Source organism: Tiliqua scincoides, chromosome 1, assembly GCF_035046505.1.
Source record: "Tiliqua scincoides isolate rTilSci1 chromosome 1, rTilSci1.hap2, whole genome shotgun sequence".
In the NCBI taxonomy this organism is placed as follows: Eukaryota; Metazoa; Chordata; class Lepidosauria; order Squamata; family Scincidae; genus Tiliqua; species Tiliqua scincoides.
This window is the reverse complement of record NC_089821.1, coordinates 137,476,670-137,548,758: the sequence shown is the minus strand read 5'-3', so window position 1 is coordinate 137,548,758 and position 72,089 is coordinate 137,476,670.

Genomic DNA, 72,089 nt, shown 5'->3' with positions numbered 1-72,089 from the left:
AGAGAAATGAAAGTTTCTACTGGCTTTTAAATTCACGGCCTCCTCACTCCCCTCTCCCATGACATTTTTATTTTAAAACAGAAAACTTTGGACCAAAACATAAAATGAACATAAAATAAAACAGGAAATGTGAAGTTCTGGCCAAAACTATCTGCCCACAATCCAGCAACTTAGGTGCACATCTAATTTGACCAATTGTATGCATGACTCTTCAGAAGCTACTCCTACTGAGCTCAATAATACTTACACACCCAGGAAAACATGACTAGTAATACCTCCTATAACACAATGGATATGTTCCTGGAAAACAAAGCAGTAATTTTGTTTGTCCGAATGCAGATGTGCTCACAGTATTGTACTTGAGTCACAGCCTGCTAGGTACAGCAAATCCTCTCTTAAAGTTGTTTCATTCGACATTATTTCATTTTAAAGTTGGTCAGCGGTTCTCATCCTCCAACCTCCACAACCTCTATGGCTGCACATTGTAGGGCTACAAGAAGTCCCTTCTGGGTCATGCTGGGCCCACAATCCACTTCCTTGGCCTTGCTGCACCCCAGAATGCCTTGTGGTAGTTTCCACAGGGCATTCTGGGACACAACAATACTTCATGGTGTGATAGGAAAGCACTCAATGAGCCCGCCACTTAAGTGTTATTGAGCCTATCTATGGAAAAATGAATTTTGTTACAAGTTACTTCACTTAGGGTGCAATCCTAAAACAATTTTCCAGCACTGACCTAGCCACAGTGCAGCCCCAAGGTAAGGTAACAAACATTCCCTTACCTTGAGGAGGCCTCAGTGCATGGATTCAGTGCATGACATACTGGCACAGCTATGTCAGTGCTAGAAAGCTGGTTAGGATTGCACCCTTAAGGCTGCAGTTTCCAAAAACCTATTAACAACTTTAAGTGAGGACTTGCTGTAACTGACCACCACTGTCCATGACAGAGGTGGAAGATGACAGGACTCCCCAAAGCAATGGTTCTCAAACTTTAAGCACCAGGACCCTCTTTTTAGAATGAGAATTTGTCATGACTCACCAGAAGTATTGTCATGGGTGGAAGTGACATCATCAAGCAGGAAAACTTTTAACAGTTCAAGGCTGCAATCCTACCCACACTTATGCAGGAGTGAGTCCGATTTACTATCATTGTTGAAAGCATATTCATAGCAGCCTGTTCAAAGTACAGATCTGTAACATTTCCCCAAATGTAGTCACATACCATAATAGCATGAAGTCTTTTCCCTTTCAAGAAAAAATGGGGCATTTGGTGGGGCTGCTGTGAGATACAGCAAGCTGGACTAGATGGGCCTATGGCCTGATCCAGAGGGGCTGTTCTTATGGGGACCCACCTGGAATTGTGAGAACAACCCACCCAGTGGGTCCCAACCCACAGTCTGAGAAACACTGCCCCAGAGGATAAGCCAGGTTGCACAGCAGACAGCTGTATTTTTCTGTGCTAAACATTTAAGCGGTTTTGTGAATTTTAACCATTTTCTTTTTTTTACCATACTGTAAAAATTATGTCCAGTACATATAGTGCCATAACGAAGCAGTGTTACTATAGAATTGCAACCCAAGCTTTTATCCAACCCAGGGCTTCCCTGAAAGCATGTTCCAGGTGTTCCAAGTGAGGTGTATCTGTCGCTCCCACTAATGAGTCTACTAGGGAAATCCACCTCGATCCCCACAGCAATTAGCTCTGCAATAAAAGGGTGCAGCTGAAGTCAACTTCCAGGCAGGGCGTAGCCAGAAACCAACCAAACTCTTTCTTTCTTGGCAGGCAAACGTTGAGTTGAGAACAGTTAAGAGCATTCAAGGAAGGTCAAGTTCTGCTCATGTTAGGATGGAGGAAGACACGTTGAAGCCATGCAAATATACAGAGCCAGATCCCCACGCCTAGAGCGTGAAAAAAGCCAGGGGGCACCCTTCTGTTGCGCTGCCGGGGACTGTGGCACTCAGTGGGTTAATCATTTCAAACGGAGAGGCGCGCACCGCCTAGGCAGGGTACTCGTTTGCGCTGCACTGGACTCCGCTGGCCGTTGTCCAGATGCACAGTTGAAACACGGCATCGACTTCAAGGGACTATTGAGAGCCCAATCCTCTGCATGTCTACTCTGAAGTAAGCCCCGGGGCTTACTCCCAGGACAGTGTGCTTAGGACTGCAGCCTCAGTTTCCCGCAACAGATCACCCAAACGTGGCTCAGACGCTTTGCAAGCGCGGTGCAAGCTAGACAGTGTGTCCAGCTCTGGGCACACACTGACTTGGAAGCAAGGCTCCGATCCTATCCACACTTCCCTGGGAGTAAGCCCCATTGACTTTAATGGGACTTACTTCTGAGTAGACATGCATAGGCTGGGGCTGTCAAAGCCCAATCCTATCCACACTTTCCTGGGAGTAAGCCCCATTGACTCTAATGGGACTTACTTCTGAGTAGACATGCAGAGGCTTGGGCTGTGAGTCCCCTCGGCTACCTGGAAGTTACTTCCCAGTAAACGTGCCCAGGGTTGCCAGACGTGCAGCCGCGTAAAGGCGCACCAGGTCTTGGCCTTTCCATTGGACGGGCAGAGCGCAGAGCGGCCGCGTTCTACGCCCCGTTCCGCGTTCTACTCGAGTGCCGACGTTCGACAAGGCGAGCCGGCAAGACTCACGCGCGATCTGCTCCGCCGCCAGCAGCAAGAGCGACAGCACCACCACCGTTATGGGCATATCTCTGAAAGAGGCAGCAGGCGCCGCGATCTCCGGTTGAAACCCCCGGGCTCTGCCTGCTGCTTTCTCGCCCCGCCTCTTAAGGGCACAGTCAAGGCGCTGCTTGCCTCTTTTCTGCCAAAAAAAAGACGCCATGCATGACGGGCTTACTCAGAAGTAACCCCCATTGTGTGCGGTGGGGCTTGCTCCCAAGTAAGTGTGTGCATAGGATTGCAACCAAAATCTGTTAAACCCATTTCTGCCCAGCCCGCAGGTGTACACATTTGATGCATATATGCAACGTTGGGCAGAAATGGCTTAGAGTCCAATCCTACGCATGTCTGCTCATAAGTAAGTCCCAGTCTGTCCCTGGTCTGTGGCTCATAGCCAGGGAGACAGACCAGGGACAGACTGCACTTGCTCCCAGTGTGGAAGGGATTGTCACTCCCAAATCGGCCTTTTCAGCCACGCTAGACGCTGTGCCAGAACCACCATTCAGAGCGCGATACCATAGTCTTTTGAGAATGAAGGCTGCCAACTAACTAATGGGCAGACATGGCTTAGAGTCCAATCCTATGCATGTCTGCTCAGAAGTAAATCCCATTGTAGTCAATAGGACTTGATCACAGGTAAATGTTGCTAGGATTGCAGCCTTAGGGCCCAAGCCTAACCAACTTTCCAGTGCTGGTGCTGCTGTGCCTATGGTGTATGCCAGAGATTTTCAACCTTTTCCATCTCACGGCACACTAAAATAGTCAAGACACACCACCGGGTTTTTGACAATTGACAAAGCACACCATGCTGCCAATGGGTGCTCACATCACCCACTGGCCCTGTTAATAAATAACCTTCCCAAATTCCTGTGGCACACCACAGGAACAGTGGTTGAAAATGGCTGGTGTATGCACTGCTTCCTGTGTTGGGGATGCAGTCACAGGCCTCTTCTTAAGGTACGGGAACGTTTGTTTCCTTACCCCAGGGCTGCACTGTGGTTGCACCAGTGCTGGAAAGTTGGATAGGATTGGGCTGGAAATACCTACTGAAATGTTTGGGATACCAACGGTTCCTGGGGCAGGCAGACCTCAGTGAATCCCAGGGCTAACTCCAGAAGCCTCTTTGCAGATTTTTAGTAATAATAGGTATGCATAGTAAGCAGTTCCAAGAATGTCTGACTGGTTCTCCCAGCATTCCGGCACCCACTGAGATGTGGCAAAGGAATAGATTATTGGAAGGCAGGTGAAATGGTAGGTAGCTTTCTCAAGCCATAAGATTGACCCATAAGCTGTGTAGAGAGAGAGAAAGAGAGAGGTTAAGATTCAGTGGTTCCCAAATTGTGGGTCGTGGCCTGATTTTTGGTGGGTCACCAAAGGATGATTGAAAGATCAGATAACTGATCTTGGATAGGGCGCAATTCTATCCAAGTTTCCAGCACCGGTGCAACCACAATGCAGCCCCAAGGTAAGGGAACAAATGTTCCTTTAGCTTGAGAAGGTCTCTGTGATTGCCTCCCCACCACAGGATGCAGTGCATGCCCCATTGGCTTGCTTATTTATGTGACACTCTTGAAAAGGAGGCCAAGGCCTGCCCTCTGGAAAAAAGCATACAGACACAGTTTATCCTTGGGCCAGCTATGTACCTTGTCTTGCCTTTGTGAACTTAATCAGCAACCCATCCCACACACAGTTACAAAAGGAAAGAAGTGACAGATATTTGGCATGAACATGAGAAAATGATATCCTGTTCCATTTGTGATCTTGAATTGACTCTTGAATATGCTGTTGTGATCATTTTCATGTGCTGTTGTTGTGCTGCTGGTTATGTAGTAAAGCATGGAGAGCAGGAGGAGGAAGTAACATTTAATTTTCCTAAACTTTGGACCATGACTTAACCTGGCCATGAGAAGGGCTAACTGTGGTGGGGTTTACCATGCTGCCAGTGCAATCTGATCCAGGAAGCCTGCACTGTATGCAGTGCAAGATAGGGGTCCAAAGTAGCGCAGCTGGAGGTAAGGGGAAACTCTTTCCCTTATCCCTGGGTAAGGCACCGAAGCCCCAATGGGTCTCATTGGTCTTGCGCCATCTCCGGAGGTGGCATAAGTCAGAGGAGACCGGGAAAAGTGGTTGGGATCCAGCATAACTGCCTGGTTCCAACCCCACCTCCCAGTCCCTGCATGTCCACACCCAGAACTGCCCTCCTCCTCCCTGAACATCTCTCTCCCACCGCCTGCCTGCTCACCCCAGAGTTCGGCCAATGCAACCCTCCAGGCTAGAGTCAGCGCGGAGACTGGATTCAGCCTCCCTGTTTTGGCTCAGTCAACTCTAAAGAAGGCACAAAAGTGCTTTATGACACATTTGCAATCCTCCTGGGCAATGGACTTGTACTGGCCCAAGGTGCACTCTGGATGGTACCCCCCATTTCCCAAATCAACCCATGTGATGTTAGAAAGGTTAGGGTTATAGTTGCACATTCTGAAATGATGTTGTTTCACAACCACAGAGCACAAAGGACCACAGAGCATGCGGTCCTGAGTATGCACAACTAGTGATACACATTGTATGATATAAATCCTGTAAAAGAAGCAGTAGGTCTCACCCTCCGCCTGGAGGAGAAAATGATAGTGTGCCTGTGGTTTATCTTGGGTCAGTGCTCAATCCCACAGTTTGCTTTAGTGCCAAGACTCAAACATGGAACATGTCAAAAGATTGTGCTCTTGATGGTTCAGTGCAGACCATAACCATAGGTGGTACACAAATTCTAAAGCCCAGAATGTCTGAAGTGGGAAGTTCCCTTGCATCTCTTCCAAACACAAGTTCTTATTCTAACAGGATATAAAATAGGATCACATCATCTTCAAATTGGGGACCACTGGCATATCAGTAGTGTATGCCCTGAGGCATCCGGTGGGCCACTGTGAGATACAGGAAGTTGGACTAGAATAATAGAATACTAGAGTTGGAAGAGAGCAGCTTCATTCTGAAGTGGTACAGTTCATTTTAGTTTGCCATCTGGTTACTTTAGTACCTCATTCTCTTTTAGTTTTGCTGCATGCCTAGACAAACATAGGTAGTAGCACTGGGGAGGAGGCAAAAGGGACTAGCACCCAAATAGTTCACCACTACTCTGTGGTTGAACCCATTGTGGAACCATTAACTGGAAATCAATATAAGACTAATGATGCTTACTGAAAGGTTAACTCCATCCAAACCAATAGGATTTACTTTACAGGAAATGTGTTTATGATGGGAGAATTAGTGTGAGATATGCCACTACTAGCGCAAACCTATCTTGCACTGGAACAGGCAGGCCAGGAGGCCTGCACTCTATCCAGCGCAAGATTGGGGACAGAAGTGGCTCAGCCAGAGGCAAGGGGAAACTCTTCACCTTACCCCAGGTAAGCCACCACAGCAGCCCCATTGGGTGTTCTAGGACTTGCACCACCCACTCCGCGCCACCTGCTCCGGTGACTTGCGCCACCCGCTCCGGTGACTTGCGCCACCCGCTCCGCGCTGCACGGGGAATGGGGTTGGGATCTGGCGTAACTGCTGGGTCCCAGCCCCACTCCCTGCCCCTGGGACCGCACTCCACCTGCTCCGGAATGCCTCCCTCTCACCTCCTCCCTGCCCCCCTCAGACCCCTGTGTCGGCCAAGCTCGGCCAATACCACCCTCCCTCCCCAAGTCAGTGGGGAGGCTGGAAGCAGCCTCTGCTTGCCAGCGCACATCCCTGCACTGGCCAGCCGACTCCTAAGGAGGCACAAATGTGCTTTACGGCATGCTTGCGATCCTCCTGGGGTCCCTTGTGTCAGCCTAATGGGGAATCAGGATTGAACCCTTCATCTCTCCCAGAAATCTAACATACAAGAAAAAGCTTCCCCTCCAGTTTATGCACCTTGCTTCCCTGTGTGTCACTTTGATATATTTTTTCTAGGGCTGCACTAAGGCAGTGGCCATTGCTGCATCTTAGGGCTGTGAACTACATACTGTAGTATTGGTCAGTTCTATGAATAGCCATGCACAGGATGAGGCTGTAATTGGGTTTTGTTTGATAGCACCTGTAGAGTAACAGATTTGGATAATTCTTCTTTGTTGGTTGTGACATTTGACAGTTTTTGAGAACTCTTGTTAAGAGAGATAGCACACAAATATGCCTCAGTACATGTTCATAATGATGTATAGCATTTATTTTGATAACATAACAAATTAGTTTTCCCAGGCTGGACCACTGAGGTCCAGAATCACAAGCCTTGTTTTTAGACTACTTAATTTCCTTTCTCTACTGCTGTTACCAGCAGGGTTTCTGCTGCATGTGCTTCTACTTGTCTTCAGCATCATCAACACAGCAATTTCCCATTCCGTTGTTGCATCGACCAACGTAAACTTCCACAGGATGGCAGAGTGTGCGTCGGCAAATCCCTTTCAATCTCCTACACCGTCCTGTGCCTTTGAAGAAGATGGAAAAGTTCATGATCCTTAGCAAAGTACTGCTACTATCTCCTGCGTGTACTTGCTGTGAAGAAGGTTAATATGAGGTAGTGGTTAAGCTCATAAAGACTGCAGGAAGTCCTCTGATAGGAGTGGAGGAGGCTTTAGGAGAGGCAGGAGCAGACCAATATCTTTACCAGTCTAGTTCCAACCACTTGTAGGAAGCAGTTAGCATATCAGGTGCTAGGAATATCTGTCAGCAGTCTCTTTTGGCATGTGCATATACAGGTCTGCCTCACTTAATGACGGGAATTTCAAGGGTAAGCAAACAAATACCTTACCTTTATGGTGGTGGAGCCAGTGGTGCTTATTAGGCGGCCCTAGACTCCTCTGTGGGCCCTTGAGGGCCACAGAACTGTTTGTAAGCCATTTCTGGTTTATGGAAGTAGCTCCCTGAGGCTTCTGCTCCCTAAGGGCAACAGAGTGGGTCGAAGGCCCGGCAGTTGCCTCTTGGACCTCCTAATGAGTACCACTGGCACCAACAACAGAAAAGGCAAAGAGCGGTGTGCAATCATGCTGGTAGTGATTGTGAACTCTCGGCCACAATCAGTGCAATTCTGCACCAGTCTGAGGGTCATCATTTCTTCCTATTTAAAAAAGGGGGGACAGAGACAGAACTGTTGCTCACATGTACGTGCACGAGTTCTCGACTGTATATTCAGCTTTTTTCCTTTTGTAAATGGTGTGTGTTGGGGCAGCACATGATCTGGATTGGAAACATATCGGGGACAATGTATTAAAGCTCCCCTTTCTCCTTGCCACAGTTTTGCTCCACATCTTGTCCCCTCCATGTGCTATTTTTTTTTTAACAAAAAGCACTTAATGTACCAGCTCATACATTAATCATAACATGTAGCTTGGTTTTTAGGGATGCTTCAGACTTCACACATGTCCAATATAAAAAGCTCTTTTGTGTAGAAAAAAAGCACGGAAATTATATATCTCATGTAATGGCTTACCAGCTCATTTGCACACTGGAGTAGGTAACACATGTGTACTAATCATGTTATAAGCTACATGCACAGAAGAGACTTTTACAGCCCTTAGCCTGATTGATCTGTATACAATGTTATATTAAAATGGAGCCTTAATATTCTTTAAAAAAATGTTATTAGACCTAAAGAAACGAACATGTATAGTACATCACACAGATGTACTGGCATAGCTCCCCTGCAATGTTTAGAAATTATGTTGGTGACATTTACTCAGATGACTCAGTCAAGCCCTCTGCAACAAAAGAGGCTGAGAGGAGAACTGACAAAAGCTGCATTAAAGGACATAATACAGAAGAGAAAGCAACACTTTTATAGCCCGCACTCCTTTGACACTCTTACCTGATTTGTCCATGTAGGCAGAATGGAACAGGAAAAAGAAAAGCAGAAAAAGATAAAGGAACTTCATGTTGGCTGAAGTACTTCTCAGATTAGTTGTGCACTAAAGGAAAAAGAAGTAAATATATAAGACAATCAGGGTTGGCCCAGCCAGGAGGCCACCTGAAGTCTTTGTGTGGAGTGGCATCCTTCGGGCACTCTTAGAGGGGCAGTAAATAGACAAGTCCCCAGCCTGTCTATCACCCTCTCCAGCCTGCTACTCCACTGAGCGCTTTGATCCTGATTTATCGGTCAGAAGAAACGGGGGGGGGGGGGGGAAACTATCATGGCTCCAAATTACTTCTCCCTGCTTACTTGGCACTTACGAAGCTCCAAGTAGGTGGGAAGGGTGATTTGGAGCCTCCCCACCGTTTCCCTGCATTTATGAAGAACACTCTATGCAGTCTTCCCACTCTGCCTCTCTTCTGTTTGTAATGTGCGTGTGCTTCAGGCTTCCCAGCATCCCTTGTGTGTGTTCATTTCAAACAGAAGATTTGCAGTCTAAGGTGGTTGCACGCAGCAATCTTTGTAAGTACAGGGAAGTACAGGGAAGGGGAAACGGAAATGTGCCTGCTCCTCTCATACTCAAGACTCAAGACTCAGCACTGTGGCTCCAGCACATCCCTGGTAAGTAAGGATAGTATACAAGACTGATGGAAGGTAGGATCCTAATCAGTCCTAACCTGCGCTGGTACAGAGCACTGTGTTGGTACAGCTGGTCCAAGTGACCCACAGTGTATCCAGCACAGATAAAGAGCAGGCTGGAGGTCTCTATGAGATAAGGTGATATTTTCCCTCTTACCCTGAGTAACACACCAACCTACCCAATGGAGCTACTTGGATCTGCACCAGCTAATTTCCTGGCTCAAGTCCAAGCAGACCCATGTAGGGTGTTCAGGCCCAGGAGGGAGGATGGGATAAAGCGGAGGCCTCCTCTACCGATCCAGCCTCTCTCCCAGGCCTGATTCGCCTTGTTCCTCCCTCCCACCACCCCAAAAATGCCTCCTCCCTGCCTCTGTGCTGCCCTCCCCAAGCCCTTACACCACTTTGTGCTTTTCTTACTTCCACTGGCAGCCAGGGGCTTGGATGCAGCATTGGCGGGCCAGCGCAGGCCTTCCTGCCAGCGCTTCTTACTCTAGAGCAGTGGTTTTCAACCTTTTTTGTCTCACGGCACACTGACAAGGTACTAAAATTTTCAAGGCACACCATCAGTTTTTTGACAATTGACAAGGCATACCATGCTGTTGGTGGGAGGCTCACATCCCCCAATGGCCCTATTATTAAGCGACCCTCCCTCAAACGCCCGCAGCGCACCTGACGACCATTCGCGGCACACCAGTGTGCCACGGCACAGTGGTCGGAAATGGCTGCTCTAATTAAAAATGTGCTTTATGCACTCTGGGCCAGCACAGCAGCCTATGTGCCAGCAGAGTCAGCACTTAGGATTGCACTGTGAGAGAAGGAAAAGAGGGAGAGATCACTTCAGAAGTGAGTTGTCCACACCCAAGTGTGCAGTTGTCTAGTTGTCTTCTCTGGGCTTTATTGATCTAAAAGGAATTTAGGATTTAGCACAAATCAAAAGCACAAAAGGATTTAGCACAAAATCATTCCAGAGGCCCCATTTAAAAGCAGCTGGAAGTTTCCAAGAAGTGCTATCCAAATCTGTTAAAATGAATGGGATTTTAATATTTGTTAGTGAGATGTGAATCTTTACCTGAATTGTTGCCTCTAAAACCTGTGTGAAGAATCTATACCAACAGGCGTTTTCCTGGCAATATCAAATTGGTATCTCTGTGGACAGTAGCCACAACTGGGTGGTATTTACACCACAATACCCTGTCCCTTGGTGCTGCAGCCAGCTCTGTTTGACCTCAGATGGATACAGAACAGAACCTTCACCACAGCATCCCTGTGACATCATGTGACATCATCATCAAGCTTCTCTCCTCCCATTCAGTTTGCTCATTCGCATTTAAAATACAAACTTGGGACATGTACAGATGCCAGTCCTGCTCTTTTGAAAGATTCAAGCTAATGTGTTAAATCCCCTGCCTCCTGCAACAAGATTTTATTCAGCATAATTCAATTGCATTTATTTTTAGTTAATAAGGATAGACATATCAACTCCTAGGCAATATTTTCTGCATAGACTCTTTGATGAGCAGGAAAGTCCTACTTGGAGTGCCCTCAACTTCTGAGGTCAAGCAGGTCACTACAAGGGATTGTGCAGTAGTGGGTTGTGTCCTTGTTGGACTATTAACTTTTTGAAGAAAGCTAGACCACTTTTCAGAAGCTTGTTAACCTTGTTAGGGAGACCTTTGATAAGCGTTAATGCTGGTCTTCATTTTCTCTTCATTAGTGATTGGTAACGTTTCGCTTAAAAATTGTTTCAATTTGAATAGCTTTATGCAGGCGTGCAGCTGAGGAAGGTTAGGGATTTCTCCTACGTACACGAGATGCAGAGCACAATCTTCTTGTGCCAGCCTAGGGAGGGTTGGAAACATGCTATGAAGCAGCTTACACCTCCTTGGGAGCAAGCCGCATCAGCGCATGGAGGTGCGCTGGAGCACGGAGGCTGCATCCAGTCTCCATGGTGGCTTGCGCCAGGAAGGCTGCGTTGGCTGAGCTCGGCCGATGCAGGGGTCTGGGGAGGGCAGAGAGGAGGAGGGAGACGTTCCGGGGCAGAGGATGGGCGGGCAGAGGGCGTTCCAGGGGGTGGGTGGGCGGGCAGCGTGAGGGGGGCTGGGACCCAGCTGTTATGCCGGATCCCAGCCATGTTCCACAAGCAGCGTGGACAGGCTCCATGCTGCTCCGTTCTCCTCGGACTTGTGTCACCTTCTGAGGTGGTGCGGGTCCGAGGAGACCCATTGGAGCTGTGGCGGCTTACCTGGTGGTAAGGGGAAGAGTTCCCCCTTGCCTCTGCCTGAGCCAATTCTGGCCCCAATCCTGCACTGTTTACAGGGCAGGACTCCTGGCCTGCCTGTTCCAGCACAAGAGAGGATTGCGCTGGCAGTGATGTCATCGCAGGAGCACTTAGGTGCTGCCTTTGAAACTTTTTTCAAAGGACCTGGAGAAGAAGCATCAGACTCAGCAGGCTAATTCTTATTTGGGATCATTTTTTTTTAAAATTCCTTTTTCAGTTTTTATACATCTGCTTTAAAGTACTGTAACCCACTCCAAGAGTTTAGTTAGATTTTTAAATGAAATATAATAAATTTCAAAGTAGAAATGAGTGGAAAAACACTTGAATAAAGTTGTTTACAGTTAATTTTTTTTTTTTTTTGCTGTATAGATTTAGGGGGGCATGGCTATGGGGATATGATATAGGGGCTGTCATGACAAGCGCCTGTGCTTCAAAACTTACCACTACACCACTGGTTGTAGTAATATCCAACAGAGCACATGTTCATTCAGGGCTGTGTACGTGTGCTCTTTCAAAATCCCACTGATTGACTTTTTCACAAGAAAGGGAGAGGGGAACTGAATCCAGTACCCCTCTAGTCCAGTGTTTCCCAACCTGTGTGATACTCGAGGTTGTGTCCGGTGGCACACATGGGACCCTCAGACCCTCACCACCTGGCAGTGAGACCAGCAACACGATGAGACAAGCAGCAGTAGGAGGCTCAGCTCAGTGGGCAGAGCTCCAGAGTGCATTTTTCTCACACTCCAGAAAGTCCTCCTGTCCACCTTAAGCCTCTTACTGGTGTTTGTTGTGTCACATCTGGCCTCCCAATCCAGAAGTAACTGGTGATGATCCAAATTTCAGTGGTGGGCAAGGGGGGGCAGGTAGACAAATCCCCCTAGTCAGTGGTGGGATTCAAATAAATTAACAACAGGTTCTATGTCCTAATGACAATGTCCAGTCCCCCCAGTATCCCCCATCAGGTGTCCAATAGCCCCCCCCCCCAGTATTCTCATCAATTATCCAGACACCCATGGGTGCACATGGGACGGGGTCAGGCCTGCTTGGGTAAGGGCTGTTTAGGGGAGGGGGGTCAGGGTTGCATGGCAGAGGGGGTCAAGGCTGCTTGTGGGAAGGAGGGTCAGGGCTGAATGGGGGTCAGGGCTGCTTGTGGGAAGGGGGGTCAGGGTTGCATGGGAGAGGGGGTCAGGGCTACTTGTGGGGAGGGGGGTCAGGGCTGCTTGGGGGTCAGGGCTTCACGGGGTCAGGGTTGCATGGGAGAAAGGGTCAGGGCTTCATGGGGTCAGGGCTGCTTGTGGGAAGGGGAGTCACAAGTACCACCAGAAAGTACCACTCCAGGTACCTGTACAATTGGTTGAGAAACAGTGTCCTAGTCACTGGTCTCGCTGCCAGGCAGTCGATATCAGGAGGTCCCACAAGTACCACCAGAAAGTACCACTCAAATACCACTGGTGGTACCCGTACCACTGGTTGACAAACAATGTACGAGTGTAAATATGATAGTTTCACCCTCATACATTTCACTGCAGATACAATATTAATTAACTCATTTTTGCCCAGCCTACAGGTGTACACATTTGTTCCCTGCTGCAAATATGCAACATTGGGCAGAAATGGTGTAACTACTCAAAACATTCTCCTCCAGTTAGCATGAACCGAACTCCTGAGGACTCTGTGAGATGAAACCAACTTCATCTGTATAAGTTATTATGCTGTAAAGAGGCATGACGCTACTCACATGGTTAATCTGAGTTTGCTTCACATGTTGTCTATATAGTTAAAATCAGAATACAAATGCCCCTTTAACCATAGATTAAGGGACACCCCAGATTTTAAAAAATGAGGAAAAATAGTGTGCCTACCACCAGATGCATAAAAATATAATTAACACCCTGAGGCAACTCTGAGTATAATTCAAGGATGCTCAAAGGAGCCAATCCCCTTCTGCATTTCATTAACAAAACTCTCCCCCACAGCTATTGCTGGAGAAGGAAGATGCCTGCAATAGTAACAGGACTGGGTGGTGTGTGTGTGTGGGTCAGTCACCTAGAGTGAGGCACAAGAAGCAGTCTTCCTCCCACTGCTCAGCCCTTCTGCAAATCAATGGGGGGGTTAAATGGGGCTAATGGAGCCCATCCCTGTGAGGCGCCCGCCCTTCCCAACTGCCGTGGCTTCCCCTCCTCCTCCTCGGAGAGGAGCCAGCCAGGCGGGCAACGCAAAGCAGAGCAGAGTGGGGGAAGCCGAAGTCCCCGAGGGAGCAGGCAGGGCTCCCCTTCGCCAGAGGGTTTCAGAAGTCAGTCCCATTCTACTCAATGGGGCTTACTCCCAGGGAAGTGTGGACAGGATTGGTAGCCTCACAGCCCCAGCCTATGCGAGTCTCCTCAGAAGTCAGTCCCATTCTAGTCAATGGGGCTTTCCACCCCATAGCATCCTCCCCTGGGCAGCTGTGTGCATGCTGACCCCATGGTGTGCATCTCAGGCTGCAATCCTGTCTACACTTACCTGGGAGTAAGCCCCACTGACTATAAGGGGGCTTACTTCTGAGTAGGTATGCCTAAGCTGGGGCTCTCACTTCTCCCTGGGAAGAGGCCTGAGAAGATGCACTGGTGGGAAGTTTGCCTCTCCCGCTCCCAGCCCTCCCCTTCCCCCCTCAGCAGCCCCCCCAGGCGCCCCCAGGCCCCAGAGCCACTTCCTTTGCCCACCTCCGCCAGCCGGCTGGCCAGCCAGCCAGCCAGCGCGCTCTGCCTGCCTGCCTCCCTCCCAGCACTGGGACCCCCCAGTGGGTCCCAGCGCTGCTCGCAGGGGTCCCTCTGGCGTGGGGGGAGCCGTGGCTGCCTCCAGCCTGACCCGCGCAGGCTGCAGGCGCCTCTGCGAGGAGTGCAGCGTGGGAGGCGCAGGGGTGCGCGGCAGCAGCCTTGGGTGGCGCGGGGCGGAGCGGGCCGGGGGCGCAGCATCCCGCGGGGCTGCCCCAGCCCAGGGGGAGCCGAGAGACCCACCTCTGCCCAGGGTGAGCGGCTGCCGGAGCAGCAGGCTGGAGAGCGAATGGAGAGGGTGGCGCTTCGGAGGGGGCGCAGGAGCAGCCACGCTGTATGTTGTGTGTGTGTCCCGTCCAGCTCAAGCCAGGGGCAACCCCGCTAGCAACAGCTCGTGCGCGCTGCAGAGCTGGCGCCCGCCAACAGCCCTACAGGAGGGGCAGGGCTTGAGAGGTGCTCCGGAGCCTGCGCCGTGGGCAGGTGCAGCGAGGCTCTCACAGGGACCTGTCAAGGCGCGCGCTCCCCGGCGCCAGGCGCTCAGCTACGGCAATCGGGCGCCTGCACGAGGCCACATGGTGCGCAGCTGCCGCTGGCCGCTCCAGCCCCTGTGAGCAGCGCAGCCGGCGCTCTTTAACAAACGGTTCGTAGAACCAAGACCTACAATAAGAAACGGTTCTACAGAATAGGCGCGAACCGGCTGAATCTCACTACTGCCTAGTGCTGCGTCCGTGCTGCACTTCAGACTGCATGGGAAGCCTTCCCAGAAATACTGTTTCCTGGAAATACTGTTTAAGAACATGGGGAAGCCTCAGAAGACTTTCCAAGTCGTTCCTGGTGTTGCTCTAGGGCTCTGTTGTGCTAGGTAAGTATGGGGGAGTGACATGGTGGGGGGGGCAGCAGCATCGCAGACCTTTGCTCTGGGGTGCAGCAAGGAGCAGGTCCATTACTGCCAGATTTTTTAATAAAACAAATAAGAATTTTTTCCTATGCCATATAGTTTAGAATATAATTTCTAGGACAGTAGAACTCTATGCAGTGGACTACATTGGATTAAACATGGTCAAGGAGCGTGACACACCTTCACATTCCTGCTTAGGGATCCTGGATCAACGGCTGCCTGGGAGACAGCAATTGCAAAAGTACTGTAAGGTACTTTGCAGAGGCGAGAACAACAGAGACACCAGTGGGGAAGCCAGTGCAGACAGGAGCAGGGTGAGCAGATACAGTGGAGGATAGAGTGCCTATACCTTTAACCATTGTACAGAAGAGGGAATTTTGGCAGGTGCAGCTCAAGATGGAAGGGTTTAAAAAACTGCACCAACCAAAATTCCCGTGCTTTATGCAAGGCCTTTTCTAGGCCTTGAGCTATAATAAGACCTTCATTCATTCATATAAGTCCCACCTCAGTATATTAATTTATGTAAACTTATGTTAATTTATTCACATTTTAAATGTAAATTAATTCTTTTTTTCCCTGGCCCCCAACACAGTGTCAGAGAGATGATGTGGCCCTCCTACCGAAAACTTTGGACACCCCGGCCAACCAAAGTGGTTCTCAAACTTTTAGAACTGGGACCCACTTTTTAGAATGAGAATCAGTCGGGACCAATCAGAAGTGAGGCCATGACTGGAAATGACATCATCAAGCAGGAACATTTTTAGCAATCCTACCCACATTTACCCAGGAGTAAGTCCCATTTACTATCATTGTTAAAAGCATATACATAGTAGCATGTTAAAAGTACAGGTCTGTAACATTTCCTCAAATGCAGTCACATACCATGGGAGCATCATATTACAAATATGAATGAAATGAATGGGGACCCACTTGAAATTGGCTTGTGACCCACAGTTTGAGAAACACTGGCCTAGAGAACAGAAATAGGTTAGGGGAAATATGTAATAGCTTTAAGTATCTGAAGGGCTGTCATGGTTGAAGAAGGGGAAGTTTTGGTAGTTCTTGGGGAGGCAGGACTAGAACCAAGGGGTTGAAACTACAGGGAAGCAGGGCCGTTTTATCCATTAGGCTGACTAGGCTTCAGCTTAGGGCCATCAGGGACAGGGGTCCAGCCACCCCAGCCAGCCAGCCAGCCTGGTCACAGCAACGGTCAATCAGAGCTGTCCAGGAGGTGGAAGGAGCCTGTCTTCTGGCAGCACAGCCTCTGTGACAGGCATTCCTTTTGCCTGCCCAGTGGCTCCTTCCCTTGAAGGCACCAGTTGGGTCTCTCTCCCTCCGCCCAGCTCTTCCTCTGCCCGTTTGTCCCCTGCTGCCCTGGCTGGAGAGACCCAAGTAGTCCCCGTGCCCTCTTCCTCCTCACCTCTTCCCCTCATGTCCCTCAGCAAACCAGGGGTGCATAGAGGGATTGGGAGAGGCTGCCATCCTATCCATGCTTACCTGGGAGTAAGCCCCAATGACTCTAATGGGACTTCCTTCTGAGTTTGTTTCCGAAAGACTCCTACAACCTCACAGAGAGGCACCAAAACCTTGGCAGGAGTTCAATCAGACCCCATTTTATTTCATTTGCAAATGAGGTTCACTTCCCAGTGAAATGAGCAAAGACTTCAGGTTTCTACATGGCATACAGGTCCAGCCTATTTATACATGGCTTTTTTATACACTGGTTTGACTCCACACATATGGTCCCTGCAAATGAGAAGGAATGTGCTGATCCCTGGAGAAAGGGAAAAATGCATCCCTTTAAAATCAGTTTTAAAAACTGAACAGTCCTTTAACAATAGCCTCCTTAATTGGGGGGGGGGGGCAACTGGCTGACAATCCATCAATCCTTCTCTCTCAAACCCTGCCTTCCCCCTGAGCATGAGAAAGAAAGGTGATCGCTTTGCATTGGTGAAGGGAGGGGCTGAGTGAAGGCTTAGAGGAGGACTGATTGATGGATTGTTTTCTTAATGACTCTTATCTTACATCACAAAGGTCAGCAAGGCTGTTTTTCAATCACCTGAGCAAAGAAACTTCACTTTTTAAATGGATGTGCTATAGTTTTTTGCCATCTAGTGAGTGCTGGGAACAGAACCCACGGGAATAATGAGGCTCGACCTGTATATACTTTTCCAGCTCGCTGGGGGAAAGAGGGGTGGGGAGAAAGGAGGCAGGAGGGAATGGGGAGAGGAGAGGGGGAAGTTTGCTCAGGGTGGGTTCAGTGATATTACAAATAAGCATTTGTTTGCTGCGCTTATTCGCTGTCCTTTGGCCTTCCTCATTAGAACATAAGAACAGCCCCACTGGGCCATAGACCCATCTAATCCAGCTTCCTGTATCTCACAGCGGCCCACCAAATGCCCCAGGGAGCACATCTGATAACAAGAGACCTGCATCCTGGTAGCTCCCTTGCATCTGGCATTCTGACAGAGCCTATTTCTAAAATCAGGAGGTTGCACGTGCACATCATGGCTTGTAACCCGTAATGGATTTTTCTTCCAGAAACTTGTCCAATCCCCTTTTAAAGGCATCCAGGCCAGATGCCGTCACCACATCCTGTGGCAAGGAGTTTCACAGACCAACCACTGAGTAAAGAAATATATTATGTGAGAGTGTAAAGAGCATCACTCTATCCACTCTGTCCATCCCCTGCATAATTTTGTATGTCTCATAAGAACATAAGAACAGCCCCACTGGTTCAGGCCATAGGCCCATCTAGTCCAGCTTCCTGTATCTCACAGCGGCCCACCAAATGCCCCAGGGAGCACACCAGATAACAAGAGACCTCATCCTGGTGCCCTCCCTTGCATCTGGCCTTCTGACATAACCCATTTCTAAAATCAGGAGGTTGCACGTGCACATCATGGCTTGTAACCCGTAATGGATTTTTCCTCCAGAAACTTGTCCAATCCCCTTTTAAAGGCGTCTAGGCTAGATGCCAGCACCACATCCTGCGGCAAGGAGTTCCACAGACTGAACACACGCTGAGTAAAGAAATATTTTCTTTTGTCTGTCCTAACCCGCCCAACACTCAATTTTAGTGGATGTCCCCTGGTTCTGGTATTATGTGAGAGTGTAAAGAGCATCTCCCTATCCACTCTGTCCATCCCCTGCATAATTTTGTATGTCTCAATCATGTTCCCCCTCAGGCATCTCTTTTCTAGGCTGAAGAGACCCAAACACCGTAGCCTTTCCTCATAAGGAAAGTGCCCCAGCCCCGTACTAATCTTCGTCGCTCTCTTTTGCACCTTTTCCATTTCCACTATGTCTTTTTTGAGATGTGGCGACCAGAACTGGACACAATACTCCAGGTGTGGCCTTACCATAGATTTGTACAACAGCATTATAATATTAGCCGTTTTGTTCTCAATACCCTTCCTAATGATCCCAAGCATAGAATTGGCCTTCTTCACTGCCGCCGCACATTGGGTCGACACTTTCATCGACCTGTCCACCACCACCCCAAGATCTCTCTCCTGATCTGTCACAGACAGCTCAGAACCCATCAGCCTATATCTAAAGTTTTGATTTTTTGCCCCAATGTGCATGACTTTACACTTACTGACATTGACGCGCATCTGCCATTTTGCTGTCCATTCTGCCAGTCTGGAGAGATCCTTCTGGAGCTCCTCACAATCACTTCTGGTCTTCACCACTCGGAAAAGTTTGGTGTCGTTTGCAAACTTAGCCACCTCACTGCTCAACCCTGTCTCCAGGTCATTTATGAAGAGGTTGAAAAGCACCGGTCCCAGGACAGATCCTTGGGGCACACCGCTTTTCACCTCTCTCCATTGTGAAAATTGTTTTTGTTAGAGATTTGCCTGGTATTCTTCCCCCAACATGCATGTCAAAACGGATCGCAGCATGATCACTGTTCCCCAATGGCTCAGTAACATTTACATCTCTAACCAGGTCCTGCGTACCGCACAATATTAAATCCAGAGTCACCTGCCCTCTGGTGGCCTCCGTGACTAGCTGCTCTAAGCCACAGTCATTTAGCACGTCAAGAAATCCGGTTTCCTTATCGTGACCAGAACACAAACTGACCCAGTCAATATGAGGATAATTGAAGTCCCCCATGATTACAACCCTGTCCCTCCTTGTCACCTCCCTGATCTGTTTCCTCATTTCAAGGTCCCCATCCAATTTCTGGTCTGGAGGATGATAGCACACCCCCAGTATTACATCACTGCACAAGCCTGGTAATTTAACCCACAGAGATTCTACGGTGGAGTCGGACCCACCTTCAATCTCTACTTTGCTGGATTCTATCCCTTCCTTAACATAAACGGCCACCCCACCTCCAACACGCCCCTGCCTGTCCCTCCTGTAGAGTTTATAGCCCGGGATTGCTGTATCCCACTGATTCTCCGCATTCCACCAGGTTTCCGTTATGCCCACTATGTCAACGTTTTCCCTAGTCACCAGACATTCCAGTTCTCCCACCTTTGCTCGTAGACTTTGGGCATTCGCATAAAAGCATCAATCATGTCCCCCCTGAGGTGCCTCTTTTCTAGGCTGAAGAGGCCCAAACGTCGTAGCCTTTCCTCATAAGGAAGGTGCCCCAGCCCAGTAATCATCTTAGTCGCTCTCTTTTATACCTTTTCCATTTACACAATGTCCTTTTTAAGATGCGGCAACCAGAACTGGACACAATACTCCAGGTGTGGCCTTACCATTGATTTGTACAATGGCATTATTATAATATTAGCTGTTTTGTTCTCCATACCTTATGACATTGTTTATTGTACTTTACCTTTTTTCCCGAGGCTCAAACTGTCCAGAACATCCTGTATATTTTATGTTATCTGGCACAACCTTGAGTTGGTCCAGGGGTCCTGAGCAGGAGACCAAAAGCCCTCAGGCTTGGGACACCCTGTCCATTTGTACACATATTTACTTCCTTTTGAGACTCAGGGAAGAAGATGGAACCATGGTGTCTAACAAGGCGAGCCTGATACGTTCCACCTTGGGTGAGCAGGGACAGTTATGCACTTGACACTTACAGATTTGGTAACAGACTGTACTGTACTTTATTATGGAGCTTTGTAAGCTGCCTTGGGCATTTGCTTTGGTGTAGGAAAGATGGGATATAAATTTCTCAAATAAAATAAAATAAATCTTAGAGACTCTTCTGCTTGGATGATTCATGCAAGCAAATAAAAACACACACCAATATAATACTGTTTTGGAACATTTGTATGCACCTGACAGCACAATCCTATGCATATATACTCAGAAGTAAATCTCATTTATTTTAAATAGAACATGGTCCCAGGTAAATGTGTATAAGATTTCAGCCTGAGGACAATAAAAAAGCTAGTTACCTCTATCAGGAAAGTAATGACTGTGTGGTGCCTTTGAGGGTTTAGTTCAGATGCCATAGGGCTCCTTAGTGAGACTAATGTTTGTCTTTGGATTGTATTCACTGCCCCATTTTGCGGCCCGATGGCGCCGGCCATGAATCTGGGGCTGGGTAGCAATCAGGATCAGAAAAACAAAACACAGCCAGTGGATGGTGGTTAGCTAGTTTCATTTGATTTGGTTTTGGCATCAACCTTTTAGGTGCTGGAAGCTCATCTTACATAAAGTCAGAAAATCAGCAACTGTATAATTATACACTCATTAAAACCTTTACATAGATCAAGTTATTTAACATGTTTATTTGAATGTTCCACATTTAAGCTGAAGAACAGGCTCTAATTTTCTCTCATAAACATTCAAATCAGGGCAGATCTTTATTAGGCACACCTACTTAAAGATTTATGGTGTTTCTATGTGGAGTAACGTGCTGTGTAAGTAGTCGCAACATGCACGTGTTCATTGCCACAGGGGTCAATGCAAAGTTCCTCATTCTCCACCTTTGGTATCACTATGGCTCTATAAATGAAGGTGTACTCTTGCTCCTTCCTTCACACTCTGTTGTGGTGCCTCTTCTTTTTTGTGACTTCAAGATTGCCAATAGCACTTTGATCAAAATGAAGTTCCTTCATCTTCTCCTAGCCTTTCTCTTCCTGCTGCTTCCAGCTGCTCCAGGTAAGGTGCAACTCAATTCCAGGCAGGACTGATCCCTCCATGGGGCCAAATGAGATGGTTGACTCAGAGACAGATGGATGTGCCTCTGCCTTCCTCCACTGCTCCTTCTCCTCTTGCTTAAGAAAGAGAAAATAGGACAGGCGTTGGGAGTTGTGGGCCAGAGAGGGTCTTCTTCAGGTCTTTTCCAATCCAGGGAATGGGTGTGTGGGTGGGGGGAAGCTGAGGCAGGAACAGTTAGTGAACCACTGGAAAGGGGGAGGGAAACCTCTGGGGAAGCTAAGCAGGGTCAGGCCTGGTTAGTACTTGGATGGGAGACCGCCTGGAAATACCAGGTGCTGTAGGCTTATACCATAGACTTTCGAGACTGAAGGTTGTCAATCATTGTTCAGGTGCCAGGAGACTGGATCAGCCCTGAGTGCAAGAGAGACTGTAAAGGGATGTTGTTATTAAGAATATTTATATAACGCTTTTCAACAAAAAAATTCATAAAGCTATTGACAAAAGCCAATAATTAAATTGTTTGTAGAAGCATTATATAAAAGCTTCTGGATAACAGAGGTGCTTCTTACGATATAAACCCAACCGTCAAGTTCCTCTCTAGCAAGAAGGCCTGGAAAGGTGACAGCAATTTGATAAGCCAAACTGCTGCTATAATGGATTTTACTGCCTTTCCTCCTAGCAAGGATGACGTGGGCTTTTTCTTACAAGAGAGATTATGAAGTGCCACAAAATGGGAACAATTTAGAATCACATTTTATTTAGTGTATAGCATATAATACTTGGACTTATATATCAATTAGACTAGATCAAATGTCAATGTCCAGTTTGTCCAGCCATTCAAGGACAGAGTTTCCTTCATTGAAAAAGTCAGACCATGGGCCAGTATACACCCTCAGTTTGCAGCCAAACACAATGTGGTATAAAATAAGAATCATAGAATCGGAAGGGGTCTAATAGGTCATCTAGTCCATCCCCTGCCTTAGGCAGGAAATCCTCTTAGAGCATCTACCAATTTCTTTCATATACAAACTGACAGGCACTCAAACACCTGAGTTGCTGTTGGCATGATATGATGTGGTATGAAATTATGATGATACAGTTGGACCTCAGTATCAGGGGGGGTTCAATTTCCGGACCCCCCCCAGATAAGTAAAACTGCGGGTCTGGTCCAGAGGACCTTCAGACATGACTGGAGATGCTCTGAGGCCTACAGAGGCCTCTGCAAGCCTCAGAAAGGCTCTCAGACACAACTGGAGAACACTGCCCATCACATCCAGGAGCTCAGGTCTGGTCCTCCAGTGTAGATTCAGAACACACAATGAGTTTTATCCATGGGTTATCCATTGTATATGATACATATTATGTAGAGTGATCGGATCCTGAGGTAGTCAAATTGTGAACTGTACCATTTCACCCTGCATGGAAAGGAACACATTTTTGAATGCTTCCTATGCATGCTCCCTCTCTCCATGTAGTAAACTAGAACTTTAAGGGGAAAGGGTTAGCATAGCCCACTCCTTGATGCTTGCCATTTGAGGAACTTTATGGGATACAGAGTATCATCTTTTCTGGAGCTTTTTCTCCAAGTTCCATTCCCAGAACTCAAGTGGACGACAAAAATTGCATTAAAGCAAATCCATTTAAAAGACAATGTCCCTTTGCAATGTGATTTAAAAACAGCCTTGCTGACATTTGTGATTCAAGATGGAGTCATTAGGCAGACAATTCATCAATCAGTCTCTCTCCAGGTGCTTAGAAAGGCTTCACTCTGAGCCAGCCACCCTTCCCTTCACCCATAGTGAAGTGCTGAGAAGGAATGCAAAGTGATTATCTTTCTTTCACATGCTCAGGGGGAAGGGAGGGGTCTCTTCCCTTGGAGTGAAGCTAGTGCCTGGTGAGAGAATGATTGATGGATTGTCAGCAGGCTGCCCTCTCTCACATTAACAAGGCTATTGTTAAATGACTTTTTTCCTTTAATTTAAAGGGCCATTCTCATCTTGTTGAGATAAAACTGAAGGTAAAAAATCCATGGATAATTAGGTTATACCTGCACTCTTTCTCATGCAACATTTTGTAACATGGGAGCTGCTACAGAGTGACTCTTTCCTGTCTTTCAAAAATGACATCTGAAGCTCAGGCCAAACAGGAAGTTGTCTTGCTATAGCTTGCATCCATGGCCAATGAGCCCCATAGCCAGTTTCTGAGAGGAGCGATACTCACATGAAGAGGAGCAAATAGCATGTGCTAGAGTTCCTGCTGTTAATGGTGTGGGGAGGTGCTGCAATGGCTCTTATAATGGTGCTATTTATAAAGATGTTTGCTTCAATGGCTCTTATACAATGAAGGTACAAAGGAAAAAGGCCCTTATCGTGTACTTTACAAGACATTGTAAAGTCTATATACAGATTATATACAGATCTATAATCTATTTATAGGTTATATACAAATCTATAATGGCTGACTGCAGCCAATGCATGACTCAGATACTTGTTTGTAATTTATGACTTGAAACAAATAGCCTTACCAATATTCTATCTCTCTCCTACCCTCCTTTTTGCAGTGGCAGAAGAGTCTGATACCATTATTTGCTTGATGAATAACAACATATGTGCCACCTTGTTGTGCCCCATGTTTTATAAAACCAATGGAACCTGTTATGAAGGAAAGCAGAAATGCTGTGCACCTTGCAGGTGAAGAAGACACTGCTATCTTTCAGAAAAGTTATTTTTCAGCCATTGGAAAATAATCATATCTACCTATTGTAAATAAATTCACAAATAATCAAATACCTTTTAAAAAGATGCTCTAGTTAGATTATGATCATTAGTGGTGTGCCCCAAGGATCTGTCCTGGGACCAGTGCTTTTCAACCTCTTCATAAATGACCTGGAGACAGGGGTGAGCAGTGAGGTGGCTAAGTTTGCAGATGACACCAAACTTTTCCGAGTGGTGAAGACCAGAAGTGATTGTGAGGAGCTCCAGAAGGATCTCTCCAGACTGGCAGAATGGGCAGCAAGATGCGTTTCAGCGTAAGTAAGTGTAAGGTCATGCACATTGGGGAAAAAATCAAAACTTCAGATATAGGCTGATGGGTTCTGAGCTGTCTGTGACAAGTCAGGAGAGAGATCTTGGGGTGGTGGTGGACAGGTCGATGAAAGTGTCGACCCAATGTGCGGCAGCAGTAAAGAAGGCCAATTCTATGCTTGGGATCATTAGAAAAGATATTGATAACAAAACAGTCGCCACATCTCAGAAAAGACATAGTGGAAATGGAAAAGGTGCAAAAGAAAGTGACTAAGGGTGCAATCCTAACCCCTTATGTCATTACTTTCCAGCACTGGCATAGTCGTGCCAATGGGACGTGTGCTGCATCCTGCAGTTGGGTGTCACTCACGGAGGCCTCCTCAAAGTAAGGGAATGTTTGTTCCCTTACCTCAGAGCTGCATTACCCTTGCTGGAAAGCACTGACATGAGGGGTTAGGATTGCGCCCTAAGATGATTACTGGGCTGGGGCACCTTCCTTATGAGGAAAGGCTACAGCGTTTGGGCCTCTTTAGCCTACAAAAGAGCCACCTGAGGGGGGACATGATTGAGACATACAAAATTATGCAGGGGATGGACAGAGTGGATAGAGAGATGCTCTTTACACTCTCACATAACACCAGAACCAGGGGACATCCACTAAAATTGAGTGTTGGGAGAGTTAGGACAGACAAAAAAAATATTTATTTACTCCGCGTGTGGTTGGTCTGTGGAACTCCTTACCACGGGATGTGGTGATGGCATCTGGCCTGGACGCCTTTAAAAGGGGATTGGACAAGTTTCTGGAGGAAAAATCCATTACGGGTTACAAGCCATGATGTGTATGTGCAACCTCCTGATTTTAGAAATGGGCTATGTCAGATGCAAGGGAGGGCACCAGGATGCAGGTCTGTTGTTATCATGTGTGCTCCCTGGGACATTTGGTGGGCCGCTGTGAGAAACAGGAAGCTGGACTAGATGGGCCTATGGCCTGATCCAGTGGGGCTGTTCTTATGTTCTTATAGCTGGTACGTATAAATCCTGTTTTACCTGAGGAATAGGTAAATGACTATTTGGAGTCAACTGGGGTTTTTTAAATTTCCTGCTCCTAGAAATCAGGTGGGCTTCAGATTAAAATCCTCTAACTTGAGAGTCAAATTTCTTTTGGAACTAGTCAATCGGGAGGTGAAGATGTTCAAACAAAGGACAGCAAGGAGAGCAGTGGAAAGATAATGAATACTGTTTCAAAGATGACCAGGTAAGCACCACACCAGGTGGTACCAACCCCAGAGATACCTCTTCCATGAGCAAAAACACATTGATACATTTCAGGCAGGACTCACAGGAATTGTATACGTTCTAAGGAAGAAAAAAAACCCACCCTCCAAAACATTCTTTTCTAATCAGGCATGTAGCGACAATTTCCAGGAGTTATCATTATTCAACACAGGTTCAAAAACAGACACAATTCATACTCATACATTTATGGTTTACATGGTGACAGTCAAGGCCACTTTGAGGACAAGAACCAGGCAGAAAATCTGAAATGAATCAAAAGTCCCATCCAAAGAATGCACGCACAAAATCCACTTGGTCACACAGAACAGAAGTTAGGCACCTTACATTGCAAAAGGCAATTTTTCATTTGGATTTGGCCCTCTGGTGGCAGAAAAGGGAGGCACATCAGAAGAATTACACTTAGATCTACAATACCTGGGAATTCTCTCTCCCTCCTCACTTGGCCACATGCAGTTGCGTAGCTTCACTGGCTCAGGAAGATGACTGGAGGGGCTGGAAAGAGAGCCACATGGGCAAGAAACACTAACAATCCTATTGAGAACAAGTTATTTTTGTGTGTTTGTTTTAAGCCAGCAATTTTCAACCAGTGTGCTTCGAATGGTCCACAGGAATTTGGGGGAGGGTCACTTAATTAGTAGGGCCATTGGGGGAAGGTGACCCCTCCTGCTGATAGGGCGATGTGCCTTGTCAATTGTCAAAAAATGGATGATGTACCTTGAAAATTTTAGCACCTCGTCAGTGTGCCATGAAATGAAAATAGTTTGTTTCAACCCAAAAAAGAGACTAGTTACTTAGAGCAGGGAAAGAGAGAAGGAGGAGAGGTGTGCATGGTTTCTATACAGGAAGTGGCAGGGAAAGTGGTCAGAGATCATGTTGAGCTGAAAGAAAATAACATTTAACAATTATTAGATGGTTTACAGCAGAGGTTCTCAAACTGTGGGTCGGGACCCACTTGATGGGTCGCAATCCGATTTCTGGTGGGTTGCAAGACGCTGGTGGCAGCCACCTTGAAAGATGGCAAAAGACCTAGGCGGTACCATTTTGGAAGTGGGCAAAGCCTGGGCATTGCCATTTTAAGCTTCCCAGCATTGAGACGTAACTAAGAGCGGCTTGCACATGTGCAAAGAAAGCAGCGTGCCGCTTTTCCCCAGAAAGCATGCTGCTGCCTTCCAGCTGGACCTCCCTGTGCACTTGGAGGCTTCCCTCAGGGGGGGTCAATCACGGTGCAGGCTTGGACTGCAGGCAAAGAAGGACCGGGAGAGACGTGGACAAGCCAGCCAGGCTTCTCTCCACCAACCTGTGTCAGCTTGGCTGCCTTGATGGGATGGGCTGCCTCAGGGTTGCAAGACAGAGCAACTCCCCCCCCCCCCCCGCAGCTGGACAGGGCTGGAGAATGTAGGCAGAGACCTGAACACAGGGCTTGGGTGAGTAGAGGCAGACCCGCGTGATCTCCCCTCTTGTGAGCCTGCTTTGAAAGCAGCATCACCGCCACCACCACCCCACTGCCATTCTCGTCCTCTGCATCACAACCTCTCTCCCTCTCTGAAATTGCCTGGAAGCCACGATCCTTTCCTGCCCTGGCTAGCACGTCCTCTCTTTATATCTTTGCTGGGGTGAGGGGGGATCCCTGGCTGCCAGGCTGCCAAGAGAGCAGCTAGGAGGAGGGAAGGCAAGCCTGGCATGTGGGGGAGGAAGCACCCAGGGAGAGTGCTGCTCCCCCAGCCGCTTCTCTGATGTGCACCCTTCCCCTCTTCTTACTTCTCTCTTAGGCTGCAATTGTCTACTCTTACTTGGGAGTAAGCTCCATTGCCAATAATGGGAGTCAATTCTGAGTAGACGTGCCTAGGCTTGGGGGAGATGAGGGGAAGTGTCCCTGCTTATCTTCCTTCTGAGGGGGATACTACTGTTTTTATTGCTTATAAAGCTCAAGCTACTTCTTGTCTTGAGGTGCATGAGTAGGGTGCACTTGTTTCTGCCTAGTGCTGAGCACAGTATCAATAGCCACATCAGTGTTTGTTAGTTTCACGCGCAATACAAGAAGTAGCTTGAGATTTTGTAAATAAAGACAGAAATAAAAACAGTAGCAAATAAATACACAAATATTTTGTTCCAGATGTTTTATTTTTTGCTTGATAGCAATGGTAGTGAGGGTAGGGAGAACTGGAAGAAGCTTCTGAGCGGAATACTGTCTCTTGTCATTTACAGTTTGAGTTTCTAAGCAAGAACTTCCTGCTTGATGACATCACTTCCAGCTCTGCCATCACAGTGATGTCACTTCCTGTTTGATGATGTCATTTCTGGCCATGACATCATTTCCAGGTTGCTGACATCACTTCCAGTGGGCCCCAGACAGATTGTCATTCTCAGAAGTGGGTCCTGGGCTAAAAAGGGTGAGAACCACTGGTTTACAGGGTGGAGAGGAAAGGGTAGGAGGAGGCTGGAAAAGGGGCAGTATTGGTGGCAGTTGTACCATCAATACCCTAAACTCCTTCCTGGCCTCAATCCATCTTTCCAGGTCCACTTGGACTTGCAGAAGGACTACACAGCTGGTGCAGGTCTCAGTGGCATTCGTGGAGGGGGGAAGTTAAGTTTTTCCAGTGCCTGGAAGTGGCCCCTCAATGCCAGAGCCATTCATGACTGCTAAAGAAAAGCAGACACTTCCACTTTGTTTTCACAGACGAAAATGATTCTGAAATCAAAGGGGAGGGGTCACTTTACTTGGGTGTTCAGGCACCTGAAAAACTTGGTGTGTGTCCCCCCCCCCCCCAACACCACTGACTGGTTTGAGTAGACCCATTCAGGCAGCAACAGCTTAGCCCAGGCAAGAGAACAAATGTTCCCTTTCCTTAAGGAGGCCTTTGCAGCTTGAAACTCCCCCATGGGGTGCAGAATGCATTCCATTGGTGCAACTTCATCACCATGCAGGGAGTTAGGTAGGATTGGGCTGTGGGTCTACATCCCCCCCCCCAATAAGTAGAAAAACAGAGAGAGAAAAACACTAAGGGAAGGAATGTGAAATGACTGTACAGTTATTATGTTACATTGTGGAAAGGGGAAAGACAGGTTAGGGGAGTGTCAGTGGCCAGGAGGTTTTACCTGTTCCAGCCTGCTGATACCAGTTTGTGTCTGAACAGTTACATGGCATTGCTCCGGCTGATGTAGGACCCAATCCTAACCCCTTATATCAGTGCTTTCCAGCACTGACTTAAGGGCAATGAAGCTCAGAGGGAAGGGAACCAACATTCCCTGACTTTGAGGAGGCCTCTGTGAGTGACACCCAACTGCAGGATGCAGCACATGTCCCATTGGCACAGCTATGCCAGTACTGGAAAGCACTGACATAAGGAGTTAGGATTCCACCTGTAGTCAAGTAGTGCTACATCTGGTTCAATGACCAAGACTATTGAGGGGAGGGGGAGAGAGAGAGTGCAAAGACTTGGAACCAGACAAGCACACTGAAGCTACAACCTAATGAGATTTGGCTTTACCTCACATTTATTTCAGCTGTAGCAAAGGGTGCTTCATGAATCATCAGCTTGATTTCAGAGAAGGAAGACTGAAGAGGGACAGTGGAATGGAGGACTGTGGGTGGTTCTCTTCTTGGGTGGCTAGGAGCAGGGAAGAACCAGGGAGTGGGAGGCAGAGAGGAAGAAGGGAGGCAGAGAAGGGGGAAAGTAAGAAAGAAGGGTAGAGGGATTTGTGAAGAAGTCTATATTACCTTCTGGGCTTGCTGAGAGAACTGCCTTTTGTCTGGGGGAGTGGGGTGCTGTCATGTAGCACAACATGGAAACAACAGTTGGAGGTGCAGATATAGAATCATGGCTCTCTAGCCAATTCTGACTGCGCTTTGGGTTGGCACAAGTCTCTTGTGCCAGTCCAGGAGGCTTGCAAATGTGCCGTAAAGAAAGTTGGCACCTCCTCAAGCATTGGCTAGGCTGGCGCAGGGGAGTGAGTGAGTGAGCTCCACCTTGCTGCATGTTCTCTGGCTGCAGAGGTTTTCTGCCTCCCCCTTCCCCTCTTCAGCCTCTTTGCTGGCTAAGGTGCTCCAGGAGTCTTACTGTTCCTTAGCAAGAGCAGCCTCTTCCATGGCTCCAGGACTATTTCCCTGCCTGAGCCTTTTTGTAGTGTTTTGGGCTACCTGGAAAAGGAGCCAGATAAGAACATAAGAACAGCTCCACTGGATCAGGCCATAGGCCCATCTAGTCCAGCTTCCTGTATCTCACAGCAGCCCACCAAATGCCCCAGGGAGCACACCAGATCACAAGAGACCTCATTCTGGTGCCCTCCCTTGCATCTGGCATTCTGACATAGCCCATTTCTAAAATCAGGAGGTGTATGGGAACCATGGAAGATCTGGCGAGGAGGTAAAATGTGGTGTCTGAAGTGGCCCCTTTAAGTGTTAAGGCCTGGCCTTTCTGCAAAGGGTGTGCTGCACAGCTGCAGCCAGTAAGAGGCAATGAGATTCCTCAGGATATAAGGAGCACCTGAGACAGGAAGTGGTGTGGGTTGTAGAAGGAGTTAATGTTTCAAGGAGAGGAGACTAACTACGTATTTTTTGCTCCATAAGACGCACTCCCCCCCCCAAGTTGGGGGAAATGTGTGTGTGTGTGTCTTATGGAGCGAATACTGCAAAAAACAAACAAACAAAAAACCCTGCCCCCTCGCTCTGCTCGGCTTCTCCAGGCAGTCAGAGGCTGAGGTGGGGGAGGGGCTCCTGCCTTCCCTCAGCGCCCACGCGGACTGTGGCAGCGCCGGACGGAGGGCGATGAGCAGGGCTCCAAGGCGCTGCAGCCCGCCAGAGCCTGAGCCTTGAAAGCCCACGTGTCTACTCAGAAGTAAGTCTCAGTCACTGGGGCTTACTCCCAGGAAAGCGTGGGTGGGGTGGCAGTCTCGATGCCCAATCCTGTGCATGCCTACTCTGAAGTAAGTCCCATTAGAGTCAGGGGGGCTTACTCCCAGGAAAGCCTCTCTCTCCCCCCAAGCCTGGAGCATCACAGCCTCTCTTTCCCCCCAACCCAAGCCTGGAGCATCACATTCTCTCTCCCCCCAAGCCTGGAGCATCACAGCTTCCCTCTCCCCCCCCAAACCTGGAGCATCACAGACTCTTGCTTCCCCCCCCCCCCAAGCCTGGAGCATCACAACTTCTCTGCAACACAAACACTTTCCCCCCTCTCTCACGCACACAGGCTGCCCCCTTCTCTTACACACACAGATGCTCTGCCCCCCCCACTCACACAGCAGGGGAGGGGCGCTTTCACTCATGTCATCCAGCATCTGAATGTAAGCCCCCCCCATCCCAAAGAAAAAACTGTCTCCTTGGTCAGAATGCCAGTGTTTGCTTATTGCACAAGCCCCAGGTAAGGCTCGGTTCTCACCATAAATCCAGAGGTTTGTTGTGTCTTGAGAATTCAAGTTGTGGTTGGACTTTCCACTTGTTCATTTGTATTGTATTGTATGGGAACTGGCGAGGAGGTAGGTGTGGTGTCAGCAGTGGCCCCTTTAAGGGTAAGGCCTGGGCATCCAGCAGAGTGTGCTGCACAGCTGCAGCCACTGGAAGGCAATAGGGCCCTCAGGGATATAAGGAGTACCTGAGGCAGAAAGGGTTTGTGGGTTTTGAAGGAGTGCAGGTTGGAGGTAGGAGAGGAGAGGAGACTTTATTGAATTTGGAATCTGACTGTGGATTGTGACTGGACTTGGATACCCTGATGGATTTGACTGACCTACCTAGAACCTGACCTTGGACTGTAATTTGGCTTATTGGCTCTGGACTCTGATTTGGCAACTCTGATTGATGGGACTGATTTACTTGGCATCTGTGGACTGGAACTGGACTCACTTTTGCTTGCTGCACTGGTAAGTTGCACAAGGGGGACTGATCAGCCTTAAGTAGGCCAGTGGATTGGAATTTGGCAGAACATCATTGTAGCAGAAAGATAATGTGATCCCCTATTTGTGTGCACCTGCTTTTGTGAGCTTTATAAATTCTGAGTTCTTGGGGTTTCCAGAAAACTAGAGTACTCAAATCTTTAAGTTTCTCCGTTTGTTAATGACAGTGATAATGGTTCTTAACGCCACTGTTGACTGCTGTTCACTTTACATGGTTCAAATGTTATTCTGTTATAGTTTATTAAATATTTTATTACACTATTTGGCTCAGAATATTTTTTTTTCCTGTTTTCCTCCTCTAAAAACTAGGTGCGTCTTATGGTCAGGTGCATCTTATGGAGCGAAAAATACGGTAACTGGCTTACCTGGAATCTGACCTTGGATTGTGACCCGGCATATTGACTTTGGACTCTGATTTGGCAACCTTCATTTATTGGACTGGGACCTGACTTGGATGTGTGCTTGCTGCCCTGGTGAGTTAAACAAGGGAAACTAACTAGCCTTAAGCAGGCACAATACCCAGTGGGAAGGAGTTGTGGCAAGACAGGAGGTTGCACATACACATCATGGCTTGTAACCCATAATGGATTTTTCCTCCAGAAACTTGTCCAATCCCCTTTTAAAGACATCCAGGCCAGATGTCATCACCAGATCCTGTGGTAAAGAGTTCCACAGACCAACCACACGCTGAGTAAAGAAATATTTTCTTTTGTCTGTCCTAACTCTCCCAACACTCAATTTTAGTGGATGTCCCCTGCTTCTGGTGTTAGTGAGAGTGTAAAGAGCATCTCTTTATCCACTCTGTCCATTCCCTGCATAATTTTGTATGTCTCAATCAATGTCCCCCTAAGGTGTCCCTTTTGTAGGCTGAAGAGGCCCAGACGCCGTAGCCTTTCCTCATAAGGAAGGTGCCCCAGCCCAGTAATCATCTTCCTTGCTTAGATGCCAGGGCAAATGCAGATGCAGGGCAAAGGTGTGTGTGACTTTCATTTCCCTCACCCCATTCTTGTTGAGACAAATCTGCAGATAAAAAAAATCCATGGATAAATAGGTTGTACCTGTATTTTCAGAGCAGCTCAGTGAGATAGGTGAGACTGTGAATCATTAGTGCTCTCCTGGATTGCAGATGCCATTGGCTTTCCAACAGGCATACTCGAAGCAAAATAGCCTCTACACAAAAAGCAATTCTAAGTAGGAAACAAATGCCATATGTTAAGCAGGCCTCAGTAACACATACACTAGATGCTCCCACACACACCAGTATTTGGAAGAGCTGCTTACAGGTGCTTAAGAACATATATAGGCTGCTAGTTCAGGTTTCTGCCCTGGAAAGGTTTGGGGTCATGCCAACATCCTCCAAATGCAGCTTGACAAGATTTAGGCCTAGTTTCTTACAGTTCCTATCATCACATCTACAGAGCTGGGACAATGAGTCTCTGGAGTACATTTCCTCCTCTTATTCCTTGAACAGGAACAAACTTTCCCAGCCCATCCTAGTGGGTAATCTTAAATAATCAAATGCCTTAATTACCATCCCACATATATATTAATGTGAGCACACTGGAATGTTGTTTCAATGTTCTTTGGAAAAGTGCATTAAGAAAAAAAAAAACTTAAAAGGAAGTTGCATTTTCAAGGGCTATGGCTAAAGGTCAGTGCAGAGCTGTAAAAACTCAAGCTGGACAAAGTCATCAAGGACAAGTTTATCAATGGCTACTAATCATGTTGACTACATGCATCCCCCAGTTTAGCAGCAGTGTGCTTCTGAATGCCAGTTGCAGGGAAGAATTGGAGGTAGAGAAATTTGCCCCTTTCTCTTGCTTGTGGGCTTCCCAGAGGCAGGTGGAATAGACCAACATGATTTCTGAGCTGGGAGCTGGAGCCAGAAGCATCTCTAGGATTTGCATCACCCAGTGTAAGAGCTCATTGTGTCACCCCCATGATGTACCTCCTCATGTACCAAAACATAAAGAATAAATTACAATATCATACACACAGCCTAAATGCAGTGGCATCACCAGGGTTGGTGTAACTCCCATTAATTTTATGTATTTAAATATATCTAACACCCAGCAAATCAGTTACTAACAAAAAACCATTGGCCAACTTGATGACACTCATACAACTGAATAAGAGTTCTAATATTAGCTTTGATACAAGGAAATTAGAACTGACTCATACTAGTACCTTATTGGTTCCCTGCTGTCTCACAACAGCGCCTCATTGGCTGTCAGAACAATCAGTCTCATTGGTCAGTTTTGAAATTGAGAAAATCCACTTTGTGTTACATAATGCAGCTGTGTTTTCTTTTTCTGGTTAATTGGCCATAATGTCTGATGGGAATACAGACAATTCAACATGGTTTGTTTCTTTACCTTCTGCATGAATTTACTTTTCCAATGGTATATAACATGATGATATTATTCAAAAATACAAATTTTCCAAAAGGTTTCCAAAATTTTTGCCACTAGTGGTGTCACCCCCCAAGGGTGTCACCTGGTGTAGTCTGCACTTCCTGCACACCCTAGTGACACCACTGTTTGGAACGTGATCATATCTGGACTAGCCACAGCAAATCCTATGACACTGCCACCAAAAAGGTTGTGTTGCTTGTTGCCCTGTGCCATACTTCTAATGGCAAAGACACCCCAAGACAAGGCCAAGGATGACAGTGTAAGCATATTCTCAGGCACACGTCCTAAAACCATTCAGGGCTTTAACCAGCACCTTGAGTTAAGCCAAGAAACAAATAGGTTACCAATGCAAGTCATGCAACATTGGAGTGATGTTAATCTATCACTAGGTTATGGTACCTGGGATGGGAAAGGCATTCACCTGGGCCCTCACAGCATCCTATGCCTGCCCCCAATAGCATATGGGTCACATCCACTACCACCAGTACTGAACATTTAGGGGTGAGCCTGACCAAGTGGGCAGCTGATGGGAGTGGACTGTTGGCCAGTTGGGCAATGCCTAACCTGGCTGACCTCTGAATAATGTGACCTCTGTGAGCAGTTCCAGTTAGCAGCTTGATTGCAGCATTCGTTGTCAACTGAAATTTGTGTGTCCTTTAAGAGCAACCCCATGTTGAGCTCATTATTGTAGTCAGGTCTGGAGGTAACCAGTGCATGAATCTTTGTGGCTAGATCAGACTTTTCCAGGAAAGTGTGCAGGTGGCCTGTTAACATTAGATGTTGTAGGGTCCCTGTTTTGTCCCAATGTGAGCAGATTGCCAGAAACAGCATATGCAGCAGAGTACTTTCAAGCAGCAGTTATATTTTGAGCAAGGGATATCAGAAGCAGAGTAGTCAATAAACAGTCCCGGTCAGCACGAAGATCAGTCAGTCCAATGATAACAAATCCCAATCAGTTTCCCACAATACAAAGTCAAGGTCCAGTCCACGGTCAGTAATCACACATATACATACAAATATCCAGCCTCCACAGTCACTGGCAGCAGTTTCTCAGTTATCCCCTACTACTGCACTGGAGGTTCAGCATACTAACCCTTAAATAGGTAGATCAGCCAATCATTGCAGGCTTGGTAACACCCAGGGTGTTTCTGTCACAGGTGCTTGTTGATTTTGCTAACTCAGCAGCCTGCACCAGCTCCTGGACCAATTCGTTAGCTGTGTTTCTGTTTCACTCAGAACCCAGAGCTAACATGGCCAGCTAGCTGAAGTTGGTTAAAAGCACAGCTAGTCACTGTGGTCATCTGATCTAAGTTTCTTACAGGAACCCTGAATCAAGGAATACCTCCAATTTTTGAACTTGATCCTTAAGGGGGACTGTGAACAGGGCTGGCATCAGCAGTTGGCTATACCCCTATGTCTTCACAGGCTAGTGATGAAACAACCACCTTAGGCAAGAGTGTCATTCCTTGTCATCTTCTCCCTGACATTCCATTCGCAAATTGGAGTTTCCCTCAGAGGCCCTGCCTCATTACATGAATGAAATGAAAACAGCATTTTAGTACTGCTCATGGTTTTATGACAGTGTTTGTGGAACATTGCAATTGAATTGGCAGCTATACAGCAGCAATTTGCAGAGGAATTACAAATTGTGTTTTTTTTTAAGGCAGCTTGGTGGTGATGCACTTTTTTGGAGGGGAATTTAGGAAGTGTTCCTGATATATAAGTACCTCTTCAGTGCCACTTAGATATCACTCCCGCAACCCTTTGGAAGGCACAGAAAGGACAGCACTGGGAAAGGTAAAGTAGAAAAGCCTTAACTGTGACAAAAATTATATTACCAGACGTGATGTGATGATTCGCATTCTATGTAAATGTCTCCTGAAAGATTGTCTCAACCTAAAACAACTTAAAAAAAAAAGAAAAACCCAAAGTACTGATTTCTAAATATAATTATAAATATGTTACGTACATGATGCTTCCTTGGAATGTACTGTAAAATGGGAAGATCAATCATGTTTCAACTGGACTTGGGAGATGAAGCAGGCAGTTACCAGAAAGAGGGCTTTTCACTGGGACTGCCCCATGTATGAATCTTCCTTTCTAAATATTTTTAGGTATGTTTGGTATATGTTTTCTCTCTCTTTAGAGCCTGACAAAGACCTTTTCCTCTGATAGCAGGTGAACCTCCTTTCCCTGAAAGATTGTTTGCTGGCTCAGTATTGCTTTTTTCACCTGCTGCTACACTTACTTTATTTATGGTACCTTGAGACCTTATGGTACAATATTTTATTTATAGTACCTTGAGTCTTATGGTACCTTGAGACAGATGTAAAAGGCAAGGTATAAATCCTTTAAACAATCACAGAGCGCAATCCTAACCAACTTTCCAACATTGAGGTAAGCGCAATGCAATGTAAGGAAACAAACATTGCCTTACTTTGAGGAGGACTCCGTGACTGACCCCCAACTGCAGGATGCAGCACACACCCCATTGGCACCGCTAATGGTGGAAAGTTGGTTAGGATTGGGCCCACATGCATACACATATCTTATCTTGCTACAAAAGATGTTCTCTAGGAAAAGGATTCCCAGAAGTCAGGTAATGATTGTTTTGTTCTACTAGTGGCAATATTCATAGCAAACTATGCCTTGTAAACATATTGCTTCTGATTAAGTTGCATTGAAGGAAAGGGGTGTGTGTACAAACAATGTGGATAGAATTAGGTGTTTAATATTTTGTGTTTAAGAGTAGCTCTACTGAAGACAAATCATGTTTGAATATTAAAAGACTATCCGAGAAACAGTATGTAGCTCATATTACATTAACAGTGCAATTTTATATGTGTATTGTCAGATGTAAGTCCCATAGAGTTCAATGGAATTTTACTCCCATATAAATGTGCATAGAATTGTAGTACAAGGCTACAATCCTGTACAAATATACTGGGAAAAAGGCTGCAATCGTATGAGTGCTTTCCTGGGAGTAAGTATCATGGAATTTAGTGGCTTACTTCCTAGTAGACATACCTAGGCTAGCACTTTAATATTGGCCCCATCCTACCTGGGTGGATCCCAATAGAGCAGTGGTTCTCAAACTGAGGTGTTGCGGCACCCCAGCCTGAGAGCCCTGGCCTTTATCCCCTTAAAGGGCAGGGATAGGAGGAAGACAGTGGCACAATCCTTGAGATTGTGTCACTAAAGGGGGATGAAGGGGACTGATTTTACTTACTGAGGGCTGCTGCATGTTGGAGCTTTTTTCCCAACATTCTAACACTTGGGGAGCCCTGTGGAGGGCTGCGCGGGGAGCCCTGCAGCTTGCAGCAGCCCTCTGTAAGTAAAAACAGCCCCCATTGCCCCCCTTTAGTGATGTAATCCTGGGGGTTGTATCGCTGCCTTCACCCCCTACCTGGCAAAAATTTATCTCGGGAGGTTTTTTCCCAAGAAGTTTGAGAACTTCTGCAATAGAGTCACACCACCATACAATGGCTGTGGGCTCAGAGCTGGTCTCAAGGATCAGCAGTGATGCCTTTGGAGGATGCTTGGCAGTTGCCCACTGATGCTAGCCCCACACGACTGGCCCAATACATTCTCCTCCAAGACAGGATGAAATGGTGCTCCCTTCCATCCCAATTACACAAAACCAGCACCACAAAAACCAGCCATTTTTTAAAAACACAAGAATAACTTGGGGTTTTGTGTTTCGTTCTAGAAGCACAAGAGCAATATTGCCAAGAAGTGGGTTTTTTTATAATGATAGGACTAAGGCTTTTATTTCATTAGAACAGTGGTCCTCACAATTTTTAGTATAGCACTCACCTTGGTACCACTATTCCTCTAGCTTCTGGGAAGGACAGGATTGAGTTGTTAGCAACCTAGGAGGATTGTTCCCTGTCCACTTCAAAAAAATTAAGTAGGAAACTGTGTACATTCAACTTTTTGCATTCTCTCTCTGTCTCTCATTTTTAATGGGGGATTATTAAATTTTCTTGTGAAAGAAAGTTGGATCATTCCACCCCCAATTACACAATTTTCCAATTCATATCCCTCCTGCCCCTTTCTGGCCATTAGATGGTGGACGAGGAAGGATGAAGAAAAGAAGCAGGCAAATCATCTGCAAAAGGGTGTAAGGATAGGCAACATTGTTTATAGTGATAGAGATTTTAGAGGGTTAACCTATCTTCTCTTGTGAAAAATAACTGAAATTGGAGCCAAGAGAATGACTGTTTCCGTCAAAAACAGGATAGGAGGGCCAATATGTCAAGGTGACCTTAAGAAAGAGAACATGCACATCATAACTTTCCCAAAGGGAGAATTCCAGGGTCTTGTGTAACCAAAGTTGTGGGCCAGGAACTTTGTGTGATGCGGGGCAGAATGACCTCCTAATTAGAGCTGGAACCATGCACCAAACAGTGTCATAATATCCCCAATAAGGAGGTGGAAGTGACATGCAGTGTCACATGGGTAACTTGTTTGTTTCACGTTATTAATGTGATTTTCTGGGTGTGGTTCTCTGAGAAACAAGATGGGGAAGCGAAGGGTAAACATCTGTATCCAAACTGAATCAATAGGCTTTGTGTGTAAATAGCTGTAAATGAAGCCTCTGAAACCCTTTTAAAAGGTCTGTGACTGTTTGGCATTGCATCAGTGACAAGAATCTGAAAATCTTTCCATCAATAGAAAAGACAGATTTGCCTTTCTGAAAGGTCAGTGTTGAGGAGGGGGAGACGTGAGGGGGTATGCAGCATTGGTACTTTGCAGCATAAGACCTCCCCCCTTTTGCTGGTGATTTTTCTTTTTTCATCTCCAGACATGCTTCGTCTGATCCTCTTCCTGAACTTGGCTGCTGTGCTGAAGCAATCTCTAGGAAAGGTATGAAGCTGTGCCAGATGTGGCTTGGGCAGGAACACTTCTTGGGAACAACAATGGTTCTTTTCCATAAATGGCCAGAAACATCCATGATAAGGATAAAGGAAGAGGTGGAGAACAGGTCCAGGATCCATGCATGCCACTCCATGAAGCTGCTCTTTAACCACTCTGCCACAGCAGGAGTCAAGTGAAAAGGGCCTCATGGATAGAGGGGTCTGAAAATGGTGTTATTTATTTTACATAGAAGTAAGCCCACTGTGTTCAGCCAGACTCAGGGCCCAATCCTATCCAATTTTCCAGCCCCAGTGCAACTACAATGCAGCCCCATGGTAAGGGAACAAATATTCCCATACCTTAGGGAGGCCTCTGTGACTGCTGCCCCACTACGAGATGCAGTGCATGCCCCATTAGCACAGTTGCACCAGTACTGGAAAATTGTATAGGATTGGGCCCTCAGGCTGTAATCCTGTCTTACAGAAATGCCTCAGCTCTGGAATGTTTATCACCTTGTAGCACCACAGTCAGACCTGCCTGGAAGACTAGAACACGTGGACCAATCAGAGAGACAACTACATGGGCAAATCATTCGACATGCATGTCACATAAAAAGGTCTCCACTGCAGCAACACCATTTAGCAACACCCACCCATGTACTTTAGCATTATTGTGGGCAGCTCCCCTATAGTACCCCTAGCACAGCTATCATTATGCTGTCCTCCCTCTCCTCTCCCAAGTATCTGCCTTCTACATCATGGTAGCAGAGGACAGATGGCTCATGATCCCTCCAGCTCTGCAGCTCAAGGAGTCGGGGAGTAAGAATGATGCAGACTTAGAGCCCTGAGAGCAGACAGGCCCTTCTCTGCCCTGAGGCCAACTGAGGTAAGAAACACATGAGAAACACATGATTTGCCATCTACTGGCAAAGAGGCAAAAGTGCAAACAAGTCAGCATTTTTATTGCAGTTACAAAAACAAAGTAGCATTTGACTGAGAAACACGAGTGGGACGGCCAACATCTCATCCCAGCAGGATTCTTGTGCCTTTGGAAGTTATCCAACAGGCAGCCAAATAGGTGTAGTGTGTTGCAGTGACCCTTGGGGGAGCAACCAAGCCCCCAGGCTAGGTTGCTGAATAAGTGCAGGAAAGAATCAAGGAGCCAAGGAAGAGACGAGAGACAGACTTTTAGATTCAAAGCAGAGAGAGAGAAAAGCTGATTCTACTAGCCTCCTCCTGCGTTTTTATTGTACTTGCAACATTGACAGCTACATTCAGTTCTCAGATAAAGCCACATTAGAATCTCATACAGGGGTGAGAACAATGGGTGCTTCTTCACAGAGTGCTGTATCAGCTATTGTCACACTTCAGCCTGGGAACTAGCATTCCTTGTCGGTTTGCCAATAACAAGGGAGGGTTTGCCCGTTGCCATATCACCAAGGCTTTCTGTGTGCTTCTGCTTAAACAGCACTAAAACACCACAGTAGTCCCCCTTTTTATTTATTTAAATTTTGAGATAGCATTTGGCATTGTGGGGTCATTTGACACCATGCAAAATGGACATTGGGATTTCACCATGAATTACATTTACATTATAAGACATTGCATCATGAGCTATGCAAACATTGGGAAAATTTAAAAACTTGGTTACATACTATGCACTCCCTTAAGGGGGGTGCTAAATGACTATCTTTTAACACAATTATAAAAAGCAAAAACAAACATAAGAACAACAACATTGAACTTTTTATTAGGGGTTCTTGGTTCACTGGATGTCTTCAGGAAACTTTAGTGCCACGCATCTTCACGCACTGTGCTGACACTTAAAACATTTCTGTGAAAATAAACAGAATAGCAGAATCTTGCTGCTAAGTTATTAATGAAGCTTGCCCTTTTACTCTGGGTCCGGCAATTATCTGTAAAAGCACATGGGGGGTAAAAGCACATTATATTTAAGCATTGAGAGAGTGTTAGAGTTAGAAGTGAGAGTGAGTGAAGTTACATCAACATCTTAAGGGATTTATGTCTAAGCATTGAGTATGTGTGTGAGATTCAGAAGTGAGAAGAAGAGAAAAGCTTGTATGTGTGTTATTACAATGTGGGGTTCTCTCTTTGAAACACATACATTTTTTACTGGAAACAATTCTGTTGTTTCATCTTACACATATAATTCACATACTCTCTGCAGTCAGCAAATGGCATTGCACTTTTAATCACAATGACTTCATTTTTTATAACCATTGTATGACTTACTCTGGCCTTTGAAATGCAACATAACTGTTGCTAAACTGCTATCTTTTGCACTCTCTGTGAGAATCTGAACTTTGAACTGGAAATAACCTTGTGTAAACCTTTCTGATATAATTAAACCACTACAACTAATTTAAAATATTACTATCTGCTAGTCACTTATATATGAAAACAAAAAGGCCTTAAGAGCTTGATTAAACTATGGGATTCTGGTGGAACAGAATGAGACCAGAAAATCATTTTCTGATGAAACAGAATGGGATCAAAAAATCTTTTTCCTGATGAATTTAAACCATGGGATCAGGAGAAATTTTTTGATGCAGCAGAATGGGATCAGAAAATCATTTTCTTGGTGAATTCAGGGAGGTCCTTTAAGGGCCTGATGAAAGCCTTGGGATCAGAAAAGGTTTCTGATGGAACAGGATAGAATCAGTCAAAGCTATGGGAACAGGGAGACTTTTTAAAAGCCTGAATAGCTTTGTTATTACTTTTATATAAACATCTTAATAAAAAGAGGTGTAGCTCTGACTAATGACAGAATAAGGTTTAGTTTGACTTTAAAGCTGTAATAACTGCTGCTGGTGGACAAAATGGCTGATGGTTGCCGTTCTGAAAGGTGTGTGGAATGAGAGACACTGAAAAGTTAGGGAACTACTACAAACTAAACTGAAAGGGAGGGGTGAGTTTAGCTTGTTAGTAGCAGTTTGAGGATCAGAACTGGAGCCAAGGTGTTTAAAGCTCTCTTGTACAATTTGCTCTTGTTATAAAGTGTGGTTTTTTTTTTTTTCTGACCTTCCCTTTGGTATGTAACTACCCCCCTGGTTGGAAACCCATCAGTGAACACTGTGATTGCTTTAGGGATGGGAGTTGGGCGTCTGACTGCTGTAAGGCTGCTGCAAGGAGACTAGCTTTGTGACTGTGGGTGCCTATATTCTGGCAAGTTCTAATCATGTCTGCCAGAGTTAAGTTCTGGACTGCTGATAAGGGTTGAAGTACCTTTCTGCAGTCCTCATTGGCATTGTCTATAGCAAGTTTCATTAACAGCTCTTCTGCTGCTTCATTATTGTCCACTTGCTTGCCAATGGCTTCCTGGAGGCAGTTCACAAAATCCACGTAGGATTCTGCCGCCCCCTGCCTAATTGTTGCAAAAGACTTTCCAGGCAGCCCTGTTACAGGGACTTTATGTAAAGCCCGTAGTGCACAATTGGCTGTTTCACTTAAATACTGGTCCCCTAGTTGTACCTGCATGTCTGTAGTGCTGAATTGGCCTTCTCCCGCTAGCTGTTCCCAAATTACGTTGTTTTGTGGATTTTGTGCGCGCAGGCGTGCAGCGTGGATTTCACAAGTTTGGCGAAACTCATTAAGCCACACTGCATTTTGTGCAGGAGTTAAAACCATGCGCATGAGAGATTTCCAATCATAAGGAACTAGACGGTATGCATTGGCAATTCCTTCTAGCAACCCTCTGGAATAGGTGCTTGTGATGCCAAAATCCTTGAGTGCAACCCTTACCTCTTTCAGTGCTGAATAAGGAAGAGTTTGCCACACTCTAGTAACCTGTCCTTGTGCATCGTGACCCTGCACCACAGGACAGAGCAAGGATAGCTCGAGGGATTCTTCTGCTGTTAAATTCTCTGACTTCATGGCCTGGCGAGCCATGGCTTCCATGAAGGAGGGTTGTCTAATGTTTGGTGGTTCTTTTTGCTCTAACAGAGCTGGGGCAGAAGGGGGAGGAGGAGAAATACAAGGGCTTTTAGAAGGAGCATTGTTACTCTCCTGCCCTGGTGGCTCTGGCTTTGGAGGGCAGCTTTTGACAGCATTTAAACAAAGATGCCATAAATGAAGAACTTGAATAGAAGCCCGGGGTTCTTTATGTAAAGTTTCTCCTATACGTTCCCAATCGTGTACCCTAAAAGTGCCTGCCTCCGGATACCATGGGCATTGTTCTCCAATTATGCGCACTAAGTCTGTGACCTCCTGCGAGGAAACAGAATGCTGTGCTTTTCGGAGGAGGAACCGTAAGTCATTGCGATGATGCTCTTGTTCAGCCGAAAGGCTGGAACCCATACTCACCTGGGATCCCGAAGGATGATTGACGCGTCTGTAACCTGTGCAAGGCGAGGTGAGCGGGCTGTAGTCTGCGTGGCCCCTGTTTCAGGGTCAGATGAAGCAATGACTGGGAGGTAACCAGGGACAAGCTGCTTGATATAGAAAAGAACAAGGCAGCTTGTCTACTGTACCTGACTGTTGCAGAGGGTCCCTGTTCGGTGCGCCAGATGTTGCAGTGACCCTTGGGGGAGCAACCAAGCCCCCAGGCTAGGTTGCTGAATAAGTGCAGGAAAGAATCAAGGAGCCAAGGAAGAGACGAGAGACAGACTTTTAGATTCAAAGCAGAGAGAGAGAAAAGCTGATTCTACTAGCCTCCTCCTGCGTTTTTATTGTACTTGCAACATTGACAGCTACATTCAGTTCTCAGATAAAGCCACATTAGAATCTCATACAGGGGTGAGAACAATGGGTGCTTCTTCACAGAGTGCTGTATCAGCTATTGTCACACTTCAGCCTGGGAACTAGCATTCCTTGTCGGTTTGCCAATAACAAGGGAGGGTTTGCCCGTTGCCATATCACCAAGGCTTTCTGTGTGCTTCTGCTTAAACAGCACTAAAACACCACAGTAGTGCAGTGATTTTCAACCTTTTTCATCTCATGGCACACTGGAAAGGCACTAAAATAGTCAAGGCACACCATCAGTTTTTTGAGAATTGACAAGGCACACTGTGCTGTCAGAAGGGGGGCTTGCATCCCCCAATGGTCCTACTGATAAATGATCTTCTCCCAAATTCCTACAGCACACCTGGGGACCATTTGCAGCACACCAGTGTACCACAGCACAGTGGTTGAAAATGGATGTGTTAGTGGTTCACTGACTGTCATGAAGTTTGTAAAGCAACAGGAGCCTGCCTAGAATAACTAGGTCAGCAAACCTACAGAGGAAGCTTCACTGCTGTCAAGGGTGCTGTGGGTCTCCCTTGTGGTCTCTGTGACTGGCCACATGGAGGGCCTGTGTCCTCTTCTCTATTGGACAGACAGTGCCATCAGGCACACAAGGCCTCTTGATCAGAATGCATACACAGTGTTTGCAAGTGCATAGCACACAGGAAGACTGGAGGTGGAGAGCTAGAGTCTGATATGCAAAGCAAACTGGGGATTTTTTCATTCTTTCATTTCAAATCCCTTCCACCCACCCTATTGCCTGTTCTGTTAATTCCTCTCCCACATTAATTTCCATCAAAACTGACCCTTTCAAGTATTTGTTTTCTGACCAGATCATTTTCTTGCACCTCAAATACTTGAAAGGGTGCAGGGTCAGTTTTGATGGAAATTAATGTGGGAGAGGAATTAACAGAACAGGCAATAGGGTGGGTGGAAGGGATTTGAAATGAAGCAGAGGTTTCAACAGCAGCTGGTCAGATGCCTGGAGAGCAAGGCTTTTCAGCCTTCCCCCCACCCAAAGTACTCTTTTCCAAAGTACCCAAAGTACTTTTTGCAAGTAGTACTTGCAACTTGCAAAGTACTTGTAAAGTACTTGTACTTTTCCAAAGTACAAAGTACCTTTTGCAAGTAGTCACACCCAGGCGTCTATGGGCTTGTTTTGATTATACTTTCATGTCTAACCAGCCCCAAGCATTTAAAGATGTGCTTAACTTTAAAATGTACATGCTGTACTTTAAACATAGGCTTAACTGTGTAGAAACTTATTTTTGGAGTTAGGGAAATGATATATTCCCTCATTATTGTGGGCACTGGTGTAACTAGAGTGGGAGCTGGCACTAAGCCTGCAAGCGGCTCCTCCCCTCCCCTCCCCTCCTCTCTGGAAGGGGGGGGAACAGAGGTGAATGGTTCTCAAGGGGAGGGGCTGCTTTCATGCTGTGGGGAGGCTCCCTGCAAAACTTCATGCGCCCCTCCAGCTACACCAGTGATTGTGGGTGGTGTATGAACTGTCGTCATTACAATTACATTACATTCATGAGGCATTTAGCAACTTTTCTGCACGGGCAGATGCTTGTTGATTAGACAACACCAAGTATAAGGATTTACAGCACTCTGCGGTGCCCTAATGAAATATTAATGTAATTATCACTATATATTACACTCATGAACATGGAAGGAAGTGGAATTTTTCATATTGAAGATGTGTATGGGATAACTTTTCGTGAACAATTTAGGAAAACGTTGGCATAGTGAATGAAATCCCTGAAAAGCTGAAGAAGGAAATTGTTGACAGACACAATGCCATTAGGAGAGGTGTGGCGCCAACCGCCAGCAATATGCTGAAAATGGTAAGCTGTGTTTCACTGATGTTGTGGCGAGACTACCTTTTTCACTCTGATATGGATGACACCTGATGATATGGATCATTGATTGTGGCAATTTCTAGCCAGTGCTGCCACCTCTTCCTGCTGAATCCCTAGCAGCTGAACCTGGGAACCATGTGGGAAGAGGGAGCTTGTTTCTTTGGTGCAGGGTTTGGGTGGAAACGTGCTGATGATGCAGACCTGAGCAACGAGAGGATGGGCTGTTTCATAGGGCCAGCCTCAGTCAGTCCTTTCTTTGCTTCCTGTTTGATTTACCAGCCTGAGACTGGTTTGTATCAAAGTGGTGCCTGATGTAAATACCACCCTCCCTCTCTCAGTGATGCTCATGAGCATGGTTGCCATTTTGCCCTCCTCCTCAACCATTTGATGGGCTAGGGAAGAGGCAGCACGGTAATCCTGCCTCCCACCCCCTTACCTGGAGCTCCCACATGGCATCCTCACATTGCAGCTGTGGTGGGGAGGGGTGCAGCTACAATAGCAGCCTTTCAGTAAAAGGGCAGAGCAGACCTGGAGGCAGGGAGCCTGGAGCAAACAGAACTGACCATTTAATGTTGGAACTAGCCCTGGATTTCTCTGTGACTTGCATGTAAACTTATGGGTGACAGGCTTAGCTTTCACAGGGATGGAGAAGTACCAGCTAGAATGCAAGGCTTGCATATGCCTTCCAGCTTGGCCAGCAGCCCTCCCTCCATCAATTTTTGTGCGAAACAGATGAAAACCCAACCCCCTTGTGTCTAGGATGTTCATGCAGTGCGCACTGAGAACACCAGAAGCATTGTGTGTAGCTACCTGTATAAGAAAAATTGCTGGGGAAAGTTAGACATTTCTGAGGACTTAAATGGATGGGGGATGGCAGAAGCAGATCCCTGGGAGGAGCTGGACTGGTCTTGAAGGAAGATGGGAGAAGAAAAGCCTGGGGGAGCCAGTGCCTGAGGGGGTTAAGGGACCTACCGACCTGAGCTGCCCCTTAACTGTCCAGTCGAGAGGACAGCCTGGTCCACCACAGAAGGAACAGTATGCCAACAGGTGTCTTGATTCCTGTGGTAAACCCTGGCACGATGATAGGGAGGTGATGGCTCTTAGCCTCAGCTGCAATACTTCTCTTAGGGGATTGTTGCAAGGATTCCAACAAAACACTACACCTGAAGCATTTTGCATACTTGGAATGCACAATACAAATGCTATTGTTAAAGGCACAGGTGTTCGTAGAAGAAGAAGGATGAACTTAAGCCATTTCTGCCCAAGGTTGCACATACACGACAGGGAGCAAATGTGGGCCTGTATACCTGTGGGCTGGGCAAAAATCGGTTGAAGGAGGAGGAGCTTAAATCTCACTCACTGAAATGAATGTGAATTGATGCTGGATCATGCCAGGCAAATGTAAAGATCATTGGGTTTAAGCTATTTAAAGGGAAGAATCCTCATTTATGACTGCAGTTCCACCCACAGTGCATATTTACTTTACATTATGGCTTATTGCACTTAACAGAGCTGGTTTTGAAGTAGATGTGCATAAGACTGTACAGGTACTGTCAATCATTCACAGATTGCGTCCTATCTCTAGTCTAGACAATAGGAAGTGCTACACCCTCACACCCTGATCCTATAGGTTCTGTAGGTGTTGCAGGTGAGGTTCTGCTTTCCATCTATTTAAAAAAAGCGAAATTCCTGGTCACTGACTGGTTGAGAGAGAGAGTGCATTTTGGATCTCAGTTTAGTCTCCTTTCTCCACCTAATTGTTGACTGGTGCTCAGGGCCTATGAGAGGAATTTTATCAGGGGGTACAAAGTTTCTTCTGGGCCCCATCCCAAAGGAAAAGGGGGGCAACGGGGGCAGGTAGAACAAGGGGGTAAAATAGGGTGGGGGAGGCTGCTGACAGCCACAATAGTCTTTGGAGCTCAGGTTTACTAGGCTTCTTGATGCAGAGCCCAGGCCTACCCGACTGTGCGACATTGGCAGCTGGAAAAAGTACAATGGAAAACCAAACACACTCTGAAGTCTCTCTGAAATTTTTGAAATATAGAAAATTGATTGCAGAAAATTAGCATCATCGTATTTAGGCATACACTCGAGTGGATCAAAATGAACTTCTGCAGCAGCTGTAGCCTCACAGCTGGGTCCCTGAGTTTCTATACACTCCTTCATTTTTATGGGATCCACAAGCCAAAGAGCTACTGTGGCAGGCCAGTTTCCTCCCAGATTTGACACTGAGTTAAGGAGGGTCATGGATGCTTTCCTGGGCCTGATTTGTATGGCCTGCAGCAGCAGCACGTGGTTGTGCCCCAGCATTATGCGCTGGCAGCGAGTTCAGGCAAGACAGGAAAATGTCAAGTCCCAGGATCTTTCTGGGCCTTCTCCTTTGGCTTCTGGGCTCCCTTTCTGACCCTGGACCTGGGTACAAATTACCCTATTTACCTTCCTCTCCTAGGCCCTGCTGGTGCTATTTTAGATGTTCTCTGAATCATTGTTGAGACTAAAATGGCTTTTTGTGTGTGTGTGTGTGTGTGTGTGTGTGTTTTGCTTTCCTAAGGAATGGAATGAGGAAGCTAGCAAGCTAGCTCAAATATGGGCCAAAAAATGTCAAAACGATGTCAGCCCTGAAAACATGCGAAGAGTGAAAGGTAAGTGAAGAGAAAAATCAAAGGTTTGTTTTATAAGTTTTGTAGCTAAAAAGCAGGTTTGCCACTGAGAGGAAAAACAGCTTGGGTGGATAGAGTGGAAAGATGTCCCAAAACAGAGAGTGTTAAGTATGCTTCCCATCAGTTCATACAGGCTTTTCTTTATTTTGAAAAACCTTGTTATACATATCTGCTATTTAATGTTTAGCCTGACCCTTGCTCAGTAAGAAAGAAACCAACTTCCATGATCTGGCCAAGATTTGCAAAGACATTGAGATGACTGTGAAGAACCTGAGCATTTAGCATTTGTGGAAAATAAGGCGGGGTTGTTTTAACAGTACAGGTGTGCACCGCTTAACAACAGTTCACTTAACAATGGACTGCATATATGACGGTGGTCAAAGCACAATAAAGATGTTCTTAATGAGGCAATCACATCTCCCATAGCCTGCAGCAGAGTGTCTGTTTACATACAGAGAGGCTCTTAATGCAAAGAAGAGGCAGTCTATCTCTAATAGTCTATGCAGCCAGTTAGTGTCTGGCAGGGAGTGTCTGTTTACACAACAAAGGCAATAGATTGGACTGAATGTTCACTTAATGACCTAATCACATAATAATATCGATAGAAGAACATATCCCTGTTATTAGGTGGCGCACACCTTTATTTAAGGCTACAATCCTATCCACACTTACCTGGCAGTAAGCCCCCCATTGACTATAATGGGATTTACTTCTGAGTAGACATGCATAGGATTAGGCTTTAAAGCGACAATCCTATTCACACTTTCCTGGGAATAAGCCCCAATGACTATAATGAGACTTACTTCTAAGTAGACATGCATGGGATTAGGATCTAAATGAGTGTATAACTTTCATTTTCACACACTAGATAATGGTTTTGTAATATTTCAGCTATGGTCTAATGTCTATCCTGGTACACAATGGTGGAAATTTAATTCAGTGAATAATGGACCAATCCTATTTGGATGCCATACTGATGATGCATTGTCACTGGTGCAACAATGATTGTATATAAACTGGTCCAGCACAAGAGGGAAGGAGACACATCAGAGGCCAGAGAACACTACACTGGCACAGGCCCTCCTAGTAACGCACCCACTGTCTATGGAAACCGTGACACAGCCTGTCATTCATGAAATGGTACTGTTTTCAGTGTCAGTCTGATGTTGGTCCAGTGTCCAAGAACCCAATTACCACAGCCATCCAGTCCCAGTTCCGGCAGCCAGAGAAGTGCCTCCAGGATGAACTGCACAGGGTGGGTACAGGTGCAAGGCCAATGTAGTTGTTGCTGGGAGTTGTTGCTCCTCATCCTGTTCTTCCTCATCCTTGCCATGCTACACTTCAATAATGTTCTTGTTTGGACCTCTCTACTGGCAGAGCTGTACCAGCATCTGAACTACGTTGGTGTTCACGTGTTCACTTTGTGTTGGTACCTGTGGCATGTCTGTCAATTGATGGGTTTCTGTGCAGGTGAGGCTGTCATTGTGTATGTGAACATATTCTGGTATATAATGAGTTCAGGATTTGGGCCTTTATCTTCACAAATTGTTCTTGACTTTTTTTTTATTCTTACAGGTATTGACTGTGGTCAGAATATAAAGCTAGCAAATTATAACGGCTCTTGGTCAGATGCAGTGGAATTGTGGTACGGTCCAGTGTCTAATTTCAAGTATGGATTGGGGGCAATTGACAAGAAGAAAGAGGTTTATAGCTATACTCAGGTATGAATAGAAGCACCACAAGAATCTGGCATGTATTATGATATTTTGTGAATAACAGTAATAAAACTGTGGAAATAATATACTGAATATTTGGTCTTTTGATGTTTTTTGAGCAATCCTTCGGATACCCTGCATGCGCAAATCTTTGGAACGGGCTGGGATCTAAACAGCTGCTTGCTTGTGCCTGAATGGTCCTGTGCAGACCTCGGGGCTCCTCCTCATCCCCACCCCAATTTTGTTTTCCTCTGACATTAGCTCATCACGTCACAACAGATATTTCTCCCAAAGTTGTTCACATTTTGCCACGACTTTGTCAGTAGTGATAGTGATGTCACTAGTGGGTGCAGGTGTGTGTTGTGTGGACTCCACTGGGTGATACCCTTGGGAGGGGTGACACCACCAGTGGCCAAAAATTTGGAAACCTTTTGGAAAATTGGAATTTATGAATAATAGCATTGTGTTATATATCATTGGAAAGGTAAGTTCATGCAGTATGTAATGAAAGAAACCATGTTGAATTATCTCTATTCTATCTAACGTTATGGTCAATAACCAGGAAAAAAAACACAATTGCATTATGTAACAAAAAATAGATTTCTTTAACTCAAAACTGACCAATGAGACTGATTGTTCTGAGAACCAATGAGGTGTTATTGTGACACAGCAGGGAACCAATAAGGTTATCGTTTTGATGTATCAGAGCTAATACTAGAACTCTTATTCAGTTCTGTGAGTATCATCATGTTGGCCAGTGTTTTTTTTGTTGGTTACTGATTTGTTGGGTGACTTTGGGTGCAGTCCTAACCCTTTATGTCAGTGCTTTCCAGCACTGGCATAGCGGTGCCAATGGGACATGTGCTGCATCTTGCAGTTGCGTGTCACTCACGGAGGCCTCCTCAAAGTAAGGGAATGTTTGTTCCCTTACCTCAAAGCTGCATTGCCCTTATGTCAGTTCTGGAAGGCACTGACATAAGGGGTTAGGATTACGCCCTTTGTTATGTATTAAAATAAAGTTAATGTGGCTTACACCAACCCTAATGATGCCAATGCATTTAGGCTGTGCATACAACATTGTAATTTATTCTGTATGGTCTGGTTTTGGAGGGAATCCATCTTGTGGATGACACAATGAGCTCTGGCACTGGGTGATGCAAACTCTAGTGACACTTTTGAGTACAGATTTGGGGCTAGAAAGGAGCCCTGTGATGATAGGATTGTGTCATGACAATGGGGGACCTTCCATGCATGCGCAACCCAACAGTGGGTTGTGACCCGATTTTTGGTGGTTTGTGAAACTTGCAGGACAGATTTGGGGCAGTGGACAGATTAGCCTCCGCAAAACCAGAAGTGGAGCATGATCGCTGCGTTTTCACTTTTAGCAGGCTGGGGAGCCCTACAGATGCTCGCGCAGGGCTCCCCGCACCCCAGACAGGCTGCTGCAGGGACTGGTGAGTACATCCCAGTCCCTGCAGCCGCCTTAGCAACGCGATCCTGGGGATTGCATCGCTGCCTCCCCCCCTGCCCTGCCCCTTGAGGGGGCAGAGTGGATTAGGGTATGTTCATCAAGAGTTAACAAGCTGCTACTTGGTGGGAGCATTGCTGCCCAGTCACCATTATAGCAACACACATATGGCATTTATAAATCAGGCAGCAACCTTTAGAGCAGTGGTTCTCAAACTTTTTAGCACTGGGACCCACTTTTTAAAATGACACTCTGTTGGGACCCACCTAACTTTACAAGACTTAAAAAATTGATCTAAAAAGAAATAAATTTTTATTTATTTATTTACAAGCAACATTTTCTTTATTTACAAAAAAAAAAAAATACATTTTTTGTAGTGAGGCAGTCCTAATGCATAGCCTCAGGTTTTGCAGGGCTTAGAGCACAATCCTAAACTGGCTGTTTGGCTGGTGCAAGTCCCTTGCACTGGCCTTGGAGTGTCATGAACATGCCTTAAAGCACGTTCACGACTACTCCGAAGGCAGGGATGTTGGTGCAAAGACACATGCTGGCCTCCCCATGCCAGATCCAGGCCCTGGGCTGGTAAGTTGGCCTGCCTATTCCAGCGCAGGTTAGGATTGGGCTGTTAGTTATGTGACCCAATCTTCACCTGCCCTGACCACCTTTCATTGATGGAGAAAAACCCAGAAAAAAATGTTCAAACATTTTATCTCCCTATATTTACGCAAGATTGCAAACTGCAGAAACTCAGTAGTTTGCAGGGAAATTAGCAGCTATCTGAGTTTTGAATAGCCTCGGGGCTTGAGGAAATCAGTTATCTGATCTTTCCATCACCCATGTTTTCATTGGAGGCTCTGCTGGACCCACCAGAAATCAGATCATGAGTGCCCTGGACCCACAGCCTGAGAAACACTGCTCTAGGGCCTCTAAAAGTTTGTGAACCACGGTAGTAGATCTTGCAAGTCTTCTTTCCCCTCTCCATGCTTATATGCAGTGGCGTAGCTAAGAGGGTGCAGGCGGTAGCAGTTGCACCGGGCATCAAGTTTTAGGGGGGCAACAAGCTGAGCTTGACACTGGTGACCAAAATTGTGAAAATCTTGTGAATAATACCATCATGTTGTTATATCATTGGAAAGGTAATTTAATGCTGAATGCAATGAAACAAACAGCACTGGAATATCTGTTTTCTATAAAACGTTATGGCCAGTTAACCAGAAAATGAAAACACAACTGACTTGTGGAACAAAAAGTGGATTTGCTTAATTCCAAACTAATCTATGAGACTGTTTGTTCCGAGTGCCAATGAGATGTTGTTATGATTCAGCATGGAACCAACAACTCTTTATTTATTTACTTAATTAAATTTGATTTTGTCATGCAGGGGGGACTACAAAAACTTCTTTGAAAGATAGTTGCAGATAGTTGCCTTAGCTATGCCACTAACTGGGGAGAGGCAGCAGAGCAAGTGGGTGGTGAGCTGCTGTGGGGAGGAAGTGGGTTCCTCCCGATTTTCACTTTTTAAAAAGCCTGGGTGTGATGACACGTCCAGTTGTGACATGACTTCCGGGGCAACATTTTGAGCTTGGCAACAGGCTACATGATCATTAGCTACGCCGCTGCTTGTATGTTTTGGTTGTCTTCAACAATACCACCAATTTTAAATCTGTAAACTGAACATTCCTTGAGTCAAAGATTTACCTGGAAGTGCCTCTAAGGGTGTAAGCAAACTCAGAATGTCCAAAATAACACTAGCAGCACTGCAGCTTTGAGAAGGGTAACATGCACTCAGATGGCACAAATAATTGCTGCAAATGTTGACTAGAAAGTCAGTGGTGACGCGGATCCTGCTACCAAAGAGGCCTTCCTAGCCCAACCTTCCAGCATTCTGTGTACCTTGAAGTCACTAGCAATTCTGATAAACTAGATATACTTCATTTTACTTAAAAACCCTCCTATTCTAGGTTGGTAGTGTAAGGATTTGAATTCTAAAATGTAATATTAATATGTTCCCTCCTCCCATGTTCACAGCTCATTTGGTATAACTCATACCTTGTGGGATGTGCGACTGCCTACTGCCCACATGTGACCAATCACTACTTGTATGTATGCAACTACTGCCATGCGTAAGTATCAACTCTGAATTGAATGTTCTAAATTCATTCTGTTGCTCTCTGATGTACACACAGCTGCACGTGGTCTCTGATGCACGCACAGAGCCCCTATGTGCTATCGCTTCTTTATAAATTCCAGTGGAGGATGCAGACCTCTGTTCACAATGAAAAACAAACAAAAAAACATGTACTTGTCAGTCTGGTATTCTGGCGAATTAATGGAAAAACTTTTGTGACTTGGGGGAATTCCATGTTGAATCTCTAATACCCGCAAAGAACATTCTAACTGTGGCTGTTCATTGCAAAATCCTTTTTTGAGGGGAACAGTGTAGCTCAGCAAGTCATCTCATCTATAGAAATAGAGAAACAAGGGCCATAGTGAGACAATGGCCCCATTGGCAGATGGAAAAACTAGGTGAGAGCAGAATTCCTGGTGTCTTGTATAAGTCTATACTGTTTAATACTGTCTATACTGTTCTCTTGAAGTCTCCCAAGGAGATTGATCTATTATTATTATTATTATTATTATTATTATTATTATTATTATTATTATTATTATTATTATTATTATTATTATTATTAACAGTATTTATATACCGCTTTTCAACTAAAAGTTCACAAAGCGGTTTACAGAGAAAAATCAAATAACTAAATGGCTCCCTGTCCCAAAAGGGCTCACAATCTAAAAATAGTTCTCTTATTGGCTAGAGCAGGGGTCGCTAAACTTTTCGGCCAAAGGCTGCATCAAATATCTGGCACAGTGTCGAGGACCGGAAAAAAATTAAATATAAAATTCAAATAAATACATTAGAGATGGAACTTAGATGAATGAATGGGCTCAAATGTCCAGGATTTCTCCAAGCACCAACATAGCCAAGGAAATAAAGCACACACAAGTGCAACTCTGGTTCTGTTTGGTCAACTGGGTCAGAGGCTCTCAGGAAATCGGAGGCTGGCTGTGGGATGAATAGAGGCTCTCCACGGGCCGCATCTGGCCCCCGGGCCATGGTTTGGAGACCCCTGGGCTAGAGCACTGGTTCCCCACTTGTGCTTTGTGGCCACAGGTGGTCTGTGAGATCTCAGGACAAAAGGGATCACCTTTGATCATTTCCAGCATCTCACTGAGCAAGCGCTCCCCAACTGACTACCAGAGAAGGCAGAGAATGGACCGCCCGCAGCCACAGCCAGCCCCAAAAGCAGTAACCCACAAATCTTTTTTTATAAGTAACAAATCTATTAAATAGCTAATAAATCTTCTCTAACTATTATACATTAATAGGGTCCACGATGATTCCAATTTTGGCCTCAGTGGTCTGCGGGCTCCTAAAGGTTGGGAACCACTAGCCTAGAGCAAAGGGCCTATAATCATATGCTTTGGGATTGGGTCAGATGATGATGAAGGAGGTTGTGGTCTGGGTGTCTTGATCCAGAATATTGGGGAAAGAGGGAGATGTGAATGTGGGCCATTTCTTGGGAAGGGAGGTGGAGACATCAGAGGGCTCTCCTTTGAGTTCTTTACCCAGCCAACTATTCCTTTGCTGTTATGGCAACAGTCCCCCAGACCTGATGTTTTGGCTACTGAATATCAAGTAGGTAAATGCTAAAATCTCTGTGGTCCAGAATGGTCTGTGTTAATACCAACAGTTTTGGTAGATGGACCAACAGTATTACTTGGTATAAGGCATGATGCTATAGTTAATTCTCTTGCATATTCCATTTTAGATGGTAGAGAAATCTACCATCTTCAGCATCCTTCATTTTCACTTTGGCTTCTGTTTAAATCAAAACTATATGTTGTTAAAAGAAGACAGAAGCTGAAACATAAGATTCCCTTCCTACAGCAAACAAGTGCATCTCCTGCACTTGGATGGTACAGTTCAGAACTGTAGCTCATGCCATGTATAGACTTTGCCAAATTATATAAATTATATTCATGGACATTATGTCCTGAAAGTAACCTTCTTAACTCAGTAAATCAGAATAATTGAATCACGGTCAAAATGATCAAGATGCATAAACCATTAAAGTCATTCTATGCAATATTGTATCTTTCTTTTAAGAATTGTACTTTGACCTAGATGTCTTCCATTACTATGTGATTTCAGAGGGAACAAGTTAGAACAAGTAGCAACCCCCTACAAACAAGGCTCACCATGTGGAGACTGTCCGTCCCGCTGTGAGAATAAACTCTGCAGTAAGTATCTGATTATATAAGCTAAACCTGTGGATAATATTAAGCTTCTCCTAAACTATCAGTGACTAGTAAGTCACAACGGAATCTCTTTCAAAACTAGTTGCCTTTAGAAAATCATTTGTGCTAGGATAGTAGTCATATAAGCTATATTGTAATTTAGCCCTGTGAGTTTCCCTGAGAGTCAGCTCAATCATTTAGGTGGTACCACAAAGAAAGTCATAGTTTGGGCATCTGTGGAATTCATCTTTCATTGAGACAGACTCCTAAGCAACGCCTTCTGGGAAGGGCTTAATCAGAGAGATCATTGTGGGGGATCCATTTGTTAAGAGAGAAGATATCCAGATTATTTAGGCCTCTATAGACAATATAAGAACATATGATGTTATAAGACAATAACAAATAGTACCTCAATAGAGCCCAGAAACCAGAGGAATTGAGCCACTCTTGGAGCAATATAGATCCTATGGTTTCCTTTCCAAAAAATGGAACTTAGCAGTCTGTATCTGAATTCTGAATATTTTCCAAGAATGGCTCTTGGGGAAGTGCGTTACAGAAATATAAGAGGTTACTATAACTGCAATCCTATACACACCTTCCTCAGAGTACGCCCTACTGTGCATAATGGGACTTTTTTTCTGAGTAGACATGCATAGATAGGATTGTGCTATGACAATGGTAAGGTCCCTTCACTGCAGAATGTTTCAAGACGAGACCCAATTTTTTTTTGGGGGGGGGGTCATAAAGTCTAAAAGATTATGTGGCCTTTTCTCTTTCACTTCTAACTTCATTTTGGTATGCTTTCTTTCAGCAAACCCATGCAACTACGTGGATCAGGATCTTTACTGCAAAGAACTTGATGCGCTATTCACGTGCAAAAGTAAACTAATACAGAAAAAATGCCCAGCCACCTGTAAATGTAAAAAAGAAATTATATAATATTATATAATAAAAATAATAATATAAGCAAAACAAGATTGATCTGTTCTCAGTAGAAGAAGCTGGGCATTCAGCATGAAAAAAAATCTTCCAATTTTGGGGTCAAAATTTAGCATTTGAAATTATTGGGGTAAACAAAATAATTTGTGAAAAACACCATCTACAAAGAGGGTGGAGAAATGAATCAATACTTTGTCTCCACGCCTTCTTTGTTTTTCTTTATTTTTTTCAGCTTTAGAAAATGTTCCAGACACTTCAAAACAAAATGATTAAACACTGGAATGTGCTAGGATTGTTTAGGGCATTCAACACTTAATTTCAGCGAAATGGTACTGAAGGTGTATTCTGTGTTGTACATTAAACCAGAATTTTGCTCAGTAGTTTACTTTGGACTGGTCCAGTTGATACTTTAAGAGCTGAGCCATAGTCATGTGATAAGATGTGCATGCTCATGGCAGGCACATGTTCTTCTGTTGCAAGGTCAGTCAAGAAGACTCGGTACTAGGAGTGAAGGTTTGCAGGCTCTTTATTTATTGCATGCAATGGCAGCCCATGCGACTAGTGTCCAAAGCATGAGAGCAGGGTTTCAGTATTGTCAAGACCATTTATACAATTTTTGGCTCTTTGTCCTAAAATCTAGACATCCCATTGGCTGAAATTTTACATCGGAGATGGGGCAAACACCTAATAGGCTACAGATAAGGTACAACTTGCATTAAAGATGGGAAATAGGTGGGCAACAAGTGGGCAAAACAATGGATTGGCTTTGATTTACATACAGGTGGGGTTTCACCTTAAAACCTAGAAAAGTACAAAAGTTTCTAAATCCCAGCAGGGTGCACTATAATACCATTTACCTAATGTTGAATCACATTCACATAAATCAAGCCAATTATACAGATTGTTTTGACAAAATTTAGAATAACATCATTAAAAGAAAAGGTACTGTGTGATTTGCCTGGCACTCCTTATCTGGATACCTTTCCTATGCGTTAATATAGACACTAGGCAGCAGCCGTGGGGCCTCTCTGCTATACCAAGTCTTTTGTCTTTTATTAAGTGTCTCTTAAGACATTTCTAAAATCAAGCAACTTTGGTTTCTATGGCTTAATTTTATATAACTATTGTATGATTATTATGTCCCCTTATATACAGGTTACAGGCTACCTTGTCTCACTATGTATTCTTGCTCTAAAAGTATAAAGGTATAGTTACAGAGTTTTCCTAGTAGGTACATGCCAAGGCGTGAGCTCATTCCTCTTCAGTAGCTACCTGGCACCTGCTATCTATACTTCAAAGTGGAAACATCCTGAGCGGAGGCCCCAGGCCCCAGCTTTAGCCAGCTTCTTTCAGTCAGACTCGCAAAAATGGTTCTTTATTAAAGCCAAGCAGCTTTTACTATTGTGTGTTGCTATGCTTTAGCAGTGCAGGCTTTTACATATGGGCTACAGTTTGGGGGCAAGGGCTGCTCTGTGTTACTTCCATTTCAAGGGAGTTTTATTGGTTGTGTGCAGGGTGGGGAGGGAGAGTTTGTCTGAACTACAGCATTATACGTGCTTCTGTCTATCTAGTGGGAATGTAAAGGAGCTGTTCAGACACACTGGTCCCTTCATGTGATTGGAACTAGCATTCCAGCAGTGCAAGCTCCTTTTCAGGAATGTGAAAGCTGGACTGCTGCGATGTGCTTCTGGGCCACTGCCACAAATGGCAGTATGCGCAGCTGCAACAGTGGTTCTCTTGCAAGGTCAAAAGGTGCAACTCAGTAATGCTCGGAACCAGGAGTGAAGTTTGCAGGCTTATTTATTCATCGCATGCGATGGGCACCCACGGGACTCATGTCTCAAAGCAAACGGGCGCCCCGAGCACCCTGGGAGTGCTCCTTTACACCTGAGGGGCATATTGCTGTGAGCTTTGTCTATTTGATTGGTTACAATTTGCCGCGTAGGTGTGGTTTTGCCCTCAAGGCATGGAAAGTTACAAAGTTTCTGAATTCAGGTTGATTACAGAGCACGTTGCCATTATAGAGCTGTGAAGTCATAACATAAGCCAAGGAAGCACATTCCATACCATCTCAGTGCTCACCCCTCTGGAGTAGCCATCATCTGTTACAACATTCAATACTAAGCAGATACAAGCAGTTAGCATAAGCACTTTTGCAAGGCCTTGGCTTGTGCTAAGTCAAGCAGCCTAGCAGAAGCCTAGCAGCCTATGGCTCTCAGGGTTCTCTTTTAGCCCAAGACTCGTGTTGCTGTGGCCTCACTGAGGCCTCAGCCCTGGTCGCCTTGCCTCAGTTCCAGGAGTCTCTATTGCCTCTGGGAAGTTGGTGGTGGAGGCATTTTGTGGAAAAATTTTCTCTGTAAACCGCTTTGTGAACTTTTAGTTGAAAAGCGGTATATAAATACTGTTAATAATAATAATAAAAATTGAAAAGGGAAGAAAAAAATTGATTTTGGAATGTTTTATTTTAACATGATTAATAAAATATTTTAAGACAAGCTGTTCAAATATTTTCCAGATCATTTCTAAAAAAATATGTATGGTATCAGATTATTCTAATTTCTGTGCACTGAGGATGAGCAAGTCCTAGGTTACAAACGGAACTCTCCAATGCAAGAACAAGATGCATCTCTTCCTGTAGGAGGTGCTGCCATTGTCACAAGAAAAGAAAAAGGTTTCAGTTTTGTTTTTGCATGTGGGTGGGTATGTTTGGTTCTGTCCTGTTCTCTTCATAAGGTCTCAAAGCACTGGAAGAAAATACAGAGCAACAAAAAGGACCTGAAAGTATATACTTAATTTAAAAAGGTAAGAGTTTACATTTATCTGATTCCAGGAAACGGAATCATTTAGCTACATGAGTTTATAACCTTTGTGTAAATAATGATTTAATTACTACTAATCTGGTTCTTTACTTCCCCCACCCACCACCATGCATTAGTGTCTTCTTGCAAACTAGCCATTAAATTGTTTTCCTTTCCTACTCCCCTCAGGAAAATGGTGAGACCAACATCTAGCATATGGAGGCATCTTCACATTACAAGTTCTTCTGAGAAGAAAAATGTGATTTGCAAATATTGCCAGATGAAATACACATTTCCAAATGCTACCAGGATGACAAAACACATTCTTGTATGTAACAAGTGTCCTGCAGATATTAAAAAAATCCTCCATGGATCTAAGTGAAGAAGACCACAATGATGAAAATGCACATAGTTTTTCTCAAGAAGTCCTCTTTCTACTCCATCTGTAACATCAACAGCAACACAAAGTGTTGTCCCATCAGCAGCATCTTCAAGTAAACAGATACTGAAGACAGCTGCATCAAAAAAATTTTCAATAACTTCATTTGCAGACAAGATGACACCTGAAGATCAGGAAAAAATTGATCAAGCTCTTGCAAGAGCAATATATTCTTCTGGAACACAATTTTCAATAACTGAAAATACATACTGGCAGGAAGCTTTGAAATTACTAAGACCATCATACCATTTGCCCAGCAGACATTCTTTGAGCAAGCCTTCTGTGGAGTTGGAATATGAACATGTAATGGAATCTGTGCAAGGAAAAATTAATGAAACACTGTATTTTGCACTACTTACAGATGGATGGACAAATGTGAGAGAAGGAATTATAAATTTTGTTATAACACCTCAACCAGTTTTTTACAAAAGCATTGAAACAGGAGAGAACAGACATACTGCAAAGTATAACATTTGAAGTCCTACAGAAAATTGGGAGTGGAAAAGTACTTGCTTTGCTGACTGACAATGCCAGCAATATGAAAGCAGCATGGGAGATCATAATGGATAAGTATCCACATATTACTGCAATAGGATGTGCATCTCATGGGCTCAACTTGCTTCTTAATGATATGATGAAACTGGACACCCTTCAAATGATCTATAGACGAGCAAAAGAAGTTATAAAACATGTAAAAGGTACTCATATTGTAGCTGCAATATGTTTTCAATATGTAGCTGCTTCTTGTTTTCAAGAAGCAAGTAGAAAAAAATGCAAGGAATAAAATAGTGACACTGAAGCTCTGTAAACAAACTTGGTGGGCTGGAGTGATGATCTTTGAAAGTTGACTAAAAAACAAAGAAGCTCTTGAAGAAACAGTCATAGTTGAAGATCTTGAAGTACCTAGGAGTGTGAGAAACACTGTTCTTGGTCCGGAAGTCTTCTGGGTTCAGCTGCAAAATTCCCTGAAGATTCTAAAGCCAATTGTTGCACTCTGAATTGTTGCAATCACTGCATCTGAATCAGATAGTGCACTTTTGTCAGAAATTCCTTATCTAACGACCAAGATAAAAACAACTGTTTTTGAAAATCTCAGTACATCTCCACTTACAACTATAGAAGAAAGTAAAGTGAAAGAGTTTATTAAAAAAGGGAAGAATTTTGTTGCCATCCAATTCATGCTGCTGCAAATCTGCTGGGTCCAAGATTCAAAGGTGGAAATAGAAGTGATGATAGCACTGTTACTGCATTTGATTGGATTACAAAACAAGCATCACATTTAGGACTTGATGTTGGGAAGGTGCTTTCAAATGTTGCAGAATTTAGAACATCTTCAGGGATTCGGTCCAGGGATTCAATCTGGGATTCTGCCAAACATAGTCCTCCTGCAACGTGGTGGCAAGGTCTTTGCACAACACAGCCTCTGAGTCCTCTTGCTTCTCGCCTTCTTCAGATTCCTCCATCTTCTGCAGCATGTGAAAGAATCTGGTCCATGTTTGGAAACTCACACTAAATCAAGAAATAAACTGACACGTGAAAGGGTAGAGAAGGTGGTTTCAATCCTGGCAAAACTTCAGTTTTTAGAAGTCCATAATAACTGTGATAATGACAGACACAGCAGAGGAGCTGCAAAAGCAGAGACTGAACCCGATAATTACAGCTCAGAAAATGATTCTGATTAAATTTCATGCCCATTCATTGAAACTTAGTCCCACTCCCTTCTATATACTTCCCCCTCTTCAATTCTTTTTATGAGAATGGGTTTTTTCATTTTTATTTAATACTGTGGAGAGGAAATATGACTAATTGTTACTTCTGGATTTTTAAAAATTGTTTTGTGGAGGTTTTCTTGTCTGTTCCACATGAACTAGTAAACAGTTCAGGAGATTGTTGCTCCATTTGTTACAAATGGATATTACATTTGTAATAATTACAAATAAATATTATAAAAAAAGTAAATTCTGTTTGTAATAATTGTTTGGATACACTATATTTTTAATATGCTAGTTGTAATAATTTTAAGCCAAGTCATATGTCATATGTCCATAGTCATATTTTATGTTCCTAAAGTAGCAGAATGACTTTCAATCTGGAAAAGAGAGGAAAAAAGTGCTAATGTAGCTTTTTTTTTTTAATTTTTCCAAAAATTTCTGTTTCCCCCCCCCAAAAAAAACCCAGAAAAATCGGGGTTTTTTTCCGAGTTTCAAAATTTCTGGAAATTTTACATCTCTAACCCATGGTTATCCTGCAGCTAGTTCATGCACAAGCTTTAAGTGTGTTTCCTGGGACCAAAGAGAGCACTCAGTCTGAGGTAAAAAAAAACACAACTTCTCACTGGAACTTGCTCCCAGGTATTGCTCCCTGTGTACTGCAAAAAAAAAACATTGCAGCCAAAGTTTCTTTTGGCACAAATGCCATTTGCAAAGTGTCTCCAAGCCATCAGAGCAGCCATAATCTATTGGAGGTGTGCATGCTCTCTCTCTCTCACTCTCTCTCTCTCACACAGACCACAATGTTGTATTTGCTTTTGTTGGGACCAGGTGTTGGGACCAGGTATTTGCTTTTGTTGGGCAGTGTGCCATGTGACCCAAGGGAAGCAGTGCCTCTCCACAGTACGATTCCATTTTTTTTCTGACTTGCATGTCCTCCTCACTGAAGCATGTTCTACCACTCTCACTGTTTTGCATCTTGGTCACATGTGATCCCATGTCCTGCATGTAGGCTGCATGTAGCTGAAAAGGGTCTGTTCCGAAAGCAGAGGAATGTAGCAGCAGTGCCGAGCATAGGCAGAACAAGAGGATAAGGATGGAGGTTCAGGATCAGCATAGAGCAGTGTTTCTCAGCCAGTGCTATAGGTACCACCAGTGGTACTTGAGATGGTTTCTGATGGTATTTGTGGGACCCCTGCACATTTGCTGCCTAGCAGTGAGACCAGCAATGTGACACGACAGACATCAGTAGGAAGCTTGTTTAAGTAGGCAGAGTTCCAAAGCATGCTTTTCATGTGCTCTGAAAAGCCCTTCTGTCCATCTTTAGCCTCTTACTGGTGTTTGTCATTTTGCATCTGGCCTCTCAACTAAGAAACAACTGGTGATGTCAATGGCGTAGCTAGCGGGGGTTGCGGTCTGCCCCGGGTAACACCCTTGGGGGGGTGACACCACAAATATCCCAACATCACTAACATCATGGAGGTTACGAGTAACCCCATCATGCCATATACCATTGGATGCTGAATTTCCAGTGGAATGCAATGCAAAAAACCAGATTGAAATATCTCCTTTCCATCAAAAGTTAAGGCCAAAAAACCAGAAACCAAAAAATGCATGGAACCCTATGGAAAATGAAACTGAGCCATATCGTGCATTTACGCGTCAGTAGGCGAACGTGCCATAGTTCATCAGAAAGTGCAGGCTGAGAGGAATCCCATGACACCAGAATGGTTCCTATCCAATGAAAGCAGCCCCCAAAAAACACCCAAGAAGTAAGTCCCTCCCTCCAAGTCGATGAATGTATTGAGCCCCATGGAAAGTGAAAGGAAGCCACACGGTTGTGTTTTCTCCCGAGTAAGCAAATGTGCCTTGGCTCCTGGTTAAGTCAGGCAAAGGGGAATGCAAGGCTGGCTGCATGGTCCCCATCTGATCAAAGTGGAGCTCAATAAATGCTCCAGAAGGCAGGCCCCCTCCCCCCAAGAATAAGCCAGAAGCTTGAGCTGGTAAGGTGGGCACTGGGGAGGGCTGAGAATCTCACTGATTTATTGGGGGGGGGGTGTTATTGCAGGCAGGCTACAGAGGAAATTCACTTGGTGAAACAGGGCTGGCTTCCCCTTATTTATCTGTTTTTCTTTAATTTAATTATAATTTTATTTTGCTTGATTATGTCACTTCCAGCCATGACATAACTTCTGGTGGGTCCTGGTCACATTGTCATTCTAAAAAGTGGGTCCCAGTGTTAAAAGTTTGAGAACCACTGCCTCAACTCAAAACAGGCCAATGAGACATCCAGGGTGTGTGTGTGATACCCTAGTGACCAAAATTCTGGAAATTGTGGCTTTTAGGAATAATACCATCATGTTATATACCATTTGATGCAGAATTCCATCCCTTGCTTGTGGGGAAATATTCACTACATTTATTTTCTGGCCATTATTATTATTCATTCCATGTCATGACTATTTCTGTCTCTGTCTCACCTACCTCATAGGGTTGTTGTTAGAACAAAATAAGGGGAGGAACCATGTACACCACCCTGAGCTGCTTATAGGAAGGGTGGCATAAAAATGTGAATAAATTAATTAATTAATGGAGTGGGGTGACAAAAATTTATGGGCCCTGAGTGTCAAATGACCCAGCTACACCTCTGGGTGATGTCATCATCAGTTACTGCTGGTGGTACTTCCAATAGGTGGACCACACAAAATGGTAAGATGGGATAAATGACTCTGCCATATATTCCATAGGCAAAGGGAGAGCACCCACAGGTTGTCATTCAAGGAGTACAGGATTCACCCTTCCCTCTTTGTCAGTGTATTTGCTATAAGGATTTTCACTTATCCACTCTGCTCATATTAAGACGTTATCTCTTAATCCATACCAAGCTTTCAATATAAGGTTTGGGAATAGTGGAGGCCTTAGGAGCTGCTAGGTGCAACTGGAAACATTTTTCCCCAGGGCCACAGGTTCACAGCCAAGGTCTGTAGAATGTTAGAGATAGAAATTTACTATGGACTTTATATCTCTATGGTAGAATGGAAAGCAATCAAAATGTATGCTTAAAAAGTACACATGAGCTAATGGACTAAATGGATCTAAGCACATTTTAAAATAAAATTGCATTCATGTAATCCTACAAATAAACAAACAACATGTGTCGATTACCTCTGAAAAGTAATTAGTTAGAAAACCATTTATTTTAACTACTGTGAAATGATTTAGTAAAATATTAATTTTATTTTTTATTTTTACCCTAAGCGGAACCCCTTAGATGTGGGGTTCAGCTGGGAGCAATTGGTCCAATTGGCTTAAGGTCAGCCCTGGATGGTTGGGGAAAAAAGTCCCATGTGGAGGCAAGGTCTACCTCCCATTTGATTGAATGGGTACATCGCCCCTCAGCTCTGAGCCCCGGAGACACAGAAGGGAATGAATTTGCTTTGCATGCCCAGGAAGGTGTTTCCAGAGGTTGGATCAAATTTTGGATTTCTCCCCGTGGTAGGACAGAGGCGCAGAAGGGCTCCCTTTTCCAGGCTACATGTTTTAGGAGAAGAGTTGCTCTCAGAGGACCAAGCACAGCTGGGGAAGAAGTGCCCTCCATGTGAGATGCACTGCTTGATGCCCCATGATTTCAAAGAATTTTCATTACACACTTCCTTTTACTATGCACGGTGGGTCCTCCCTATCCACGGGTGTGGCGACCATGGATTTGAGTATTGGCGTATGCTGAGTTTCTAGCTGGAGTGCCTCAGAAGACCAGTATGGACGGGACCAGAAGTGGACGCAACTGGAAGTAACTTCTGATGTATACCAGCGATTCCCAGTCACGGCTCAGAACACTTTTGGACACAACTGTAAATTGCTGGAGCAAACCAGAAGTGACTTCTAGTTGTGTCTGGGAGGTATTCTGAGGCAATGGGAAAAATTCTAACTCCAAAGCCCTTTCAAGTTCACCCCCAAATCACTCTAAATCAGGGCCCCCCACAGATACTGAAATCTGCAGATAATTAAATCTGGGGAGGGGGGGCAAGTCTGGCTTTCCCAAGGTTGCACACAGCCTCTTGGCCTCTTCAGAAGTCTACCAGATGCAACTGTAAGCCACTTCCAGTTTGCACCAGTGACTTCCATATCATCTGGAGGTGTTCTGAAGTGGCATCTGGTTGCGTCCAGAAGGCTTCTGAGGAGGCAAAGAAGCTGTGCGTGACCACCTGAGGTACTGCAGCGCTGCCACACACCCCCCCCAGATTATCCACAGATGTCCTGGAATGGATCCCCCACGGGTACTGAGAGCTCACTGTATGTGCTTTTGTGCAGTGTTGCTGCTAGTTGCTTAATTTATCATTCCACTCTTCTTTATTGTGCATTGAGTGATTTTGGGGTGAACTTGGAATGGCTTTGGAATGAGTTAGAGTTTTTCCCATTGAAATTATTGTAATAATTGTATTCATCCAGATTTTATAACTATAAGGGAGGTTTTCAGGAATGAATTAAGTATGGATAACAAAGGAAGAGTGTATTTTTCTCTATAAGGCAAAGATTTTTTGTTCAATGTTTTATTTCTAATATTTCTTTTTAAATAATTGTCAATCTGATGGAAAGATAAGACAGAAGATGACCAGTGCTAAGGATCTGGACAAATGGACAAATCTGCATAAGTGGACAAATGATCAATAACCAAACACATGCAATACTAGGAAGAGGTTAATTTGTCCACCAGATCCTTAGAACTGGTGTCACATTTCTTGGGGCTATGATTTAACATTTTGACTGTGCAAACCACATCACTTAACCTATCTTGATGTTCCAACAATCCCGTAAGGTAAGTAAATATCATTACCCCCAAATTGCTGCTGGGAAGCAGAAGCAGAGAGGAAGGAGCTAGCCGAAGTTCACCTAATTTGCTTGTGGCAGAAGCCAGATTCAAGCCAGAAAATTCCTGATGCAGGGCCCAATCCTATCCAATTTTCCAGTGCTGGTGCAGCCTGTGGTGGGGAGGCAGTCACAGAGACCTCCTCAAGGTATGGGAACATTTGATCCCTTAGCTCGGGGCTGCACCAGTGCTGGAAAGTTGGGAAGGATTGGGTCCACAGTCACTATACCACACTAGTGCTGTCCAACTTGTATCCTGCCCTTCTCCCCAGTGACTCAAGGTGGCATACAAAGGCTGATCTCATCCTATCCTCACAGCAACTCTGTGTGATGGGTTAGACTGACAAAGAAAGAATGACTCACCCCGGTACTTCATGGCTGTACTACATGGTTGACTAGGGCTGGGAACAGAAGCCAGGTCTCTCTGGTTCAAGCACAAAACTCTACCAATTCACTACACTTGGAAAGAAATAACTGTATTCAGGTAAAAGGAAATACATGAGGGACTTATTAAGAATGTGAGCAAAATCTTTCCCCAAAGATATGCTGTGTGGCTCCATCCTGTGCTCTTCCCACATTCAGCCGCAGAAGCCAATGTAGAACTCAGACAGTTTTTCCCCTGTGAATAGAACCCAAGTTCTTCAGACAAATGCTAAGACTAGAGGGGGGAGAAACATCTGCACAGAGATGCACAGGAAGGAACAAATCAACACTCCAGTAGCATCAACCACAAGGATTCTACCTATTTCCCAAACGACACAAAAGGGACAGTCCTGGACAACTTATTGTCCTGGGCATTGGCTGTATCACAGCAGAGGTGTTGGGATATATGGATTCTGTTCTCTGGCTTTATGCCAACAGCACCCTCAGGTGTTTTTGTGGGACACCACTAGTTCCCTGAGGAAACTACAATTTATTGACAGAGAATACTATCCTGGCAACCATGGAGGTAGAGCCCCTGTACTCCAACAGCACGCACAAAGATGGACAACAGAGAAACTGTTGAACTAGAATTTGTCAAAAAAATTGAGTGCTTATTTGGCTTGAATAAAGATTAAGACTTCCTGTGTCGCTACATTTTATGTAAAGTATTTGCACCCTGCCCTTCAGCCAAAGTTTCCCAGAACAGATTATATAAATCATCAATGTAGACATCCAGCTCTATCTCTCCTTTCCACCAGATTCCAAGGTGGGTGTTGAGGCCCTAGAGAGCTGCCTAGAGGAGACTGGGATCTGGATGAGGGTTAGCAAGATGAGATTAAATCCAGACAAGACAGAGTTTCTCCTAGTTGGGAAATCCACAATGCAGGTGCTAGAGTATCATCCAGCACTGAACTGCAGTCCCTCTGAAGGAGCAGTCTGCAGCTTGGGCATTCCCATGGACTTGCAGCTGCTCCTGAATTCCGATGTGACAGCTGTGGCCAGGGGAGCCTTTGCCCAGCTTCAGCTAGTGCACTAGCTGCAGCCGTACTTGAATTGTGCAGACCTGGCCACGGTGATCCATGCCATAGTGACATCAAGATTAGACTGTTGTAACATGTTGTATGTGGGGCTACCCTTGAATACAGTTCAGAAACTGCAATTTGTGCACAGTGTGGTGGCCAGTGTGCTTGCTGGAGGCAGGCAGTTTGATTCAGCCGGACTGCTGCTCTGGTAGCTGCTTTGGCTGCCGATTCATTTCTGGGACCAATTCAGGGTGCTGGTTTTGACCTTTAAAGTCCTATATGGCTCGGGTAGGGTATTTGAGAGACTTCCTCTTAATCTTGCTCATCCTCTTCAGTCATTGGAGAAGGCTCTCTTACAGGTGGCGTCGCCTATGGAGGAGGGAGGGGCAGTGCAAGGAGCAGGGCCTTCTCTGTAGTGGCACCAACTCTGTGGAATTCCCTCCCTCTTACAAACCGCTCCCTCCTTAGAGGCTTTCTGGTGGGACCTAAAGACATTTCTCTTTAGTCTTCCTAGCCTAGCGTTTTTTTAATATGGACATTTGGGGTTTTATGCCAATTAGTTTTATGAATCTGCATTTTTTAATTGCTACTGGTTTTTTGTGTTTTCTTCTTGGCTTTTAATGGGATATTTTTAAGGTGCTTTTATTGCTTTTAGGATATTTTAATGCTCTTTAAAGACATTTTTAAGACAATATCATAAGATTTTCATGATATTTGTAAGCCGCTTTGAATGCTTGTCAGAGAGATGAATTATAAATTTGTAAATAAAATAAATCAGACAATTGCAGCACAGCAGAAAAAATTGTGGAGGTGTGCCCTCCTTGCGTCTTTACTCCTCCTCCTCCTCAGAGGACAGTAGCTGTTTCTCTGGCCTGTGTAGTGGGGAGAGAAAGCTTAAAGAGGCACCAGCAAGGGATAGTGATGATGATTCTTCTTCTCCTTGCTTTCCATAAATAACAACCTTTATTGCTTTCCTTAAATAACAACCTTCACTGCCTGGTCCCCAGCTAGCCTAGTGGAGAATGTGCCAACATTGCTGCATCTATGGCACTGCCCAGAATAGGATTGGGCTCCCTACAGGAATGTTGGCACATTCTCTGCTGTATGCTACAGGCTAGCTGGGGACCAGGCAGTGACAAAGAGGTAAATTTAAAACTTTTTAACTTACCTACTCTGCTGCACCACAGTCCCCATTGGGCTGACTTGGATCGGCACCAGGACCTCAGCTGGTTTAAATCTAAGTGGGCCCAGGGGTGTGTGTCAAGGCAGGGCCAGGGTGTATAGGATATTGGCAGCACTGCTGCCACCAATATCCACTCCTAGACTACCCTTGTCACGCTCCTACCTTTGTCATGCTCCCTGCAAACTTACCTGCTCCAACAGGGGCTAGGTGCTCCATTGATGCATGTCCAGAGCTGCTAGCCATCCCCAGCCCACGAACCATCACGGCGGCTGATGCTAGTGGGCTGGGCCTTGAGCTAATGGAACGCGATTTACCCAGGTGCCCCCCAAGAAGGACACAAGACAGAGGCTTGGGATGACTATAATTTATTGAATTAATAAAAATAACCTGCTGCAGGGAAAACTTAAGCTAATAAAAAAGTCCAAGTGTGCTGGCCAGCTTGGGAGAAAACGGCACTAGCCATTTACCTCCTCCCAGTTCCTATGGACATGACATCCTGACTCCAGGCATCACCCCATCAGAGACAGGGTTAGCTTATCCCAGCCAACCCCAAGGGGTCAAGGCAGCTACTGACATGCTAGTGGCTAATGGAATATGATTTCCGTCAGTGTAAAGCCCAGACAGAATTGGGCTGTAAGTATGGGTTAGATTCCAGGAATCTACTTAAGCCATTTCTGCCCAATGTTGCATACATGCAACAGGGACCAAATGTGTACACCTGTGGGTGGGGCAAAAAATGGGTTAAGTCTAATGCATGTCTACTGAAAAAAATAAGTCCATTGTGTTCAATGGGACTTACTATCAGAGAAGTGTGACTAGGATTGGGTCCTTAGACTGTAAGATGCCCTCTGTGTTTGTTTTTTAAAGAGAGTAGATTGTACTGTAGTTGTAGTTGTACTTGATCAAACTCAGCTTTAACTGCCCCGCCTCCTTCCCTACTTGATAGTGGTAAAAGTGGCTGTGTATTTTATTCTGGTTGTGGAGTCGCCTCCATTCAGAACCCACTTTTCTTATACTACTAATGCTCCCCTGCGCCTTGCAAAATGTCCACTCTCCCTGTGCCTAAACAGCCTTGGCCATGCTGGCGACTTCCTTCCTCCTCTTCCTCCCTCCTTCTCCCAGGAATCCCCGGATTTTTGACATTATCCAATGTTATTGTGCTGTTGTTTTCCCCCTTGATATAACAAGAGGTCTCCATGTTCAAAGTTACTGTGCTGCTCGGTAACCTCCATGTCAGGCTTTTCAGGGTATGATCTGGCAGAGGAGGCCTCCACTGGTTCCACCTGTGCTCCCAGGCCAGTTCTTCCCCTCACCCTCCCCTCGTTCCCAGAATGCCTCCCCTTTGCCTCAAAAGCCCGCACTGCCTGACCACTGAGCCATGCAGTGCACTGGACCCAGCACCAAGTGGCGCTGGCTTGGCACTGTCACTCCCTCTCCCAAAGTGCTGTAAATGTGCTTTAGGGTATGTTTACAACACCAGCTCTGGAGCTCAGCGCCACGCGATCGGTATTTAAGATTGTGCCATTAGAAAGCTGGGACTATCACCTATCTTTGCTGATGTAAATTAGCATTATACTTCTGCATTTAGCTTCACATAAGAATAGCCACCTACTCCATATCTTTCAGCTGGTGGACATTCGGTCCTTTCATTAACAAGTCTGAACCTACCTGTGTAACAGGGGGTAGGCAAACTTTTTCAAATAGTTGTTTTTGTCAATTGTTTTGTTCTACCACAGGCCTCATAGGAACATAAGAAGAAGCCCCGCTGGATCAGGCCAAAGGCCTATCCAGTCCAGCTTCCTGTATCTCTCAGTGTCCCACCAGTTGCCTCAGGGAGCTCACAAGACAAGAGACCTGTTACCCTGTTGCCACTCCCTTGTATCTGGTTGGTGGCAGAGTCTGAGAGCTCCTTAAATGCCTGTGCTGCTTACCATTTTAAAAGGAATGGAAAGAGCCAGGTCTTCAACTGCCAGCAAAAAAAAAAAAAAACTGTCTAGAAAGGAGACAGCTGCATGGTGCTCATGTACAGGAAGATATCAGGAAGAAATTCCTGATGCTAATGGCTGTTCAGCAGTGAACAGTTTGCTGAGGGACGTGGTGGCTTCTCCCTCACTGGAGATCTTCAAGCAGAGGCTAAGAGGCACTGCTGGAGATGCTCTAGGAGGGACAGGGTGGGACTAACTATCCTTGTGGCTCCCTTCCCACTCTATAATTCTGATTCTGTACTTTTACCACTGGGCTAAGGGCCATTCTCATGTAACAGTAAGACCACCACCACCAAAATCTCTTGGTAATTTTTGCTCCCTGCCTTTCAAGTTACCTTCCAAATTCACTGCCTGCAAACGGGGATCAGTGAGCGAACTGGGAAGGTATATTTTGTTCAGCCCTAGAACCTCACCTGTGCGTGGGCAGCCTGGTTTTTTTGCCAAGCAAATAGGCATGAAACCTCCTAGTAACCATATTTGAAAGTATCAAATACAGGACAGGCGTATAAGCATGTTGTACAGAGGCCAAATAAAGTTAATATCTAAAGAGCAAAGGAAGATCATCACTTAATTGTTACTTGTAGCTTTCTGTTGTAACCATTACTAGGAACTAATGGTGGAACTTACATTGAACAGAGTGATGTTATCTTACCACTTCAAGTTATGTATTTACCCAACATAGTTGATTGTACCTTCCTACTTTGTACCCTCTCTATAGCCTTCTTTTTTTAAATCCCTGCATAACAAATGTGGGTGTCTTAAATGACATAAAACCTTGATATTTCAAAAGAGCATAGTGTCATTAGGAAGTGTTAACAAGCATTTTATTACTTGTTGAGTAATGTACTTGTACTTTATGTACAGTGTGTCCAATCAATCCTCCAACACTGTTAATTGAATGTCCAACCTGGACTTTTTCTAACTCTAGTTCTCATTCCAAAAAAGGACACTAACATGATGTGTAGAGTTACAGTATCTAAAAATAAAGCTTTCTTCCATATTCTATGTAAGTGGAAAGTGAGCACATCAAAGGCAAGTATGAAGCATGCTATTTAGGCGCATTGGTGGAATCATCAAGAGGTGGTTCTCAATTGATCTGAGTGATATAGTGGAGAAGGCAGACTCCTAAGTGTGTACCACACATTCAATGGGAGATCTGAAATGGAATCTCCTGACTTTAAAAAAAACAACAAAAAACAGAAATATAACTATGGGGGGGGGGGCTAACAGTTTTGTTCAAGTACATATTGGGGTTGTGTAACTAAAAGCACATTCTTTTGCAAGTCTACTCACAATTAAGTCCAACTGA